Here is a 72,089-nt window from a genome sequence, read left to right as displayed (position 1 = left end):
AAGAAGTTCATAAAGTCATTACTGCTGTGTTTCTTGGAAACTTCTGGGCTTGAAGCTTTCTTTTTCGTTAGTGTAGCCACTTTTTCAAATAAATCCCTTGGATTATGTTTATTTTCTTTTAATAGGGTTGAAAAATAAGCAGATCTAGCAGCTTTTAAAGCCTCTCTGTAAGCAATCGAGCTCTCCTTCCATGAAATCCGAAATACCTCTAGTTTTGTTTTCTTCCAGTTGCACTCCATTTTTCTGGCTGCTCTCTTAACACTAGAACTCCCAAGGCAGTCATTCTGACTGTTTTAAAATTTTGCAATGTAATAACTTTGTTGAAATAAAACCCATGTAACTATAGGACGCTGACCTTTCCTAAATGTGACTATATTTTATTCTATCATTGTTATTTTATTAAAATTACAAGACACAAAAGAGTTTTGAGTATTTCTACCTAGAACTACCAAAGGCAGTCATTTTGACTGCTTTAAAAATTTGCAATGTAATAACTTAGTTGAAATAAAACCCATGTAACTATAGGACCCTGACTTTTCCTAAATGTGCCTATATTTTCTTCTATCATTGTTATTTTATTAAAATTACAAGGCACAAAAGAGTTTTGAGTATTTCTACCTTGAATGACCATAACAGTCATAAAGACCGTATGCATTACAGACCGTGTGTCGGTTGCTCCTTTTTCCGCTCTTGAAGATGCATCACCGTTGACTAGCAACAATTTCGCTTGTTTTTTGTTTAGTCTATTGCAAAGCTGAAATCTAGCTTTAGGTTCGAGCTAAAACCAAATTGAAATATTGAAAAGAGAATATCAGAACAATGTCAGCAAGAAGAATGACTGCCACAGAGGCTTTAGCCATGCTTCAGAGCCTTGATGAGGCTGAGTGGTTGTTGGTTAACTAATAAATTTTTACATACATCATAATTAAAATGTAGTGTTCTGATGTTTATTATTACCTATCCTAACATTACAGATCCATTTATTCTTAGATTTGATATAGCTTATTGAAATTATATGCAAATAATGTATGAGCAGTCAGAATGACTGCTATGGCCATTATAGTAGTTATAGAATTCCGCGAGTCCTAGTGTTAAGGGCCCGGGTGTGCTCGTTATACCACGGCGTTGGACTATTTTCTTTAATCTTCTTTAAGCGCAACGAAGCAACTGTGTCTAAAGTGCTGGAAAGGAGAGAGTTAAAAGTTTCTGTTGCAATATCAAGTTATTCTAAGCTATCTGGGATGCTGAGACGATGAAACTGATTAGGAAGATTATTGATAAAGCAATCTTTAGTGGCAGAAGTGATAGGTCTCACATACTTGTAACACGGAGTTGACTTTGCAGCCTTGGCTAAATGTAATTTACATGAGACTAGATAATGATCTGAGATGTCGTCGCTCTGCTGCAGAATTTCAACAGCATCAACATTGATTCCATGTGATAATATTAGATCTAGAGTATGATTACGACAATGAGTAGGTCCTGACACGTGTTGTCTAACTCCAATAAAGTTAAGAAAGTCTTTAAATGCCAATCCCATTGCATCTTTTCCATTATCTACATGTATATTAAAATCACCAACAATTAGGACTTTATCTGCAGTCAATACTAATTCTGATAGAAAGTCAGCAAATTCTTTGATAATATCTTTATGGTGCCCTGGTGGCCTGTATACAGTTGCCAGCAGAATTCTCAAACTTGATTTATCGTTTACATAATATATTTTTACATTAAGCACCAACACTTCAAAAGAAGTATATTTAAAACTAGATTTTTTAGGGGTTTTGAAAATATTACTATACATTACAGCAACACCTCCCCCTTTGCCTTTCAGGCGAGGTTCATGTTTATAACAGTAATCATGGGGGTGGACTCATTTAAAGTAATGTAATCGTCTGGTTTTAGCCAGGTTTCTGTCATACACATCACATGTAGTTTATAATCTGAAATCATATCATTAACTATGAGTGCTTTTGAAGTAAGGGATCTAATATTCAGCAACCCAAGCTTTATCCTTTGCTCATCTGTATTATATCTATTTTTTATTTGTTGAATATCAATTACATTTTTAACCTTAGATCGGTTTGGACGTTTTTTGGATTTCCAAATTCGGGGGAACAGACACAGTCTCTATATGATGATATCTAGGTGAAAGTAGCTCTATGTGATGGGATTTATCTGACCTTGGTGACGCCAGGCCGCTAGCAGACGGTCGGTTTAGCCAGTTTGTCTGCTTCCTGACCTGAGCCCCACATTGTCATGTTTTGTCTCTAAGACTATGAGCCAAATTACTAGAGAGGAGAGCAGCACCATCCCAGGAGGGATGATTACCATCTCTTTTCAACAGGTCAGGTTTGCCCCAAAAACTTTTCCAATTGTCTATAAATTCTATATTATTTTGCGGACACCACTTAGACAGCCAGCCATTGAGTGATGACAATCTGCTAACTATCTCATCACTCCTTCGAACAGAAAGGGGGCCAGAGCAAATTACAGTGCCTGACATAGTACTTGCGAGTTCAAACACCTCTTTAATATTAATTTTGGTGATCTCCGACTGGCGGAGTCGAACATCATTAGTACCGACGTGAATAACAATCTTAGAGAATTTACGATTAGCATTAGCCAGCACTTTTAAATTTGCTTTGATGTCAGACGCTCTGGCTCCCGGCAAACATTTGACTATGTTGGCTGGTGTCCCTATTTTCACGTTCCGTGTAATAGAATCGCCAATTACCAGGGCACAATCAACATAATTCTCAGTGGGTGTTTCACTGAGTGGGGCAAATCGATATGTTGTGGTAATCGGAACTTAAAGCCCTTTATCTAAACCTCTCTACACAACCGCCGGACTCGCGCGTCCTCCATGTCTGTAGTTTTTTTAAACTTTTCACTCGTGTTTGTAGTTCTAACCGAATCCTCGTCCAACGCGCGATGGGTTGTGGGCAATATCAGCCGTTAGAGTGTGCATCGATCTGCACTTTGGATTCTGACCGGATATAGTAGACCATCCGGGTCTCTTTGGAACACTAATTTCAACATACTACGATTTGGGACGTACTAGTTCTATTTTCGAATACTATTTAGGACGGATAGTATGCGAATTGGGACGCAGCACCTCAGTTTCTTCAGTTTATTGTCCTGTATTGTTTGAGCATGACACACTGTTTCGTTTGTGCTTGGATTACCTGAGTTCATTAACAAACAAAAAAAAATTAGTTGTGTATTTAGTTAGCATTGATCACATCCATTGTACTACATTTCTTACTTCATGGACATACACTACTGTTCAAAAATGTAGGGTCAGTAAATATATATATATATATATATATATATATATATATATATATATATATATATATATATTTACTGACCCTACATTTTTGAAAATGCAAATGCAAAAATTTTGCAAATGCAGCCTTGGTGAGCACAAAAGACGTATATATATATATACATACATATGTATATATATATATACATACATATATATATATATATATATATATATATATACATATATATATATATATATATATATATATATATACATATATATATATATATATATATATATATATATATATATATGCATTTGCAAAATACACTAAAAACAGTAATATTGTGAAACGTCCATTACTGCAGTGTAACATGATCTTTCAGAAATTGTTCTATTGTGATGATTTGATGCTCAAGAAACTTGAGCTTATTATTGCCAGTAAAAAAAAAAAAAAAAAAACAATTGTGCTGCTTAATATGTTTGTGAAAACTGTGATATATTTCTTTGATGAAAGTTCAAAAGAACAGCATTTATTCAAAATAGGTTATTTTGTAACATTATGGATGTCTTTACTGTCACTATACTGTATGCTCAATATAACCCGTCCTTGCTCAACAAATGTTAATAATTTTGTTTCAAAATGTATGCCCACAATTTACAAACCAACCAAACGAACACAAACAAATAAATAAAAATCACAAATTAGTCCTGATGCTCCTTAGGTTTCGTTGTTGTATAAAGTAATTTACTTTCGTACTGCATAAATAAAATGGATTGTCTGTGCTTTCAAGGTGTTCAAAATGTTGATATTGTGCTGTCCCCTTGTGTTCACGTTGTCAAACTACACTTAGTGCGAAAGCTTTATTTCTTATTTAGAATCCTCATTTATTGTTTCAATAAATGATCCATAAATTATGAAATGTGACGATGAGATTTGCATGTATATTCTGTATATTTTTTTCGTATCTCTGTTCATGTCTGTTTGAAACTGTACAGTGCTCGGATGGGGAGTGTGTGAATATTCTCATGTGAGATTGTGATTTTGTATTATCTTCTATACAGAATATTTTTGTTTAACATGTTTTTCTTGAATGTTTTACTTGAGCAACATGAAACAAATTCAAAATGTGTGTATCTAAGACAGTGTGTTTAGGTAAATCAAATAAAATTAAACCAAAGTTAAATCCAAACTCTGAAACAACAAATCTGACAATATTGCAGTGAAGCAAGAATAACATTTTATCATGCAGTTAATCAAAAAACAAATTTAAAATTTCTGCCCTGTCCAGTATATTTGTAGGTATACATTTGTCTGCACAAAATGACGCATGGACATTTTTTTTTTTCCAAAAGCATATTCTTTTTCATGATCATGAAAAATGTATTCATGAAAAATGGTATGTCTATTTATGGTTCTGATGTTGTTACTTTTAAATCTGGGAAATTATTTTAGAGAAATCTAGAGTGGAAATGGGGATTTACTACTTTGAACTTACTACTTTGGATGTACTACTTCTCCAAGTTAAAGTTTGGGGTAAGTACTTTTTTGTTAAAAAAGGGGAAGGTTGGGGAGTGCTCTGGATTTGGGTCAAATTCTTAACTCGGAGCCCTCTTTTCGGACAGCATGCCAAATATGCATATTTTAATATATCTGCTTATATTTAAGTGTGAAATGTTACACATCATTTCACATCATGTGAAATGTTACACATCTGTTACACATCATCCAAATTTTGTCACATTTTGGAACTGCTTGTTTTTATGCGTGTGTAAGATAAGAGTCTTTTGGAATGCGTCCGACTGTCTAGCAAGCTGGATGCGCTCGTTACGTTGCAATCATGGTAAGAAGCTCTGTTCTTGCTTGATTCTCTCCCGGGGGATAAGAATTTACGTTTTCACTGAACGTATTCAGCTCTCGAGGGAGTTGGAGGCACTATTGGCCATTTCTTTGCAGTAGGAGGATCTGATGTTGCTTGAATCTCTCTAGAGTGATAAGAATATAGCATTCGCATGGTAGGCTCTCGAGGGATTGTGAAATCTTCTCTGTGGGAAGCTCCACCCATGCTTAACACTGAGGGATCAGACTCGCGGGATCGACTGCGGGAATTGTAGGGAGAGCATAGAGAGGAGTCTGATGTGAGTTTTCCCCATTTATGCTGCTCCTGCTACAGCTCTGTTGCTTTCATGTCAGCTCTGGAAGCCACTCTGTGGCTGCTTCCGAACTGACTGATTGTAACATGTCTAATTCTGAGGAATTAGAGAGAGTTGAGGAAAGTGTTATTAACAATCCGCCACCTCCGATGTCCTGCAAATAAGTTTGAGAGCCTTTTATTCCTCCAAGATCTCCACATTGAGGAGTCAAGATAATGGAAGAATTTGTTTTCAGCTTGGACAGTCTTTCCAATGTAGTCAAACTATTTGCGTATGGAGAGGCTGTGTGAGCAGCGATATGTGAGGATGTCCCAGTTGAAGAACTGTTTGAAAGCTATCTCTCACTTGTTGCTGCATCCTCTTTGAAGGCTCCCACCTTGCCACCGGCTCTCGAGGGAGCTGAATGCACTCACTGTGATGAGGTGCGGTGAGGGAGCTCCCTTTCGATTGACTTTTTTCTTGAGGGATGAAAGTCAGGTGTTTGTACCTTGCGGTTCAGGTCCAATGTCTACTGAAGCATGGCAGCTTCGATCGTGGGGTTGCAGGTGAGACTCCAGGCCCGCCTATTGAGTGTAACTATCTCCTGAGGCAAGCCACAGATCTAGCCATCTGTGCCACAAAGCACACGGCTAGTGCATCGGCCTTTCTATGGTTGCTATTTTTGCCACAGAATCTTTCTCCTTTACGCTGCCTTCATGGACCTGCGTGAGTTCTGCTATGGAGGAGTTAAAGTGGTGGAGTTGCAAAATCAGCTCTATCACCCTCTCCAGCTTTGTAAGCTTGTGTAAAGTAGTGCACACTGAGCAGTGTTTGATTACTTGTATGTATTCCGGTGGTTTTTCGGCAAAGAAATTTTCAGATTAGGTTGTATGTTGGACATATGTCTGAAACATCCTGCCCACCCCAAGGTGAGAGTGGCACTGGTCAGTTGCTGCGGGTGGAAGTGGATTGCCTTCAGCATCTCTCTTGCTACGCTCTGATATCCTGAAAGTTTCTTTTTCCAGAGTAGAGCTATATTCTCCTCTATGTTAGGGTCTAAAGTAGAATTGTACACTCCCCTGGCAATGGTTTGCTTGGTAGGTACCCCCTTAGGATTGATACAGGTTACACGGAATTATGATGGGCAGTTTGCAAGTGCCTCCTGTATTTTGTTTGACTCCCTTCCCAACTATTGTTTTTTTTAAGTGGGGATATATGCTCTCCCCTGGATGGGTGCTCTTATAGACAAGTCAGGGTATGATATGCTCTCCCCCAGTTAGATTGAGGACTTTAAGTAGGGCCTAAGCTTCCCCGTGTCTTCCTTGGGGTATAGAGCCTAGTTGATGAGTGTTATTGGGCAAACTGCAACATGTTCTTCTCTTGCTTGCCCTTTTCTGAATAATGGTAGGGATGTTGGCAATACTGAAGGTTGTAGCTTGGGCATTATGAGTTGGACTACGTTTAAGAAAAACAAGTAGTTGTCCACTGCTTGTCTATGCTGTGATTCTAATAACTGAGGCTTTTTGTTTGTTTGTTTTTTGCACCCTAATAGTGTCAGGGCTTGTTTGTTTTTTATCTGTTTCCCTGTTTTGTTCATGTCTGAGTTTCACCTGTTCCTTTGTTCAGTTTCCCGCCTTTGTTCAGTTCCCATGGTTACCGTCATTATTAGTTAATTGGTTTTCAGCTGTGTGTCATTTATTAGCTCGTTTCAGTTTGTTAGTTAATCACCTCATCATCTGTGTCACCTGTGTTCGGCCAATCAATGTTCATCTGTCTTAGTATTTAGTTTCCTTCTGTTCAGTCAGTCTTTGCCTGTTCTTCGTTGTACTATCTATGCCCGCCTGCATTTGTATCATAAGTAAAAGTTTAAATTGGAACTTCTGACTCCTCTGCTCCTTCTGCCTGCACCATTCTGTGACAAATAGTGTTGTTTTTGGCAGCCTGTTTTAATAAGTTATGGGCAGATCGAGGCTTCGTGAAGCAATGAAACAGTTGAACCAAATGGTCCATATTGTTTCGAGGCTTCGAATCAATCCGACACCCGTGTGACACCTAGTGACACCTAGTGGTCACTTGCAGGTGTTGATCTGAAAAACAACATTGACGAGCCATGAAAATTTGTTTTTTTTTTTATTATTGTACTTTTCTAATATGTGAATCTTGTAACATATAGGCTCCTCCCTGTGAATAATGTTATTTTGTTCCTGCAAAATGAATATTAATAAAATAAATCAAGTCACAATGTCTCACTTCTTTACATATTTTTATTCAAAAATATTAATTTTTCTGCTGTGGAAGGACTTCGCCTACTTCTTTTTTTTACAGATAATTTCTCCAGCCTTTGAAAAAATCCTCTCACAAGGGACACTTGTTGCTGGCATGCAAAGATATTTTTTAGCTAGGACATACAAATGAGGAAAGATTACTGCTCTCTCTTTCAAGTAAATTAGTGGATCATGAGTTCTGGGCAAATACGCATCGTTGATGTATTTTTTCACTTCCACTGTGGCATCAGCTGTAGCATTGTGTATAATCTGGGTTTGATGGATACGAGTATCAAAAAGTTCCCATAAAATGCCCTGTGTTTCTACTGGTGTTGATGGTGATGGTGATGATGTTAATGGTGATGGATACATCTATGCATACCTTGCTTAGATGGCCCAGCAGTGTCAGTAGCAGGCCTAGGTACAGGGGAAATGCCATCCTCTGCACCCTGCAAAATGGCAGGATGAGTGCTCCTCAAATGGCGGACATCATGGATGATGTATTGTTACAGTAGGCGAGCTGCCGATCACACATCTCACTTTATTTGGGGTTTCTAAATGGAAATGCTCCCACACCACAGATGTACGGCATCTCTTCTGGGGAGCCTCCATTTTATCTATCTATCCAAATCTATCTAGATATGTATCTCTAATCTATCTATGTAATTAGATATATGTATCTACAATCTATCATTTAGATATGTATATATATATAATATGTATCTATAATATATGTATTTAGATATGTATCTATAATCTTTGTATCTATAATCTAGCTATGTATTTAGACATATATCTATAAATGTATCTATAATCTATGTATTTATATTTGTAGGCTATCTTTAATCTATCTATATATGTATCTATCTATCTATCTATCTATCTATCTATCTATCTATCTATCTATCTATTAATCTAGCTGTCTATATATATTTATATCTATGTATCTATTAATGTGTCACTATATCTATACTCTGTGTCTCTAGCCTATCAGTCAATGTGTTGTATAAATTTAAATGTAGGCTAAGCCTAAATATAACTAAACAAATCGCACTATACATGTCACTATATCACCAAAAATCCGCTATCTCAAAATCAAACTCCTCTCACAAAAACCCACGAGGTCAATATGCGTTGATTTCACTGTTATAAAGATGTGCGATTGTGTGGTCTGTTTCCGACCGTGTCAGTCAAACGCTGATTCGGCGGATCACACCTGATGAAACATTTAGTGAAACACTTCGAGGCTTCGTTTGGCCATAGTCACGTGACATGGGTGTTTTGAATCACGCTTCAAATCAGTGTTTCGAAACATCTGCGCTTCGGGATCTCACAAAGCTTCGGAACGACTGTTTCGCGTCAGCCATCCCTAGTTTTAATTTTAGTTTTAGTCTAGTCTTTGTGTCAAGCTGTCATTTTAGTTTTTATTAGTTTTAGTCACGTTCATACTCTTTTTAGTCTAGTCAAGTTTCATTCGACTAAAAGTCTGAGTATTTTAGTCTTATTTTAGCCAGAATTATCCATGACTATTTTCGTCTAGTTTTGGTTGACGGAAACTGATGACATTTAGTTTTAGTAAATGAAAATTGTATTTTAGTCTCTTTTTAGCAATGCAATTCTATTTAACCCAGTCAATATAGTATAAGTAGTCAAGTCAAGTCATCCTCATTTATATAGCGCTTTTAACAATGTAGATTGTTTCAAAGCAGCTTTACAGAGATAAAGATATAATTTAAGGTAACAGAGATTGGTTTGGTTTTATAGTGGCTCTTGAAAAATGTTTTTTCCAGCTAAAGTTAGTTTTGATTGATTCACTTCCGTCTAAATGATCATTTGTTATTAAATTAGGGGCCGCTAAGACGACACCGTTCTCTCTAAACAGACTTTAAACGTGAACCTGTGATAGACGCTGATGGCGTTCACATGCAAATTAAGAATTGATTCTATAGTTATGTGCGTTTGAATATATGTGCGCAGGTTTGTAATTCCTTACAAACCATGCCTAAACAAACTACTTGTCTATAAATTTTGATGCAGAATTTTTATTTTATCTTATCACTTTGGGCAGGTACGCGAACCGAAAAATTCCACAACGCTTTATCTGTAGAGTGTTATAGGGATCCTCCATAGGGAGAGGCTAGTTGGCACTTCAGCACTGCATTGTCATCAGGTCCAGGCGAAAGTCCTTCGTCAGATCTGGAAACGGCCTGGATCCAGCAGGCTACGGGAAAACCTCGGGATAAACAAAGACACTAAAATTAGCGTAGATGCCATTCTTCTTATGATGTAACGAGTACATCAGGATTTGAGGGAAGTGTTCCAAGTTCCGGCTGACCTAATCTAAGCAGCCTAATATTGAATTATAGAAGGCTATAGAGTGTTATGTGAATGCTAGGTCAAAGAGATGTGTTTTTAGTCTAGCTTTGAACTGACAGACTGTGTCTGCTTCCCGGACAATGTTAGGAAGATTGTTCCAAAGTTTTGGTGCTAAATAGGAACAGGATGTACCGCCAGCAGTCGATTTATATATTCTAGGTATTATCAACTGGCCAGAACTTTGAGGTCGCAATAGACGTGAAGGACTATAATGCGTTAAGAGCTCGCTCAAGTACTGGGGAGCTAAACCATTTAGTGCTTTGTAAGTAATCAGCAATATTTTAAAATTTATACGATGTTTAATAGGGAGCCAATGCAGTGTTGACAGAACCGGGCTAATATGGGCGTACTTCCTGGTTCTGGTAAGAACTCTAGCGGCTGCGTTTTGAACTAGTTTTGAACGAATAAGTACCTAGTAGTGTAGACGAAACCAAAATTTACTTTTAGCCAAACCCATTTCAAACAAGGTTATCTTATCCTACCTTTCTCCCCATCTTTTTCCACAACACATTTTTTCTTTTCCACTTCTATGTAATGAAAGTTTTTCCAAATGTCGTTTCTTCTTTTTCTCCCAAAGACGATCCCCGGCTGGCCGGCCATCGGCCCCTTTCTCTGTGTCAGACTTAACTTTGTTTGTTGTCGTTTACGCTAACTCGTGCATCTGCATCTTCTAAATAACGCCGCTAGTGGGGCTTGAGGAAGTGACGTCGCCGGCGTCTGTGCAGTGCGACCTGATGCAGCACCTGAAGTGAGACAGGAAACAGAAATACTGCAAAATAATAATAATAATAACGTGATTAAATGTGACGAAATTACGTTATAACATTTTGTCTCGTCTCGTTTTGGTCAACAAAAATGAAGAGACATTTTAGCAAAGTTTTTATTTTGCAAACCACATTTAGTCTCATTTTTATTCGTCAACAATATTGCATTATTCCTTTAATTATAGTCATCGTCACATGACCAGCATTTACGCTGCGTCTCGTCTCGTTTTCGTCACGTGATAAAGGTTTGTTGACGACGATATTTAGTCATAATTTTGAGGAAAGCAACACTACACCCTAAGAGCTTTCTCAGGCAATATTTGACGGATACAAGAGCATACCCGAGGCTATGTTGTGTATCCCCCCTTATAGAAACGCTCTTGGGGATTTGGGCAGAGGTCTGTCCCACAAAGGAGGAATAGAAGCTATAGAGCATAGACACTTTGCATGTGATGTCATGGACTGCCATCTGCCAATGATTATTGCTGTGTGTTTACACATGCTTAAGAAACTGGCCACGCTGATGCCATTGCCCATAGCGTCAACAAGAAGATACAGCACCTCATTCCCCTTCTCAGGGAAACGGTTTGCATACACATTCTGAGATGATTTTTGATTAAATAAATGCTGCATTGATAAGCAAAAATACGTATTTCAGTCTTACTGACCCCAAACTCTTGCACAGATGTGTAACTAATGTTACTGAATATAATACTCGTTTAGAAGAAAGTACAAGAAAATGGTAATGATAAATCATGTACATTTTTCCTCATTATATAGCATCATCTCTGTGTTCATTGTAAGAAAGCCCTTTGATCTGTGAATACTAATGACTGAGTCTGAAGCCTCAGGAAGTCCCAGCTGGGTGTCTCACAGATGTGTTAGGCGTGACATCACTGTGGAATTTCCACTAACATGCTGCTATCTGTGTGATCTGTTTGTTTGCTCGATAAACAACAGACATTATGAATTTTCACCTCAGGGCACGTTCTGCTACCCAGACAACATTGATTAAATGAGACACACACACACTCTCCTATCTTTACACTTTATTGTTCAGAGGTAAAAGAGCCCTTATTTCATATTTTGTCATTAAAACATGAAGATAAAAACATGACGTTTTTCTCATTAAACTGTATTCTACAATTTATTTTAAATGAAGGATAGTGAAAGCATTTTATTGAACATGAAGTTTATTCAAATACAAAATTGGCAGTTTTAAAAGAGAAAACTATTTTTTTTATTTTAACAATAGAAACAATAGAAAAAAGGCACATATTATTTACCCTCTGACACATACAAAAGAACCGCATACTGAAATGTTTAGTCTGACTGCCCTACACTGACATCTACTGGACCTCCTCCTTATCAAATCTCAGAAACATCTGTTTGTGTAGAAAAATTTTCATACATCACACTATACACTTTTAAACAGGCCATTATGTCAAGAAGCGCTAATTCAAAGCATACATACTAAGATGAAATATAATAACAATATGGAACAATCACATATACAGTCTATTGAAGGCCCCCACTTATTTCAGTTAAACAGTTCCAGTTTTTCTATACATTATTTTACTTGAGTAATATAATACATTTCGTTTATGAGAATGAGCAGTCTATGATTTTAATTTAAGTAATAGTATTTGCCAGCAGTGATAAAGAATATTGATTAAACATCAAATTCTACAATCAAAATGATAAAGATACATAAGAACTATAAGATATTCACCTAAAATAATTTAAGAAAAAGATGAAAATAGATGTACAGTCAAATTAAATTGTATGGTGAAAAAAAACTAAACACATTCAAGAGCAGCACCTTTTGTCTTGAAGAACAATGCTTTATGACCAAGACAGTGTGATTTATGTTGTTCTTTAGCATTTCCCTGCTATCCTAAGTTTTCTTTCTTTATCCCTCCAAGACAAGAAAACAGGAAAACGGTTTCAATCTGTTCCTTAACTTGAAAGATAAGGGAACAGTAAGTGCGTTTCCTTGTGCTCACACAGACAGGAAGTTGACATTTCAGTGATGGAGCTGGTCATTTTAAACAAGACGGTAGAACAGTAGTTGGCATGTAATTCCCTACAGGGAAGGAAGAAGGTGGCTTCCACAAATTGTGCCCATGGTTAATGGTGGAAATAGGTTTGTGCACAGAGGTAAATTGTTTAAGGTATAAAGACAGTTTACACATTTTTTCAATGGAAGGAGATCCTTTTGTCTATTTAGTCTTGAATGAAAGATGAACAATAGTGTCAAGACACTGGCTGGCCTGCAACATGTTTTGGTTTCAACAATCATCAAAATAACATTTAGCAATTTCAGCTTTGCGTTATTCCCATTCGATGCTGTTAAATAGCCACGCTTATGATTCACATGGTAGTACAGTTATTGAGACCACTTCTCGCATTTCAACAGGCATACAACTCACTACACATTTCCTGAGACGTCTGCAATTGCCTTATTATTGGTTGACCTTTGAGATTTGGGCTTTATACATAACAATCGATGTGCTGATGATTTCTGTCAAATAAACTTGGAGTAGCCTTTAATTCTTTCAAAGTACTGTTATCACCACTTCCTCTGTTGCTCCCATGGCAATACAGTAGTTTTCCTGATGAGAAGAGTCTGCTGAACAATGCTGGCTTCACAATTACTCTGACAAGAGTCCAGAAAACACTTGTATACATAGAAAAAAAGAGATAAACACAAACTGAAGGTTTTTACAGAAATATTGCGACTCATAACTTTCACGTTTTGGTGAATTGGATGCAAATTCTTTTTAATTTGTATGATCATTTGTAATTGTATGTTTTTTATGCGGTCTATTTACCACTCCCTGACAGTTAGATTTAGGGGTGGGTAATGTTTTCACACGAATCTTATCATACTAATTCATACAAATTATTTATCAATTTGCCAAAAAGTAAAATGGTTACGCTTTTTCACGAGATTGGGTTGAGTAATACAATATAGGCAATAAGAAAAAAAAAAATCCTCCACAAAATTGTGTGAGCTAAAAAGAAAACATACTGTATATTGTGTTAACACGAATTCAAATCTGCTAAAAAGATAATACAGCATAAAAGTGAGTTTGTCCAACCAGTGTCCAATGTTGTTTTATAAAATTCCACCTACAAAAAACAGTCTAAAAGACCAGGGCACGTTATTCTACCAACATACACTTATTCGATGAAAATTACAAATACAGTAGTAGTGCTCATCATAATTTCATAACAATGCTTAAAGCAAACAAGTATTGGCACTTCTTAATCACTTTCTTAAAGGGACCCTTACAAAAATTCCCATGAAGAGAAGACAGCAGTCTCCATGTGTCTTCCTAGGACGACCAGCTGCTAACAATGGGCTTCAGTAAAGGATCAGTAGGAGCTATCGGTATCAGAGCCGTCTACTCCATAGAGCTGAGCCAGGGTCCTGAAACGAGGTCCCCACTCATTTAAGAAGTCGTAATCCAAATTGGATCCACTGGAGGACGAGTCCAAAGAGCTGAGGGAACCGGCCAGGGATTCAGAACCCTCATAACCATAGATGTGTAAAGTATCGTAGGGAATCCCATCACGGTCATGGTCCGCCTCATCCTTCTTCACCTCGATCATCATGGCCATGTCACCCTTACAAGCAGGAGGTTTCTTCACTATGGCATAAATTGAAGGCCCAGCGCCAGGCCGAAAGCTGCTGTCGTGACAGGCGGAGGTCAGGATGGAAACGTCATAACCATTTGTGTCCATCTCTCCACCACCCTCTTCGTCATATCTCACCAGCTGCTCGTGGATCTCGCCAGACGACTTGGTGACCAACACGTCTTTCTGATAGCGCCTCCGCAACACAATGAGGATGACGATGACTAATATATGAGAAAATAAACACAATATCAATATAATCTCTCTTTTTTGTCTCTTAGCATTTGTCTCTTTCTTTCTTTCTTTCTTTCTTTCTTTCACAAATAATCATTTTAATATCTTCCTGTTTATTTCTGTAATCTAAACTCATTAAGAAAATTTGTATTGACAGCACAAGTAAAAGAACATAAAGTGGAACCTGTGAAATTTTAAAATAGCTGTAGTATTGAAAGTCTCTCATTATCATGGGAGTACATGAACCTCAACACTTTTCATGAAAATCTCATTTTGTGAGTGCAGATCAGTGGATTGTCTTTTAATTGTCATCACTCCTCTCTTGTTTCTCACATACAGAAATGCAAGCATAAACTTCTACTTCAGAAAAGGTGTACAGACGCAAGCAAAATGTCTTTATCTCACACTCAAAAAAAAAGTACAAAATCTGATATCAGTTCCATTTAGGTACTTTACATTTACACTTGTGCATTTAGCAGATGCCTTTATCCAAAGCAACTTGCAACAGAAGAATAATATGTCTGTAGTAATATGGACCTTTTAGAGTTAATAATAATGTACACAAGTGTAACTTTAAAAAAAGGTACCGTGCAGTGACATCGTTTGTACCTTTATTTGTGCACAAACATCTCATCACATACAGTGAACTAACCAACAATGACAATGACAGAGAATATGGAGCTAAGTGCCTCTCTTACATGCTCTTATTTGGACTGTTCGCTCCCTGGGTTATTTATTCAATCACACCACTTAAAGGATCCAAAGATTGTGAATTAAACAAACACTGCCTCCACTTGGGAAATTATGGAGAGAAGCCTTCCCTCAAAGACAGGATTTAAAATGTTTGCATGTATTATTAATATGATAACTCTCATGTCATGTCATGAATCCTTCATAACCTGTTTTGCTGGGCCTAATTAAATGATGCTTTTGGTTTTTAAAAATGTGTTTCCTTTTTTTGCCTTAAAGGTGACCTATAATTCAAAATTGAATTTACCTTGGTATAGTCAAATAACAAGAGTTCAGTGCATGGACATGACATAGAGTGAATCTCAAACTGGACTGTTTTCGCGTTCTCATTTAATTCACGTTTATAAAAAACACCCCTGAAAAACGGTCGGTTCTCCACACAATACCGACTGTGACGCAATAGTCGGGATCATTAATATGTACGCCTCCAAATATTTGCATAATGCCAGCCCTCAATGCCAGGCGGAACTGCGCAGCCGAAGCATGGCAGTTGCTCAGTGTGGATGTACACATGAACACAAAAGTATTTTTTAGTTCCTTCATCTGAGGCTCTGAAGAAACAATGGGTTAATTTTATTTTCTCTGGAAATTTCCAAACATTTCACCGACTGTTTCCTCAACTTGGGCCAATACAGAGCTGGCCTCGGATCGAGCTACCAAGCAACACTTTCTGATGTGTAATTGTTCAAGTTCAGACAGGTAACCTTTCTCTCAAAATCGTTCAATACTGTTTATGCATTAGTAAGTCAAGCCAGTGACTAAAATATCAGCTTCACATCGTTTCTTTTAGTAGGATGAAAATAATCGTATTTAAATTGTGAACAAATTATATACAGAAAGCGATCAAAGAACAATCTTTCCACACAGCGCGAGTTTATCTGGACACTTGCCAAACTCGTTATGAAATCAATGGCGCACGTTACTGCACAACGAAGCTCTTACTGTATTTACATCATCGTGTTTGCATTGGTGAAAGCATTAGAGAGTGCAGAAACTGCTTTGCAATGATAAGATCTTCATTCTCGCGATCAACACACTGTCATCTGCTCAATGCTCATCACGGCAACATTTTATGTGATGGGAATAGATCTAAATACTTTAAAAACATCTCACGATTCGTTAATCTCGATAGCTGTTATAGTAAAAACGTATAATAGCAGTAGTAAAAGTATTTCGGGAGAGAGTTTCACATCTAATGCGTAGCTATTTCATATGCAAGCATGTCAGCCAATCACAGCAGTGGCCGCTGTTACACTGAATCCCACAGCAGACACGCCCCTTTAAACTGAGTGTTCAAATCAGAGGCTAAAAGCAGGCTAGGAAAAATGCCATTTATTTCTAAATTATGATTATTTTTTATCTAAAAAACATACTAACATTATAAGGGTAACCCAGGAAACATTATAAAATAATAAAAAAAAACATTCTAGGGCACCTTTAAAAAAACACAGAAGAATAAAGAATGTGTCATTGGCCTAGCAAGGATATCTTTGCAACAGAAAGAAGAAAAGCAAATGAGATAAGATATGTGTGTAAACGTACCCAGGATGGTGACGATGCAGAGAAGAATGGCTAAGAGGGCGCTGACGCTCATTCCGGTCTGGGCGTAGGCCATGCAGTACTCCATCCGTCGTTCCGGCTGACATTTGCACACTTTAATCTGGAGTAGGTTAATGCTCTTCCTTTCTGGTGTACCTCCATCAGCGATTTCGATTTCAAGCACATGTTCCACTGAGTGCTCTGTACTGAAACCTCCTTGCTTCAGCACAATGCTCGAAGTGTTGTCTACAATGAATATTAATAATTGAAGAGATGCAGTCATTCATTTTGCTTTTATTCAAGGGAAATGACTGACTATGTTTGCCACAGGTGCAAAGCTAACAATTTTTTATCACCACTGCTATTTTTGTCATTTAACTGCTTTTGTTTTCTGTTGATGCTTTGAGGGAAATGTTGCTGAGATTCTTGTGACAATTCAATGCAACCAGGCCTAAAAATATCCCATTTCACACACAATAGTAGGAAGAGTAATCTTCACTTTGGCATTCGTGCAGCATGAAATTAAATGCTCTTCCAGTACATTTTGAGGAAAGCCTGCTGTAGTTGTAAAAAACAACAACATTCTGTTGTCACTGAATACATGGCCAGGCTAGGAATAAAATGCATAATTTTATAGATTACATTAATAAATAGTTTAAAACATGTACACTACTGTTCAAAAATTTGGCATCGGTAAGATTTTCCTGTGATGACAAAGCAGAATTTTCTGTATTCAGTCTGTGATTGTTACGTGTGGGTTTTTATTGTGTCTTGTATATCACGTTATCCCTTGTTTGTCATGTGATCCTGCCATGTCTTGTCTTTTGTTTGTTGTTGCTCAGTGTCCACAGGTGTTCCTCATCTATGTTTATTAGTCTCCCCAGGTGTTTCTTATTAACCACGCCCCCTTGTTATCTTGTTTAGCTTGTTTGTCTGTGTATTTAAACCCCTGTGTTTCAGTTTTGGCTGTCGGTTGTTGTTTTATGTTACTCCTGTCCTGTTCTGAGTTCCCTGGATTTCCTGTTTTTGTATTTGTTTAATTAAATGTGCTTGCGATTGGATTCACTCTCCGTTTCATTCCTGACTGGATGTAACAGAACAACCGACCTCAAATGAATCCAGCAGTACGAATCTCGCCTGATCTTCCCAGCATGAGCATGGAGTTCGACGAACAGGCCTTTGTGGGAACCCGCAAAGCGATTTTCCGGGGGTTCCGTGGAGGTCACAGGGGAGGATATGGGTCCAGACAACTTTCTCAGAGTCAACATCTCTGCGTCCAGCCCAATCCTCATCACATCAGCCACGTCCAGCCAGAGCTTCCCGTCAGCCACGTCCAGCCAGAGCTTCACGTCAGCCACGTCCAGCCAGAGCTTCACGTCAGCCACGACCAGCCAGAGCTTCACGTCAGCCACGTCCAGCCAGAGCTTCACGTCAGCCACGTCCAGCCAGAGCTTCACGTCAGCCACGTCCAGCCAGAGCCTCACGTCAGCCACGTCCAGCCAGAGCCTCACGTCAGCCACGTCCAGCCAGAGCCTCACGTCAGCCACGTCCAGCCAGAGCCTCACGTCAGCCACATCCAGCCAGAGCCTCACGTCAGCCACGTCCAGCCAGAGCCTCACGTCAGCCACGTCCAGCCAGAGCCTCACGTCAGCCACGTCCAGCCAGAGCCTTCACCGCTGGTCCCGTCCAGCACAGAGCCTTCACCGCTGGTCCCGTCCAGCACAGAGCCTTCACCGCTGGTCCCGTCCAGCACAGCGCCCTCACCGCTGGTCCCGTCCAGCACAGCGCCCTCACCGCTGGTCCCGTCCAGCACAGCGCCCTCACTGCTGGTCCCGTCCAGCACAGCGCCCTCACCGCTGGTCCCGTCCAGCACAGCGCCCTCACCGCTGGTCCCGTCCAGCACAGCGCCCTCACCGCTGGTCCCGTCCAGCACAGCGCCCTCACCGCTGGTCCCGTCCAGCACAGCGCCCTCACCGCTGGTTCCGTCCAGCCCAGCGCCCTCTCGCTCTCGGAGACGGAGGAGGAAGAGGACTTCCCGCGTCCCGCAATGCCTGGAAGTCCTCCCTGTACTTCCTGTCAGCCCAGAGTCCTCGCCGCTGGTCCCGTCCGATCCAGAGACTGTTCAAGTCACGTCTGCCGATCCAGAGACTGTTCAAGTCACGTCTGCCGATCCAGAGACGGTTCAAGTCACGTCTGCCGATCCAGAGACTGTTCAAGTCACGTCTGCCGATCCAGAGACTGTTCAAGTCACGTCTGCCGATCCAGAGACTGTTCAAGTCACGTCTGCCGATCCAGAGACTGTTCAAGTCACGTCTGCCGATCCAGAGACTGTTCAAGTCACGTCTGCCGATCCAGAGACTGTTCAAGTCACGTCTGCCGATCCAGAGACGGTTCAAGTCACGTCTGCCGATCCAGAGACGGTTCAAGTCACGTCTGCCGATCCAGAGACGGTTCAAGTCACGTCTGCCGATCCAGAGACGGTTCAAGTCACGTCTGCCGATCCAGAGACGGTTCAAGTCACGTCTGCCGATCCAGAGACGGTTCAAGTCACGTCTGCCGATCCAGAGACTGTTCAAGTCACGCCTGAACCTGATCGCTATATGTTTGTTTCTGTGTTTACGTTTGTCCTTGTGGCTGTTTCTGTTCTGGTGTCTGTTCCTGAGCCGGAGCCAGTGTCTGTTCCTGAGCCGGAGCCAGTGTCTGTTCCTGAGCCGGAGCCAGTGTCTGTTCCTGAGCCGGAGCCAGTGTCTGTTCCTGAGCCGGAGCCAGTGTCTGTTCCTGAGCCGGAGCCAGTGTCTGTTCCTGAGCCGGAGCCAGTGTCTGTTCCTGAGCCGGAGCCAGTGTCTGTGTTGCCTGTTCCCGAGCCAGTGTGTGTGTTGCCTGTTCCCGAGCCAGTGTGTGTGTTGCCTGTTCCCGAGCCAGTGTGTGTGTTGCCTGTTCCCGAGCCAGTGTGTGTGTTGCCTGTTCCCGAGCCAGTGTGTGTGTTGCCTGTTCCCGAGCCAGTGTGTGTGTTGCCTGTTCCCGAGCCAGTGTGTGTGTTGCCTGTTCCCGAGCCAGTGTGTGTGTTGTCTGTTCCCGAGCCAGTGTGTGTGTTGTCTGTTCCCCAACCAGTGAGTGTGTTGTCTGCTGTTCCCCAACCAGTGAGTGTGTTGTCTGCTGTTCCCGAGCCGTTGTCTGCTGTTCCCGAGCCGTTGTCTGCTGTTCCCGAGCCGGTGTCTGCTGTTCCCGAGCCGGTGTCTGCTGTTCCCGAGCCGGTGTCTGCTGTTCCCGAGCCGGTGTCTGCTGTTCCCGAGCCGGTGTCTGCTGTTCCCGAGCCGGTGTCTGCTGTTCCCGAGCCGGTGTCTGCTGTTCCCGAGCCGGTGTCTGCTGTTCCCGAGCCGGTGTCTGCTGTTCCCGAGCCGGTGTTTTCGCCGCCCTGGCCGCCCGAAGGGTCTTCGCCGCCCTGGCCGCCCGAGGGGTCTTCTCCGCCCTGGCCGCCCGAGGGGTCTTCTCCGCCCTGGCCGCCCGAGGGGTCGTCTCCGCCCTGGCCGCCCGAGGGGTCGTCTCCGCCCTGGCCGCCCGAGGGGTCGTCTCCGCCCTGGCCGCCCGAGGGGTCGTCTCCGCCCTGGCCGCCCGAGGGGTCGTCTCCGCCCTGGCCGCCCGAGGGGTCGTCTCCGCCCTGGCCGCCCGAGGGGTCGTCTCCGCCCTGGCCGCCCGAGGGGTCGTCTCCGCCCTGGCCGCCCGAGGGGTCGTCTCCGCCCTGGCCGCCCGAGGGGTCGTCTCCGCCCTGGCCGCCCGAGGGGTCGTCTCCGCCCTGGCCGCCCGAGGGGTCGTCTCCGCCCTGGCCGCCCGAGGGGTCGTCTCCGCCCTGGCCGCCCGATGGACTGTCTTCTCCGCCCTGGCCCCCCGATGGACTGTCTTCTCCACCGTGGCCGCCCGATGGACTGTCTTCTCCGCCCTGGCCGCCCGATGGACTGTCTTCTCCGCCGTGGCCGCCCGAGGGGTCGTCTCTGCCCTGGTCCCCTGTACGAACCTGGCCCTCCGTCCCTCCCCCAAGACCGCCTCCACTTCACCACCCTCCTGAACTTTAGTGTGTTTGTTTCTAGGGGCGTCGGGAGCCGCCCATAGGGGGGGGGGGGGGGGGCTATGTTACGTGTGGGTTTTTGTTGTGTCTTGTATATCACGTTATCCCTTGTTTGTCATGTGATCCTGCCATGTCTTGTCTTTTGTTTGTTGTTGCTCAGTGTCCACAGGTGTTCCTCATCTATGTTTATTAGTCTCCCCAGGTGTTTCTTATTAACCACGCCCCCTTGTTATCTTGTTTAGCTTGTTTGTGTATTTAAACCCCTGTGTTTTAGTTGTTGGCTGTCGGTTGTTGTTTTATGTTACTCCTGTCCTGTTCTGAGTTCCCTGGATTTCTTGTTTTTGTATTTGTTTAATTAAATGTGCTTGCGATTGGATTCACTCTCCGTTTCATTCCTGACTGGATGTAACAGAGATCCTTTAGTAGAGAAATTGAATGAAGATTATTAGCACTACTCCATGGATCAATTTTAGTGAACATAGTTTTTCTTACTTTGGTTATCATGAAGGGTAAAGTTTGAGCTCTTTTTTGCCAGGGTGAAGCGGAACCTGCCTGAATTTTCATCCTTGTCGTAGGCACCAATAGTCCCAATGATCTGCAAAAGGGTAATATAATAAGGATTATGGAAATAGATATCTAAAGGAAAATCATTATAAATTTAATAATGTGAAATGTATTTAGATAATTCCTTACTGTTCCAGGTTTATCACTCTCACAAACATACACGTAGCTCCCATTAGTTAGTTCTGGTTCATTGTCGTTAATGTCAAGAACCTGTAGTTTAACCATTGCATAGGACTTTAGGCCTGAGGAATTAGATAAGAAAAACAAAACAATAGTTTTTTTACAAGTTGTCTGTGATGATGATTATAATGATGATGATGAGATGCCTATTTTATTTAATCTTGTCGAACCTATTATTAACTACTTCTATTTGCCTGAACTCCATCAAAAGTTCATACAGTATATATCTAGTTTTTTTTCGTCTTATATAAAAACATTTGAACTACCAATGTTTGCTACTACGTTAATTTTTAATTAAACCAAAGTACTAACCAAAGTTGCAAACAACAACAATGACAATAATTAGCATAATTAACACAACAAAACAGTATCCAGAAGCCACATTTTGTTGGATTTCTTGAAACAAATCCTTGTTTAGATAGTTTAGCCAGACTTAATTCAGTGACCTTGTGATCCCCCCAGTATATTATTAACACTGAAATCACAATAGCCCGATACAGTTTATATTTTGGAAACACAAATACTAAATGTTTGGACACACTTTTATGAATTATGTAAATATTATGTTGAAAGGCTTACACTAAAATTCTTAAATTATTATTACAAATATAAATTGTCCTTATGCATGAATTAAACATTTCATTTAATAATAATAATAATATAAAAAGTGCAACTTATTTCCTGAAAAAAAATATTCCCATTCTGGCATTTGTGGTGTGTGCCTTCAGTGATTTTCTAAAATGTGGAAAAGAAAATAGTTTTTTTTTTTTAAATGAAGATTTGCGCAGACTTTTGATTTGGTAGTGCAAATGGTTAAGTTGTGAAAGCTTGTTTAAATCCTACCATTTGGTTTATCCTCATGTGCTGTAACCTGGAATGTGTATGAGGATTCTTGCTCTCTGTCAAGTTGCCACTTCAAAGACAGATGCCCTTGTACAGCATCCACAGCTACAGGACAGTTTGGGTCTTCAATAGAGTACCTAAAGGCATCCTTAGATTAAACTTCAGTATTATTTCCATCTATTTACTCTTTAACCTTTATGACAGTGCAGAACACAGAAAGCCTTTCATCTTTTTTGATACATGAATAAAAATGCAGTTCCGTTTATACCGTATTTTGAAATTGGTACTATCTGGATCTCTTGCTGAAACAGCTCCAATGACTGGGTTCTTGAAGGGGCCCTCGTAGATCCTGAACATGTATTCAGTTTGGCTGAAAACAGGTGGTTCATCAACATCAATTACATTGATGGAAACTTCGGCTCTCTTCAGCAGGTTAGGTCCTTGGTTATCTGTTTTTGTAGACACTGTGTGCTCGTCCACCTTTACACTAAAAGTGTACGTCTTTACTTTTTCATAGTCTAGAGGCTGTAAGGGATTGGAAATAAAAATGAGATAAAGGCACAAGAGCTTAAATTTCAACTTTGATTCAAATCATTAACAGCATTGCTCAGACTTAAATATTCATATCCCCTTCCCGCTATTCTTTCAGAGATTGACTCTACATCACATTACTTACAACCAGTTTATATTGCTCTAAAGCTTTGCCAAGAAAGCTTTTCTTCAAAACTGGAAACCACAACAATTGCATGTATTAAACATGTCATTGGTTACATTTACTATAGAACACATGGCAATGGAAAAAACTTTTATGGCTTCTTTTTAAGGCTTTTTAAGGCTTTTTTTTATAGAGTCTATTTGGAAATGTGGTGCCCCTTTAGTATGCATTTTCTTTTTTTGGGGGGAGTAGAGGATTTAAGGATTACGTTTCCTCCTGATAATTACTTTTGCGAAAACCCTGTTCAGACATATGTCTCCGTCTTTGTTACCTTACATAATATAAAAGGACATCCTGGAAATGTGATACAATTATTTTTTCTTTTTATTAAACTGAAGTACATCATATATTAATTTGCAGGCAAATTCAGTAAATTGTTCAGAATTACAATGCACCAGTCATACAGTAGAACTCATGAATTAATTATTTTTATTTGTGACCCTGGATGACAAAACCAGTCATATGGGTCGTATTTGGAAATTCAGATTTATACATCACTAGAAAGCTGAATAAATAAGCTTGCCATTGATGCATGGTTTGTTAGGATAGGAAATTATTTGGCCGAGATACAACTATTTAAAAATCCGGAATCTGAGGGTACAAAAAAATCGAAACATTGAGAAAATCACCTTTAAAGTTGTCCATTTATGTTCGCGATTGTGCTGCACTCACTCACAAAAATAAATGTTTTATACATTTACGGTAGGAAATTTACTAAATATCTTCATGGAACATGATCTTTACTTAATATCCTAATGATTTTTGGCATAAAAGAAAAAATGATAATTTTGACCCACACAATGTATTGTTGGCTATTCACACAAATATACGCGTGCTACTTAAGACTGGTTTTGTGATCCAGGGTCACATTTCAGGTATTATTATTTTTGGATCTGTAAAATGCAAATTACAATAAGAATGGCAGAATGTTTTTCACATTGCATTGTTGTAAAATACTTTATGCTAGACTGTGTTTTTGAATAAAGAAAAAAAGAAAAAAGCATTCTAAAAAAAAACAAAAAAAAAACAGTTGGTTAATAACCAAGAATTAAAGCTTGAAATACTTACCACTTTGAGGCTAAGAATTCCATCTTTCTCATTACTTGGTTTGATGCCAAACATTTCATCATACTGATGTTGTATAGTAAAAGTTGGATCTTTGTTTTGTGTCTCGTCTTTGTCCTCCACCTCTAATATGCCAATTTTAAATCCGATTTCGCTGTCTTCTTTCACATTAAAATGGTATTTTCCTGCAGGAAAAAATTACGTTCTGTTGGCATTACCTCTAAAAGTACTCCATTCTAACATGCAGTGAGTCTTTACAAAATATTCAGTTACAGTTTTTTAAGTTGACTTACCTTTCTTGAAGGTGGCAATATTGTCATTTATGTCATTAATGTTGATGGTCACAATGGTAGTAGCATAATTCCCAGTCGTAATTCCTGGCATATCTTTAGCTTGTATAGCAATTAGGTACTGACTCTGTTTCTCACGGTCCAGGTCACTTTTCAATGCAATGATTTCACCTAAAAATAAATAAATAAATAATAAAACATTTTTTTATAATGTTACAAAAAGATTTCTATTTCATAATATTTCATAAACTTAGTAAATGCTGTTGCTTTTTAACTTTCTGTACATCAGAGATAAAGACGTATAATAGTTTCCAATAAAACATCAACCAGGCCAACTGTTTTTAACATTGATAATAACAATAAATGTTTCTTGAGCACCAAATCAGCATGATTTCGTAAGAATTGTGTGACACTGAAGACTGGAGCAATGATGCGAAAAAATTCCCGAATGCCCTCATAGGAAGATAGATTAAAAATTAATTTATTCTTCATCAAATAAATGTAGCCCTGATGAGCATAAACTACGTATTTAAAAACTTTACAAAAACCTACTGACCCCAATCTGATGGTTGTGTGTGTGTGTATGAACATACTGTAAATATTTATACCTTCATTGTTGATGTTGAAGAGGTCTGTCCCATTTAGCAGTCTGTACTCAATCTTTCCATTTTGTGTGGTGGGATCATCAGCATCAGTCGCATTTACTGTCATTACTTTCGATCCTACAAACATAATGTAAACATAAGCACAAAAATAAAAATCATAGTAGTTCCAAGGAAGTGTTTCTTAGTATAACTAGAAAAAATATTAGAAGTATATTGATTTTTATCTTTTTTGACCTTGCATAAAATAAAATAATGCTGTTATTTTGTATTGTTTTAGAGTATTGCAACATCCACATTAACCATGATTTCAAGCTCAAGTTGTACCAATTCATCTGTCTTTATATTGGTGAATCTGTCCACACATATGGCCAGCATGAAAAAAAAAAAAACTTATGATACACTGTTACCTGCTATAGAGGACTCGCTGATAGATCCAGAGAGGTCAGGTGGAAAAATAGGGCTATTGTCATTAATATCCAGGACCACTATAACAAACGTATCATCTTTGTCCATCAGCTTCCTGTTTTTAATGTTGATTATTGAAGCTGAGAGCGTGTAGGTACTTTTCTTCTCCCGGTCCAGTATTGCATTGACCAAGATATCCCCATTGTCATTTACAGTAAAAATGTCATTAGCACCTTCTCCAGAGAGATTATATCTTGCGGACACAGAGAAAAGTGTATTCTCTAGCTAAAAAGAGAAAGAAAGAGAAAAGTGGGATATAAAAAAGAAAGCATAATGTCAAACAAAGATGATAAAGATTCTGTTCATTAGGCCTTTCTAAACTATATATAGTAACACCTCAGAAGACTCTTCAATAACCTCTGAAGTAAATTTGAAAAAGTAGTCGATTATCATAATGGTTTAGAACCTTTACCTTTCCAATTTTTTCAGGTGGGGTTTTTGAAGGTGTTTCCTCATACACATAAAGTTTATCCCATTTCCAATCTCTCTTGTGTCTGTGGAGTACTGTGCTCGGCATGGAGGGTGTTTTCAGAGCTCGCTGGACATCAGCTCCCATGCTGAGGGTACATAAAACGACCAGGATACCTGCCCAGCATCCAGGCTCAGTCATCTGCCTCCAGGCAGACAGTTTCATCATCTGTGGACCATGTGAATGGAACAATAGAACACAAATATATACACAAAGTCATGTCTTTCAAACATGGTTACTTTAGCCTCACATACCTAGGTGTGTTTAATATTGCAAAGAAAGAAAGTCCTTAATTATTATATACTAATGTAATTATTGTGTACATACATGTGTTTACATTGTACTTAAATGTAAAAAAACCTGCATGTAACAATCTACACACACTGTAAATAATGTTGCTGCCTTCATTTTTTAAACTTAAATGACAATTAAACTGACTTTTAAAAAATGAGTTGAATCTTGTATAACCTGTAAAAATGTTTGCTTAACTTATTTTGATGTAGTCATAACTTATTGTTCCCTTTCGAACGGTCACTTCGTATTGCGTAGCTATACGCAGTGGGGAAACTCCTTTTCCTCGATTTACTGAAGCCTTTATGTAAAGCGCATTTGCAGCTGCACAGCTAGAACATGAGCGTCTGGCTCGCTCATAGGCTGCGCTGCGGCAACTGCACATCCAATGGCGCGGGCGCCTCCGACGTACGACCAATGAGAACACTCTGCGTCATACACGTCAGAGCCCGCCAAGGGGGCGTGACCTCAGTCTATAATAGCCCCCGAATTCGCCATTATAGCAGATTTTACTCCTTCAGCGACAAACTTCACGTCTCTGACCATTTATTGAGCCTTCGCCGTCGAACAAGCCTTCAGCCTGAGCCAGCTACAGTTCAGCAGACGACACATTTCACCGTGTTTCTCCTGACGCCGTCTCTCCTGTGGCTATCCGGCGATATCCTTTTCATTGCTAATTGTTGTATTATTTGTACGAGCGTTGTTCAAATGCCTCATGTTAAGACCTGCGCCACGTGCGGATGCAAGCTGCACGAGGCGGACGAACACGCTAGCTGCATTCCATGCCTGGGACTTCACCACGCGGAGAATGCACTGTCTGCCGGCGGATGTGCGGCCTGCGAGAGCATGCCTATCTCCGTGCTGCGAACTCGGCTAGCCCTCTCCCGTGACGGCGACGCCGCCTCTCCCGCGCTTCCTTTTCCGGCCCTACTTCAGCCAAGGAAGAAGAAGCGCCGCAGCCAACGGCAGCCGGAGAACATGGATGTTAGTGAACGCACGCCGGCCTCGTCCCCGCGTGCCTCACTCTCTCCAACCCGTTCATCTCCGGTCCTGTTCGAGGGAGATCAGCGCCCCCCCCACGTGGCGGGCCTCGTCTCCTTCGGCGGGCCTAGCGAGCACGACGACAGCCTGTCTATCGCTGCGTCTGAGGAAGAATGGCCGGGCTCTTTCGACCCCGTCATGGCTTCCCAGCCGACGCCCAACGCCTCAGCTACCAGGACTAACTCCGACGCGGAAATGCTTCGGATCCTGACGCAGGCCGTAGCGGACCTCGAGCTCGAGTGGGCCGCGCCCGCTGAACCCCCTCGAAGTCGGCTGGATGGCTGGTTTCTGCCAGGGCACCAACAGGCCCCTCGTCACAAGCCAGCGCCATTTTTTCCTGAGGTACACGAGGAGCTTACCAAGGCCTGGCGCACTCCTTATTCTACACGAGGCCCCGCAGTTTTCGCGACGCTCTCCTCCGTGGACGGAGCAGCGGAAAAAGGCTATGAGTCGTTGCCGCCCCTCGAAGAGGCGTTGGCCGCTCATCTCTGCCCGAACACAGCTGCTAGCTGGCGAACTAGAGCTGTGCATCCCAACAAGCCGTGCCGTAGCACTTCAGCCCTCGCCGGACGCGCGTATTCCGCCTCCGGTCAGGCTGCATCGGCCCTGCACACGATGGCCGTGCTGCAGGTTTACCAGGCCAAACTCCTCACGGGCACGGGTCCCGCACTCGCCGGACCACCCTCGAAGAAGTCAACAAAACTTCCCACAGCCCCTTGTTCAGTTCAGGTGGCTGGGGATTTTATTACTGCAAACAGGCCCGCAACAGTAAGCGCGTTCTTGCAAACAAACGCCGTTTTCACGGCGACCCATATAAAGCACAAAAAGAGTATGTTTCACAAACACAACACGTGGGTTCACGGTCCCCCTTCATCAGGCGGCCCCTCCCCCGTTATAATACTGCCTTCCCTACACGCAAATGCTTGTACAGTCAGTCCAATACTCAATGTGTGCACAAATCACAATATAAGGGTATCAGGTCCCCCTTCACTAGGCGGCCCCTCCCCTGTTGTAACACTGACTTCCCCACACGCGAATGCTTGTACAGTCAGTCCAATACTCAATGTATGCACAAATCACATGATAAGGGTATCCGGTCCCCCTACATTAGGCGACCAGCCCCAGTAAGTGTGTCAAGCCCTAGCCACACGTGTTCTAGCCTGGCAAGCTATCCCCGGTGTGTCGAGTTGGGTCATAAACACTATAAAGCGAGGTTACTCGCTCCAATTCGCTCGCAGACCCCCGAAATTTCAGGCGGTTCTCGAGACTTCGGTGAAAAGCAACGTGGGTCACGTGCTTCGCACCGAAGTACAGAATCTATTAGCAAAAGGGGCGATAGAATTAGTCCCCCCCGCGCTAAAACACATGGGTTTTTACAGCCGCTATTTTCTGATTCCGAAAAAAGACGGCGGTCTCAGACCCATTCTAGATTTGAGACATTTGAACAAAGCTCTCATGAGACGGCCGTTCAAAATGTTAACTATCAAACATATCCTCGCGCAAGTGCGCACGGGGGATTGGTTTGTCACAATGGATCTGAAAGACGCTTACTTTCACATTCAGATAAACCCTCGTCACAGGCCATTCTTGAGATTCGCCTTCGAGGGCCAAGCTTATCAATACACCGTTCTGCCGTTCGGTCTATCGTTAGCACCCCGTACATTCACGAAGTGTGTGGATGCAGCGCTTTCTCCTCTGAGACATCAGGGAGTGCGTGTGTTAAATTATCTCGACGACTGGCTGGTGCTGGCACAGTCGAGAACCGAGCTATTAGCTCACAGGGATTTGATTCTCAGCCATCTAAAATGCCTGGGTTTCACAATCAATGTTTCAAAAAGCAAACTGACCCCCAGCCAGAGTGTGATCTTTCTGGGTACAGTTTTAGACTCGAGAGCGATGACAGCGCGACTCACACCAGAGCGCGCGCTCTCAGTGCGAGCGCTTACAGGCACTTTCAGAGCGCGCGAGCACGCGCCACTGAAGAAATTTCAGAAACTGCTTGGTCTCATGGCAGCAGCATCGCCAGTACTCCGCTTGGGATTACTGCGCATGCGCCCGCTGCAGCATTGGCCGAAACGACGTGTGCCAACTCACGCATGGCAGTCAGGCAACTTGCGCGTTATGGTAAATCACGGTTGTTTAAGAACCCTGATTCCCTGGCGAGCGCAGAACTGGTACCACGAGGGGGTGACAATGGGAACAATTTCCAGAAGGAAAATGGTTCTTACAGATGCGTCCAACCTGGGTTGGGGAGCGCTGCACGAGGGCATGCCTGCATCCGGCCTCTGGTCGAGCATGGAGCAGAGCTTACATATCAACTGTCTGGAGATGAAAGCAGTTGGATTGGCCCTGAAAGCATTTCTGTCGAACCTCAGGGGTCACCACGTTTTAGTCCGCACAGACAATATATCAGTGGTGGCCTACATAAATCGCCAGGGGGGCATCAGGTCAGGAAACCTGCATGCGATGGCGAGAGACCTCCTCTTATGGGCACAAACCAACCTGAGCTCTCTGAGAGCAGCGCATATACCGGGCATCCAGAATGTGGGCGCGGATATGCTTTCACGGGGCAACACTCCCCTCGGCGAGTGGTCCCTGAACCCACAGAGGGTCAGTCTGATATGGAAGGTGTTTGGCGAGGCCGAAGTCGACCTGTTCGCCTCGAGAATCAACACCCACTGCAAATTGTTCTTCTCGAAGGACAGGGACGCGCTGGCCCATGTCTGGCCCAACCGTCCCCTTTATGCCTTTCCCCCCGTCTCGATGATTCCACAAGTCATCAAACGGGTCAGAGAGAGCGGGTGCCCAGTCCTTCTGGTGGCCCCTCTCTGGAAAACCAGACCGTGGTTCCCGGAACTGGTTCAGTTATCGGACACAATCCCATGGCCTGTCCCACTGAGGAAAGACCTCCTCACACAGGCGAACGGGACATTGTGGCATCCGAGACCCGATTTATGGGCCCTCCATGTGTGGCCCCTCAACGGGTACCCAAAGACCTTCCGGAGAAGGTCTTAAGCACTATATCTGAAGCCAGGGCCCCGTCGACTCGGCGCCTTTACGCTTCGAAATGGTCAGGTTTTTCCAGCTGGTGCTCGAAAAATCAGGCTGACCCAGAGTCATGTGAGATATCTGTAGTTCTCTCATTCTTACAGGAGCTGCTGGATGCGGGTCGCTCCCCATCCACGCTCAAAGTGTATGTGGCAGCCATAGCAGCACATCATGTTCTGGTGGCTGGCCAGTCACTAGGAAGAAACGACCTGGTCGTCAGATTCCTTAAAGGTGCTAGGAGAATGAACCCCTCAGGACCTCCATCTGTGCCATCTTGGGACCTCTCCACGGTCCTGGGGGCTCTGAAAGGTCCACCTTTCGAACCGCTCCAATCGGTTGATCTAAAACCCCTCTCGCTGAAGACCGCTCTCCTTATGGCTTTGGCATCTATCAAGCGAGTGGGAGATCTGCAGGCACTCTCTGTGAGCCCTGCATGTTTGGAGTGGGGTCCAGATGACTCCAGAGTCGTCCTCAAGCCCAGACATGGTTACGTTCCTAAAGTGCTCTCAACACCGTTCAGAGCACAGGTGGTGACGTTATCAGCCCTCCCTCCTTCTGCAGAGGATGGAGAGGTTAATCTTCTCTGCCCTGTCAGAGCGCTGAGAATCTATCTGGAGCGTTCTGCGTCTTTTAGACAATCAGAACAGCTTTTTGTCTGCTTTGGTGGTAGATCCAAGGGGGATCCAGTCACTAAGCAAAGACTGTCTAGATGGATAGTGGATGCTATTTCTATGGCTTATACCGCAGCGGGTCAAGTTTGCCCTATAGGCGTCAAGGCACATTCAACCAGAGGTATGGCCTCGTCATGGGCTTGGTCATCTGGCATTCCCATTAGTGATATTTGTGATGCGGCCGGCTGGTCCTCGCCTTCCACATTTATGAGTTTTTATAATATGGAAGTGCCTTCCCTGCAGGCGAAGGTGCTTTCGGTATGATTAAGACCCGTTGGTGGCCGGTCTTGTCATATATTACTGTGCACAATCACATTCACATATATACATGAAACCCGCTGCTGGCCGGTTGTAGTTCATACATAAACCCGCTGTGGCTGGTTATATTTATATATATATAAACCCGCTTTTGGCCGGTTATATGACATATATAAAACCCGCTTTGGCCGGTTATATGACATATATAAATTCCATACATATATAAAACCCGCTTCGGCCGGTTATGTTCCATAACAGATATCAACCCGCTTTAGCTGGTTAAGATTTCATATATAAACCCACTTGACTGGGTATATGTTCGTATACTAATAACCCCGACAGAGTCTGGGTTCATTGGTGTAGTATATTGGGTATTTCTACTGATGTATACTACTGAGACCTGACGGTGTCTGGTCTATTTTTACATAAATTATGCGGTTATGGCTTGTTCTGTACGCTCAGGGGTCCTGAGTTGCAGTGACAGCCAGTTACTCAGTGCGGCGTTTTGCATGGCGTCCCCACTGCGTATAGCTACGCAATACGAAGTGACCGTTCGAAAGGGAACTACTCGGTTACTCACGTAACCTCAGTTCCCTGAGTTAGGGAACGAGTATTGCGTAGCCAGCCGCACTATGGTAACATGGCAAGTTGTCGCTTCAGTCGTTAAACCTGCTATAATGGCGAATTCGGGGGCTATTATAGACTGAGGTCACGCCCCCTTGGCGGGCTCTGACGTGTATGACGCAGAGTGTTCTCATTGGTCGTACGTCAGAGGCGCCCGCGCCATTGGATGTGCAGTTGCCGCAGCGCAGCCTATGAGCGAGCCAGACGCTCATGTTCTAGCTGTGCAGCTGCAAATGCGCTTTACATAAAGGCTTCAGTAAATCGAGGAAAAGGAGTTTCCCCGCTGCGTATAGCTACGCAATACTCGTTCCCTAACTCAGGGAACTGAGGTTACGTGAGTAACCGAGTAGTTCATATACATTTTTACAGTGCATACCACCAAACCTGTCCCTAGCAGTATCACACCTCAATAGCAGCAAGTGTTTTTGCATAAACACAATAAGTACATTGTACCTAACAATTTTTTTGATGTTAAAGACACCTAATATAAAGTGTGACTGAAAGAAAAAAGAAAGAAAGAAATCTATTTCTATCTCTGACTATAAAATCCCTTCATTAAATTGTCTGTCTCATTAGGATTCCTCCTGTCGCACAATCTTTCGACTGCATGCTTTTAAATCATGGGAAACTGGTCACTCTGTGTGACACTGTAAAAGCCTATACTAATGCATTATCCAGACTACTATGTGCCTGAAAAATTCAGAGAATATTCCCATCCCAGATAACAGGCTTTAGCTTGATGGACCATTCTTACATTAGACTCATTTAGATGATTATATTAAGATGAGGTGGATTATGCTTCTTAAGTGTTCCCAAATTGCTAAATCTTTGCTTGAGGGTTGTGCTTGAGACTCTTCCACTCAAAATGATCACTTTCACATAAGGTATAAAATCCCATCACTTCATAACAACGGGTTCAGAAATGTATGGGCATTGCGTAATAAATATGCTATACACTTTAAGTTTATTCCTACTCAGATGTTCCTGTCTATTCATGTCTGTTTAAAAAAAAAATAGGACAAAAGGGAAATGCTGTTCATTATCCAGTATTTTGCTAAGCTATAAGATTCAAACCAGTTATTATACTTAAACAACTTAATAAATAACTTTTTCAAAAAAAAAAAAAAAAGGTCAAAATGCAAATGTCCCAGTACCATACACTCAATGGTTCAATGGGATTCTATAGAGAAAACTAGGATTCTTGACTCAATTTTGAAGAACTTTTTATGCCAAAAAAGTTATTTAAGTAGAAATGCATAAATGAAATAAGTATAAATGAAGTAAAAAAAAAAAAAATTGTTAAATGGGTTATTTCAGATAAAAAAAGTATTTTAAGTATGTTTGAGTTGTTTAATTCATAAAAATGAAATAAAATAAATAAATAAATAAATGAAAGACATCATTTCCAAATGCTGATTCTAATTTGGCTTCTTTCTGTTGGTTTCACTGGTACAAAATATTGTACAAGCCAAATTGTTTTATAAATGTTGGGAACTCGATTTTAACTTCTTGTCTGTATAAACTTTTGATGGGCTTGTGCCTATGGCTCATATATTTAGCGAGAAACACTTCTGGTTGAGTTATATTCCCTCACGAAATATAAGTATTCTTCAAGTTCATTTTATGAAGTATAGGCTACTTAAGTAATGTTCAAGTATATTTTGAAGTATAATTATGTAGTAAGTATACTAACATCAATATGTAGTAATAAACTTGTAAGTGTACTATTTTAATACCGCTTAGGACTAAAGTGGCCCACTTTTAGTATATAAAAGTATATGTTTAAGTGTATAAGTGTAACATTAGTAAACTTTTAGTGCACAACTAGAGAGACTGAGTGCACAACATAATTACGTTTTTCAAGTACTGCAATTGAACTTATGGGTATACTAGTAGTTTGCTATTTTAATACTTGTAGCAAATTTTTAGTTTATGAAAGTACACTTCAAAGTAGGCTATACTCTCAGTAAACTACTAGTTTAGTAGTTTTATACAAGTTTTCTTTAAGTGAGCTTAACATTAGTTTACTATTTATATGATTTTTACACTTGCAGTAGGCCTATACTACTATGTTCAAATGTTATGTTTTATACTTTAAAAATACCTTTAACTGTACTTTAATTTTAAAAACATTTTATTAGCTTCATGCATCATTTTTTATCAACACTTGAATGTTGGTAAGTTTCATAAAGAAAGGCAACATTTTAAACAAACAAGTTGAAAAAAAAACTCATTTTTGTCAAGACTACTCCTTGATCAGATTCAGAACGATTAACGTTATCAAAACAAAAATGGAGTAGATCGAGTCCAACAACCCCAAAGCTTCACAGTCGTTTTCTCTTCATGGGTTACGCTTCATTTCATTTGGTAACATTAAGTAGTTTTGATTTACACGCTGTTTAATGTTTGATGATCAGATTAATTTACATTTAAGTGAGCAATCTTTTATCACTTGTTTCAGCTTCTTCTTCTCCTGTCTTTTGATCAGGAGATGTTGTACTAGAAGATGTGTCATAGCACCCTCTACCGGATAACAGTGAAAACATGGATAGCTGGAAAATTCAGTCAATAGGCTCTATGCACGATCGCTTCCGCGTTTTGTCTCAGCCCTGAGCCCGCCCAGTTACATCCGGTGCTGCGACAGAAGCCGGTTTTGCATTAGGTGGAGATAATGGCAAATTACACTCGCTGTTTACAAAAACTTCCTGCGGTTAACGTGAATGATGTTAACAACACTGTGAGACAGTTAGCTGTCACACATAAGAGAAAGAAAGAGAAGGGCTTTAAATTATATATTTCGACCTACATCGACAACTTTGAGGGTGAGTATTCTCTCATATCGTGCGAAATCCCACTAGCGAATCAGTTTCTAAAATCGTTGTCTCCGTTTCTGAGAAAATTAATTTTATTAAAGTTTTGCCGCTATACACTTCGCGCCATGCGGAAGTAAAGATGCTGGCTGAGATCCAACCGGAAATACGTCAGCAGTGTCCGTGCATAGAGCGTATGCTGGGGAAGAAGTAATTAGAATTAAAGTATTCCTATGTACACTAGCAGTGGACTAGCCTACACAAAAAATTCAGATATGAAATATATATGTATATGAAAAACTATGTAAAAAAATATATATTTACTTAATTATACTTTTAAGTATATCTCGATCAAAAGATTGAGTACAAGTATAGGTCAAACATACTTGGACTTTTCTCTCAGTATAAGTCAAGTATTCTGAAGTGTAATTTTAAGTATATTTCTGAGAAGTATATAAAATGTAGACTGAAAGTATGTTTTCTTATTTTTAGTTGAAAAGAAGTATACTAATAGAACACTTGAATAAAGTTATTTTTCGTAAGGGTTGGGCAATATTAAAAACAACAGCCTTACTGCAGTTTAGTTCTAACACTCTCTCATCCTTCCTTTCTATCACATTTTTCATAGGAAACAGAGTAGATCATTTGAAGTCTGATCAAACATTAATCAAACAAGTCTGAAGTTAACCATCACATATTTTTCTTTCTTATTCCCACCCACCTCTTTCAGCATAATTTTTTTTTTTAATTTAATGCAGTGCTATCAACAGCTTTCTAGCTGAGACTCATCATAGTCTCATTACATTGACACTGAAGTGTTTAATAGAAAAAATGTTCTTATCATTTGACATTACTAAAAAGCACACCATTTCCAAAGCAATTGTTGTTTACAGTCATTTGAAAGTTTGTGTGTGTGTGTGTGTGTGTGTGTGTGTGTGTGTGTGTGTGTGTGTGTGTGGTTTAGATTAAAATAGGATTAATCATGGAGCAGCTTCCAGCAATCTGCAGTCTGCCTACTCTCTCCTCTATGAAATTCAGCCTGATATACATCAACACTCCCCTCCATTATATCCCATATCTTCCATGTCACAAGTTCCAGAGACCTGTTAAAGGTGTCATTGTCTGAAGTGTGTGCATTGCACCTGTTCCCACCTCTGACTCATCTGGTACACCTCTCTTCATTTACAAGTATATGCATAGCGTCAAGCATGTTTTATATTATTTATAGACTGAACTGTGCTGTTTTACATGACCTTTAATAATTTGTCTCATCGGCTTTCATTGTCTGATAAGATAGAACTGATTTCTGCATCTCTTAAAACATCATTCCTACAGGGGCATATGGGATGAGACATTAAGAATAACCTGTAACTGCTGTGCTGTTTCAAGAAAAAGCAGGACAGATGGTGTAAGGATTTATTATTGTTTCTCTGTTCCTAAGTAAAATGTTACATCCAGATAAGTTCAACGTTTTCCCTTGGGTAATCAGTATTCCTTGGGAATTTCCTTCCTATTAGTCCAGGAAGCATCATTCAGTGTTTTTTTTTTTTTTTTGTAAAGATACATTTTAGAAATATGACTTAATATAATTTAAAGTAAATCACACACATACAGTATTATACAGTCATTAAAAGATGTAAAAATTTCGAATGAACATGGATTTGACTATATATCCATAGAAAGACATTTATATGCATAATATATATATCTATATATAACATATACATAAACAATCACCTACCGGAGTCTTGGTCCCTTCAACAGTCGTTCTTGATTTGAAAATCCCCTTTGATTTGAAAGTCGAGTTATATCCTCCTCAATTTCAGGTCAGCGGTGTCTGATTCCAGCTGCATGTGAACCTGTCTGAGGTCCAACAGAGCTGCTCACAATCAGGCCACTCCAGTGGCAAAAGTGATCAGCCCAGCCCAGCCGCTTCCTGTTATTGTCCTAGCCTCTTTAGTCCAGCTCCAAACCCCTCTCTGGAAAATCAGATAACATTCGCAGCCCCCTGACCACCAGTAGCTCTGTGAGGCAAGCGGCGCATTACGCCACTGAAGGAGGGAGAGAGAGAGAGAGAGAGCGAAAGAGACGGGGAGCGAGTGCAGGGAGAGAGACTGAAGGGGTCGGAGGTGGGAGATCATTAAGTTCCAGCTCGCTCCCTGAAAGGAAAGCAAAAGTGATTTATTATTCAAACCTATAGAATAAAGAGCACGATAAACAGGTTAACGGAGTTATAGTAATCCTGAGAGATTTTCCTCAGAGTGGTATTAAATTTTCAGAGGCTGTGACTGTCATATCTGAATCTGTGATCTTGTCTAAACGAGTAAGTGAGAAAGGGGCAGAGGGTTGGGGGACTGCGGGGTCTACTCGTGCGTTCAGAGGTGGGTAGAGTTTAGGGACTGGGATGTGCTGTGGATGTATGTATCTGTCAGAAGTGCTTAGCGTTGTGCCCCATTGATCTAAGTTGAGAGAGTCAGTTTAGTAGGATTAGTTGCAAGGAATGGCCGAGCCGTTTTGACAGGGGACCTAAGATAAATACCCCTGGGTGCTTAGACAGAGAGGCAATTGCTGAAGTGCAGCCCTGCTTGACATTTGCTTGTGTTTGTTTGTCTGCTCCTTGGCTTTTGTGAGGATATTCTTATTTCTTCGAATATGTCTATTGGCCTTCACTTTGGAAGACATGGCTGACACGACAGGCCTCTGGTGAAAAAGTCTGTCTGACTTTTGATCCTTTTTAGCCCTCGCTCAGACTGCCCTGCAGAACTTTTGTTAAAATTTGGTTGACTTCAAATCTGCTTTCTGTCTTTGAAGTGTACTTGTCGACTTTTTTTTTTTTTATATGTAACAAACTAAAGCATGACAACTATTTTGATTATAATAATGAGAAGAAAGAGTTTCACCCCATAGTCTGGAAATAAAACTGTTTCACAATTCAAAATGGCATGAAGTGGAAAAGACTAGTGTCCTTTAGCTAATGTGACTAATGAAACTCTTCATTCTGTGATACCCGTTCAATTTAGATGGTACCTTGGAAAGTTAGACTTATAAACGGTTACATGATTGTTTGAAGACTGAGGCAAGAATTGTATGCTTATTAAATGTCTTAAAGAAATGGTCAAGGTCAACACTCTCCACATACCTTGTTTTTTTTTTTATTTAAGCTATTTTTTACGGTATTGTCACCATAGACATTCAGTGCTATACAGAACATTGCTCAGGTGTCAGGTATATTTTAAGAACACAGGAAAAGATGACTAAGAAAAATAACACCTCTGACATAAAATCATAATGTACTCTCTATAAAAGTATTTAAGGCCCTGTTTACACGAGAACGATTCCAGGTGAAAACGAAAAAAATATTTTTTCGGATGTGCCTTTCACTTACACGGCGACGGCGTTTTGGAGGCTTAAAAACACAAAAAAGTGAAACCACCCTCCAGAGTGGAAATCTTAAAAACGCTCCACCGTCGCGTTCCCGTCTAAAGGGTAAAAACGCAAATCTGCTCACGGTGGCTCTCGTCGCGTATGTGTTTACGTCACAGGCATGCGCCAGTACAGGAAAAAAACAACCAACATGGTGGATTATTTCCATACGTCGGAGAGCCTAGAGCCTAGCAGCTCTGATAAACGTACAAGAGTCTTTTCAGCAGTTGTACAAAATATTCTCAGATATTGGTTGTTGTGTGGCAGTGCTTCACATTGCCACCTAGCCGACCTGAAGTGCATACTACATCGAATTTCACACACTTTTGCGTCACCATATGCACACGAATTTCCCCCCCATAACGCTCGTCTAAACGCAGAATAAAAAGTGATAACGCAACGCCACTTTTGCGTTTTCTCTTCAGATCGTTTCCGTGTAAACATAGCCTAAATTTAATTATTTGGCAGATACTTTTATCCAAAGTGACTTACAAAGGGCCTGATCTTCCTAATGTTGTATAAGGCAAATTTGCAGGACCAGGCAATTCTAGCAATGTGTTCTTTTAAGTTCAACTGATCATCAATCACAACTCCAAGGTTCGTTGGTGTCCTGGAGGGAGTTATGGTTGAATAAGCATACTGAATGCAAGTTGTGATGAAGCTTTAGGTTGGCTGAGACCATAAGCAGTTCTGTCTTTGCAAGGTTGAGTTGAGTCACGAACAGCTACTATCAGATCATCTGGCTGGAATGAGAGTTAGAGCTGTGTGTTATCAGCATTGCAGTGATAGGAAAAATTATGTTTCTGAATGACAGATACTAGTGATGACACGTAGAAGAGAAGTGGTCCAAGCACTGAGCTCTGAGGCACCCCAGTAGCTAGATATTGCAACTTAGACACCTCACCCCTCCACGACACCCTGAAGGAGGTAAGATCCTGAGATGCCCTTCGTCATGAGGGTTGAGAGGAGGATCTGGTGGTTAACTGTGTCAAAAGTAGCAGACAGATCCAGCAAGATGAGTACTGATGATTTAGAAGCTGCTCTTGCCAGTCTCAGAGATAACAGAGCACGGCAGTCTCAGATGAGTAGCCACTTTTGAAACCTGGTTGTTGTCCAGGAGGTTGTTACATGTGAGAGTCGGTTGAACATGACTAATTCAAGTGTTTTAGCAATAACCTTAGAGGTTATCCGAGGTTATCTGAAATATATAAAATATATATTTATATATAAATAATTAAATATCTATTTAAATGTAGAAGAATCTCACTTAAAGCTTCTCAGCTGTGGATTTCTCATTCAAGAAGGTAAGATGAACTTTATGTTCCTCATTGTCATATCTGAGACCTTTCCTTATGCCTCCTACAGGCACGGCTGTGGTGTTTAACCCTGCCGCTGTCCAGCAGACATTCTTTGCACCATCACCCACCAGACTGCATGAGACAGTGAATGCCTTGTGAAGTGTGTGCTTTAAAAATAGCAGGATTCTTGTCATCTCTCATTTGCCCTGGGTGAGCAGTCAAGCACATCGAGGCACTCCGAGAAAGCTCATGTACAGCATGTTTGAGGCGTAAGGACTGATCTTAACGAGACATTAATGTTCACTTAACGTGATCCTAAATTCACCCTGGGGCATGGTTTGGCATGGTAAGGCATGTGCTTGAATCGCCCTCCTTCCACTTAAGTCTTACTGAAAATGGACCTGATTTAAAGAAATCAGACTTTCATAAGGAGTCCAAATGATTTAGTGCCACAATGGGAAAGAAGCAATGAAAGCATAAAAGTCTGTAATTTTTAGCTTTGGCAACATGTCTCAGAATAATTGTGTTACGGTCATACCAGTGAAAATTTGTTTTAATAATGAAACAAAGAACCCCTTCAAAAGCTAATGAGAAGTGCCTGAGGAATATGCATTGAATGTCTGCTGTTTGCTAGACTTCAGCTAAATAATGCAGTATGAAGAACACAATAGCATCAAAACTCATTCAAGTTAAAAATGTTTTTGCTTTTGTTTAAAAATGGTTTTTGATTTCTTTGTATTTGGGGAACAATGGAATCCGTATTGTAGTAATAAGTTGTCAGTATCAGAGATTCCAAACATTTTGCATAATGCAATAACAAAGCAATAAATACATAGACATATCAAAGCCGCTTGCTAATTTACTTTTCATGAAGCATATTAATGCTAATTTTATCACCCCATTCAAAGAGGCAGCTAGACTAACAGAGCCAGCACTCTCAATGCAGTATCCAACAGCCAGTTAGTGCATTATTTTTGATGTTAAGATGTGTGAAGAGACGACCTGGAGCAGAGAGCTACAAAATAAGAATGCAGCCGCAGTTGTAAGAGAAAACAGACCCGGGCGATACTTTCATGTCGCTTTCCTTGCACTCACATGTTGAATTCATTAATTCCCGGAAAATATTCCCTTCAGGTTTAAGGACTTGAGAGAGTCAAAATTGCCAGAGAGTTTCATCATGGGCCTACTTGCCCTTCATACCTTTTTCAATAACAAATGGGGGAAGCATATTCAGGGTGGGTAATCACAGTAGAGGGATTGCGGGAAGCCAGAAAAGGAAGCCTCTAGTGTGATTTTGCAAATATGATTTCAAATACAACATGGTATTTCACAAAATATTAATTGTACTTTGTAACATCAGAATCCAAAAATAAGAACTGAGGTGAAAGATTGAGTGCTTCTGTTCCCCTCTGACTGCGTTCGGGTGTGAGATTCACATAGGAAGGGCTGTTAAGCACGACATCGGTGACATGCTACCGAAATTAGTCACGTGGAATGCATCATGTTTCATTTTTTATCTCTGATGTCACAACCCCATGTATGTTTTACAGAGTACCACGCCCACCATGATTAGTAATGCCAGCTTCAAAGTCATTCTCCCCTCCTACACCTTTTCAAAATGGAGAGGTCTGCTAATCCCATCACTTCAGTCCTAATCAAGCAGCTCCAGCCCTGCAGTAATTTCCGTATCGTCAGCCCCGGCTTCCTCCTAGGCCTAAACTAATCTTCGGCTCATGTCCTGTGTTTGAACCTTCAGAAACATAGCTGCAGAGGCTTGGACCAGCACCCCTGAACTTTTAATCACTGCACAGATTTGGGCTTTGCTAACCGATTACACACACACACACACACACACATACATGCTGAAACATGCTGTTAAAGGGCAGGGATGGCACAATTGAAAGCACATTTTGGTCACCTTGGTGTTCATGGCAGGTAATCAGGGACAATGATGAAAAACAATTAGGCTTGTGAAGTAGTTTTTTAGTAGTAAAGTGAAGTAGTAGTATTATTTCATAACTCTTAGCTGAGGGGCTAATGCTATTTCGACTTGAAGCAGACACTCACACAGATACTCATTTTTGTCAAGTGTCCTGTGTTTAATCATCTCAGCGTGAGCAGAAAGAAACATTCTCAACTGGCCAGCTGTGTTGGATCCATGGGATTTCCATTCTGTCAACAGGAAGCTTAAGGTTAGGGGTTTAAATGGGGATGTTGCTACTGTTTCAATAGAAGGAAGTGAATTGACCTGAGGTTGAATGAGACATTCCTAAGCCTGAAAAGAAACGCAATTCCAGTTCACCGGGGACTTTGAGCTCTGTCTCTGCTTTTTTTTGCACCCAGAATTCCTTATGGTCAGCAGATTTAATTTTGATCAGTGTTTTTCATAGAAGCAACCATAAATGTCAGATTGAAAGAGGTTCGGTATTTTTACTTGTTCAATTAGTCTCATTTAGGTTCCAAGAATGAATCAAACTTACGATTTCATGTTTCAAGTTGAGTGGTTCTTTACCTCCAAACAATGCATATAAATTGTGCACACCTGTGGATTTTCCCTTATGTAATAAATTAATATTCCGGGGTCAATACAAACTAAGCTCAATCAACACTACATATGTGACCCTGGATCACAAAACCAGTCACAAGTAGCATGGGTATATTTGTGGCAATAGCCAACAATACATTGTATGGGTCAAAATGATTGATTTTTCTTTTATGTCAAAAATCATTAGGATATTAAGTAAAGATCATGTTCCATGAAGATATTTTGTAAATGTCGTACCATAAATATATAAACCATTTATTTTTGTGAGTGAATGCAGCACAACCGCAAACATAAATGGAAAGGCAATTAAAGGCGATTTTCTCAATTCTCCGTTTTTTTTTTGCACCCTCAGATTCCAGATTTTCAAATAGTTGTATTTCGGCCAAATATGGTCCTATCCTAACAAACCATACATCAATGGAAAGCTTATTTATTCAGATTTGACCCATGTGACTGATATTGTGGTCCACGGTCAAATATGTCGTAATGTTCATTACACTGAAACTTGACTTGTCCCTCTTGTAAAAAAGAAAAAAAAAATTCAAGGTTACATAGAGGCACTTAAAATGGGAGTGATTGAGGTAAATTTTTGGAGGACAGAAATATGAAGCTTATAGTTTTATATATACAAAAAAAAAAGATTCTATTAATTCTTCTGTAAAACAATGCATACTATTCAAGCTGTAAAATTGTTCTAGTCATTTTATTTTTGTTAAAAATAGGATACAACTTTACACAGAAGAGGTTAGTACAATTTCAACATTTTAATTATGTTAACTTTGATGGATTGGCCCCATTCACTTCCATTGTAAGTGCATCATTGTTGTGTAAACCTCTCATTTAAAAGAAAAGGAAGGACAAGTTTAAATATTTTTTTTTGTAATCAACATTATGCCACAAGTTCTGAGTTTAACTCGCATTGAACCCAGAATATACTTTTAATAGTTATCTGATTTAATGTGAGATGATTCAATAAAGCTCTTCCTTCTTTATCCCTTGTATGTCGTTTATCTGCTTATGCTTTCACTGGTAGCTTTGGTTAAATCTATAGCCTTAAGAACCAATTTAGTGGCCCAGTCATTAAAAACACAGTGTTCAGGAACTTCCATCTGGGCGATGGGTGACAGGGGGTCATGTTGTTAGACAACACCCCACCCTCTTGCAAATCTGCACTCTTTGTATTTTCTTTCTCTGTAAAGTAACCAACCTCGTTGTTAAAAACGACAAAGTTGTCATCTCAGATCTTCTGATGCTATAGGGAAGATAACAAATACAGCTGAATATAAGGTGGGGCTGAACAAAAAAAAGCAAACCTAACAGATATTTTCTCTACACATTTGTTTTGGATTTACCCTGTTTAGAGAAAAGTGTTTGAAAATCAAAATGACCTAAAACAATGACCTAAAACAAAGGCGAATGACACAGTTGAAAATGGGACCTGAGAGTACGCACTTCACATTTCCTGAAAATGTTCCCAGGACACATTTTGAGGAAGCGTTTGCTGAAGGGCCCCATTTGCCGCTATACCGAGAACTGAGTCAGTGCAATCCAGTGAGAGACAGTAATATTGCTCTGCAAGCCTCTGTAACCCCGAGTCACTTGCTGGCAGCTGATTGTTTTCTGAGGGAGCGTAATTTGGTTGAAGCGCCTTGCCTTATAAGAGATGGACGGGATCAGCTCAGATATTCCTTAGTAAAGTCTTTCTAAGCCTGTTATTAGAAGGGAGAGGGGGATCTATTAAACGATATCAGGGAGATTTTGAGTTTTTAGTGAGATTTGAAAGCCGCCCCCCTTCCCACACCTTCTTAGCGATTTACATTCTCTTTTGTGATAGTATCAGGCACATTGTATCATTTTCCCAGGACTTCTGTCGTAAACTGGTCCAGGCGTTTGGCCTTCTTTGGGAATTAAGTCTTTAATTTGGTCATTTAAATCAGCTAAACATTGCCTCTGACGGAGTTAATTATGCCATCCATTTTAAGGACTAAGTCTTTTAGTCACACATACAAACGACATGAGTGGGCAAACAGAGGCACAATAGCTATTCCTGTAACTATGCTATCATACCCAAAATAAGAGGTACAGTTAGTTATACCGCTGCAGGCTAAGTCTTAATTGAAGCATGATTAATGGAAAAAGTTCACTCCCACATATTATGGATTATGTCTAAATATAGCTAATTGGTTCTGTACATTTCATTGCAGTTGACTGTCATTAAGACATTTGTTTGGTTGTCTTTTTAAAAAAACAGAGTGTAAACATTTAACTTGTGCTTTGTTGTGAACAATAGAAGACCTCATCAATAGACTATTAGTGGTTTGAGAGGAATCACAGTTATGGTATTTTCATTGATTCCATGCAAGTTTTGTCATTGCAGTGTTAATTTCGTCTCTCATCGTCTTGTCTTAGTCAGGGGAAAAAAGGTCGTCAACGAACATTTTTCGTCATAGTTTTCGTTAACGACCTTTTTTCCCCTGACTAAGACAAGACGATGAGAGACGACACCCACGTCATTAAACGATAACTGTGACTATCAACACATGCAATATCGTTGACGAAAAAAGACGAGACTCATCGGTTAAAACAAAAACAAGACTTTACCAAAACCACTTGTTTTTGTCGAATAAAGGAGGAGACAACACATTGCAGACTGTGTTTGCGAGCGTTCATGCTTACGGTTGCCATATTTCAATAATTTAATCCCCAGTTAAAATTTTCTGCTTAAATAACACGTTTTCTACCCGGTCTTTTCAATGGTATCTGGCAACCATGCGCGCGCGCTCTCTCCACATGCTGAAGAAGCGCGGATGATCTGAAAAAACGATACTCGGTTACTAACGTAACCTCGGTTCTCTCTAGAGAGGGAACGAGTATTGCGTAAGTTTAGCTTACGCTACGGGAAAGATTCATCTTCTCGAGATACTGAAGCCAAAAAATTATCCTTAATTTTGTATTCCTTGTCAACGCAGTGCAGCAGCTAGCAGACCTAGAGCAGGCCATCTCGCGTGCTCATTGGCTGCCCTGCGGGCAACTGCTGCAGCCTACCAGTGAGCCCGGCGTGACGTCACGCCCAATGAAGGGCGCCCGCGCCTTCATAGCGTCACAGCCCGCCAGAATGGGCGTGGCTTAGCGTATAACACTAGGGGCTGTAGGCTGAATTCCCTGGTTTTCGTCGACTGAAGCGAAGTCGCTCGTGGCGCGAGCACGGCCGGTTACGCAATACTCGTTCCCTCTCTAGAGAGAACCGAGGTTACGTTAGTAACCGAGTATCGTTCTCTTACGAGAGGTTCTCTCGTATTGCGTAAGTTTAGCTTACGCTACGGGAACACTTTGTCAACGCCGTGCGCGCCAAGCATCCACATGAGACCCCGAGCTTTCAGGGGAACCCCATAAGTGGAAAAAATAAGGTGGCCAGCCACGCGGGCCATCACTTGTACATAAGCACACATAGGGAATACAGAGCAGCGCGCCGGTCTGTATAGGCACATGGCACATACCCTACTTAGTGCAGCTCAACCAGGAGAGCTGAGTCATGTGAGAGTGATCTGAGCAGGAGATCTGGGCAGAATACACCTCTCCTTCAGACTGACAACAGTTTAGCCTGCAAGGCAGGAACATCTAGGTTATAAAACCTGACAAAGGTAGACGGGGAGCTCCAGCCCGCCGCTACACATATGTCATGGATAGAAATTCCACTGGACCATGCCCACGAAGAGGCCACGCCTCTCGTGGAATGAGTCCTGATGCCCAGAGGGCATTGCAGACCTTTTGACGCGTAAGCGGCCGCTATAGCGTCTACTATCCATCTGGACAGGCTCTGTTTCGAGGAGGCGAGACCCTGGGTGCGCCCACCAACGAAACAAAAAGCTGTTCCGAACGCCTGAAGGAGGCGGAGCGCGTAATGTAAAACCTCAGCGCTCTGACAGGGCAGAGGAGATTCACATCACCTTCGCTGTCAGATGCCGGGAGAGCTGACAACGAAATAACTTGCGCTCTGAATGGAGTGCCCATCACTTTAGGGACATAGCCATGTCTAGGTCTGAGGATGACTTTAGAGTCATTCGGTCCGAACTCAAGACACGACGCGCTGACAGACAGCACATGCAGGTCCCCTACACGTTTTACTGACGACAGTGCAGTCAGAAAGACGGTTTTCAGTGATAGATATTTCAACCCCACGGTGTCTAGTGGTTCAAATGGAAAAGCTTTCAGGGCCTCGAGGACCAATGAAAGATCCCACATGGGAACCGACGGGGGGCGCGGCGGATTCATCCTTCTAGCTCTTCTAAGGAAGCGGATGGCCAACTCGTGTCTTACCAATGACTGGCCGTGCGTCGATTCTGCGAACGCTGCCACGGCCGCCACGTATACATTGAGCGTGGATGGGGAACTTCCCTTATCCAACAGCTCTTGTAGGAAGGTGAGCAGATGCGCCACCCCGCATGTCCGCGGTTCCAGATCTCTGTCGGTGCACCATCCAGAGAACACCGACCATTTAGACGCGTAGAGCCTTCTCGTGGAAGGGGCTCTAGACTGCGTGATCGTGTTCATCACTCCTTCTGGCAGGGCAACGAGTACCCGTTGATCAACCATAAATGCAGAGACCAGCGCTCTGGATTGGGATGCCAGATCGTGCCGCGAGCCTGAGAGAGGAGATCTGCCCTCACCGGATTCGGCCACGGAGCTGTATGTGACAGCCCTGCTAGTTCCGGGAACCAAATCTGATTCTCCCAACGCGGGGCTATGAGGAGCACCGAGTGGCACGTTTCCCTGATTCTCCTGATCACCTGTGGCAACAGATAGACCGGAGGGAAAGCTTATAGCGGGAGGCTGGGCCAAACCTGGGCCAGCGCATCCTCATCCTTCGAACAGACCGTCGTGGCATTGAACGTTGTCTTTTGACACAAATAGGTCGACTTCCGCTCTGCCGAATAGGCGCCACAGTTTCTGGACCGTTTGGGGTGCAGGGATCATTCCCCTGGGGGAACGTTGTCCCTGGACAGTTTGTCTGGGCCGTCGTTCAAATGGCCAGGCACATGCGCCGCCCTCAGCGAGCGCAGGTGCATCGGAGACCAAATAAGGAGGCGTTCCGTCAGATTGCAGAGATTTCTGGATCTGACACCGCCCTGACGGTTTACATAGGATACCACAGACATGTTGTCCGAGCGGACAAGAACATGCCGGTCCTGTATGAACGGGAGGAAGCACTTCAGCGCGTTCTCGACCGCTATCATTTCCAGACAGTTTATGTGAAAACCCTTCTCCTGGTCTGACCACTGGCCAAAGGCCGGTCTGCCCTCGAACAGTGCGCCCCAACCCGAGTTGGACGCGTCTGACGAGATGACTTTACGTTAAGAGATGGTTCCCATCATTACTCCCTGCTGGTACCAGTCGGCCACTAACCAGGGCTGCAGAGCTGCTATGCAGGCCTGAGTCACTCTGATTTTCTGGCCGCCAGACACCCGGCGGGACACGCGAGCATTCAACCAGCGTTGGAGCGGGCGCATACGCAGTAGGCCCAGCTGGAGCACCGCTGCAGCTGATGCCATACAGCCCAACATCCTTTGAAATGTTTTCAAAGGGAGAAAGCTGCCCTTCTGGAAAGATGCGGCTAGGTGGCGAACACGGCGCGCGCTGTGTCGATAAACGAGCCGTCATGGTCACCGAGTCCAGTGCTATTCCTAAAAGGAAATTGACTGGCTGGGCAGTAATGAGCTCTTGGTCCAGTTGATCGTGAGACCCAAGCTTTCCAGATGACTGAGAAGCACTGTTCTGTGAGATAGCAGTTCTGTCTCTGACTGTGCCAATATCAGCCAATCATCCAGATAGTTCATTATTCGCAGCCCCTGACTTCTCAGGGGGGCGAGCGCCGCGTCCATGCACTTCGTAAATGTACAGGGTGCCAGGGACAGGCCGAACGGCAGGACGGTGTAATGATATACCTGACCGTCGAAGGCGAATCTCAAAAATTGCCTGTGACGGGGTACTATCTGAATCTGAAAATAGGCATCCTTCAGATCTAGAGAAATAAACCAGTCCCTCGGGCGAACGTGCGTGAGGATTTTCCTGGTCGTAAGCATTTTGAACGGTCTTTTCGCAAGCACTTAGTTCAAATATCTCAGATCTAGGATAGGTCTGAAGGCTCCGTCTTTCTTGGGTCCGAGAAAATATCGGCTGTAAAAGCCTGACTCGCTCAGAGAAGGTGGTACCTTTTCTATAGCCCCTTTGCACAGCAGCTTTGCTATTTCTGCGTGAAGTAGGTGTGCTACTTACGCATTCACAATCGTCGCGGTGCGGGCTTGAAAGCGCGGGGGACGGCGAATGAATTGAAGTGTATAGCCCTGCTTTATTGTGCTCAACACCCATTCTGAAATCCCTGGGATAGTTTCCCACGCAGCTATGTGAGCCGCTAGGGGGGAAAATCGCCATTTGCGGGCTTGTGAAACTGAACCGGAGCCGAAAGCGCGGTGCGCGCGCTCTCGGTTCTGGGCAATGGCTGCTCGCTGAAAAGCCGAAACCGGCTGATTTATGTGAGATGTCCCAATCATAAGGGATGGGGAACAGTCTTTTGTCATTTTTTGACGCGCGAGCAGCGCTCCGGGCGGGAAAGCTTCCTGTAAGCGTGAGCGCGTGTGCGCGGGCACGAGACTTACAAGTGTATTTGATGCCCCGATCATAATGGATGGGGAGCGTTTTATTAATGCCCTGCATTTTGTGATAACACTTAAACGCGCAGGCGCAGCCCGGGGGGAGGTTAGTGTTAGCAAGCGTGAACGCACTCAGGCGGGCACGAGACTTACATTCATAACCTGCTTTCTTTTGTGAAACTGACCCGGAGCCGAAAGCGCGGCGCGCGCGCTCTCGGTTCTGGGCAATGGCTGCTCGCTGTAAGCCGAGACCGTCTGATTTATATGAGATGTCCCAATCATAAGGGATGGGGAACATTCTTTTTTTTTTTTTTTTTCACTTTTTGACGCGCGAGCAGCGCTCCCGGCTGAAAAGCTTCCTGTAAGCGTGAGCGCGTGTGTCGCGGGCACGAGACTTACAAGTGTATTTGACGCCCCGATCATAATGGATGGGGAACGTTTTATTAATGCCCTGCGTTTTGTGATAACACTTAAAACGCGCGGGCGGAGCCCGCGGGGGAGGTTTGTGTTAGCAAGCGTGAACGCACTCTGGCGGGCACGAGACTTACATCCATAACCTGCTTTCTTTTGTGAAACTGACCCCTTAGCCGAAAGCGCGGCGTGCGCGCTCTCGGTCCTGGGCAATGGCTGCTCGCAGAAAGCCGAGACCGGCTGATTTATGTGAGATGTCCCAATCATAAGGGATGGGGAACATTCTTTTTTCACTCTTTGACGCGCGAGCAGCGCTCCGGGTGGAAAAGCTTCCTGTAAGCGTGAGCGCGGGCACTAGACTTACAAGTGTATTTGACGCCCCGATCATAATGGATGGGGAACGTTTTATTAATGCCTTGCGTTTTGTGATAACGCTTAAACGCGCGGGCGGAGCCCGGGGGGAGGTTTGTGTTAGCAAGCGTGAACGCACTCTGGCGGGCACGAGACTTACATTCATAACCTGCTTTCTTGATCGTGTAACAGAGCGGGCAGATAGTGGGCACAGACTTGTGGACACATTTCTTACATTCAACACTCGAGCGGCTTTTCTGCGCTTCATGAGAGTGTGCTCTGCGAGGTTCGGAGTGCTTATGTGTAGTGGCGAACACTGGGGCGTGGGCACTTTCATTACACTTACAACACCGACGGCATGAGCCGGACCAGACATTTTACTCATTTTGAGATTTTTCTGGGTCGCCGTGAAAACGGCGTTTGTGTGCAGGCGAGAGGGTCAACAGACCGGCTCGTTGGCTGCTAAATGAACCACTGCAGTAGCCTGTTTGAAGGGGACTGACAGGGAATAAACTTAAACACGCACGTCTTTTCGGAGGCGATGTGTCTGTTAGTAAGCGTGAGCGCTCGTGAGCGGGCACGTAACTTACATTCTTAATCTGACATTATACTCACTTGAGATTTCTCTGGGTCGCCGCGAGAACGGCGGATGTGTGCAGGCGAGCGGGTTGCATTACCGGCTCGTTGGCTGCCAAATACACCACTGCAGTAGCCTTATCTAAGGGGACTGACATGGCGAGACATTTCGACGGCGGCGCGCAAGCCCGTCCGGGTCATGCAGAGAGCTCGAGAGGGCTCTGCATGACGCGCGAACGGGGACGCGAGGGCGGGGTAGCTCTCTTGTAACGTAAAGAGAGCTAGCCGCGTGCTCGGTGGTCGAGCAGAACTGGAACAGTGTTTGTACGAGGGCGCGCGCACGAGTAGTGGGCACGGGACCTACATGTAACACAGATGATGCCCGTCCGGGTCATGCAGAGAGCTCGAGAGGGCTCTGCATGACGCGCGAACGGGGACACGAGGGCGGGGTAGCTCTCTTGTAACGTAAAGAGAGCTAGCCGCGTGCTCGTACGTGTCCCTCGGCCTCATTCTCAGATGCGACGGCAGTGAGGCTCGTGAGCGGCAGCTGCGGGTCGGTGAGGAGAGGCGGGGGGTGTTGAAGGCTTCGAGTCGAGCCCGCAGGGTCGACAGCGGAAGCGCTTCACAGCCGGAAGTGCGAGGCGTCTTAAAAAAAGACACTCGCTGCTCTTTTAGAATAGGTTTTAGAATAGGTTTTAGCAAGGTAAAGGATACGTCGCCGGATAGCGTAGCTCGCACGGATGGCTGAAGGTGGCGAAGACGGCCGGCTTCCTCAGCGCTCTCCTAAGCTGGCTGTCCGCTGTTCGACGGCGGCGGTGGCTTCTCTCAGATCCAGCGATGCGAAGAGCTCGCTGAAGAGACGAAAATCAGGGAATTCAGCCTACAGCCCCTAGTGTTATACGCTAAGCCACGCCCATTCTGGCGGGCTGTGACGCTATGAAGGCGCGGGCGCCCTTCATTGGGCGTGACGTCACGCCGGGCTCACTGGTAGGCTGCAGCAGTTGCCCGCAGGGCAGCCAATGAGCACGCGAGATGGCCTGCTCTAGGTCTGCTAGCTGCTGCACTGCGTTGACAAGGAATACAAAATTAAGGATAATTTTTTGGCTTCAGTATCTCGAGAAGATGAATCTTTCCCGTAGCATAAGCTAAACTTACGCAATACGAGAGAACCTCTCGTAAGAGAACAGAGTTCAGCGATCTTCATTTGAGATTTTCTACTTAAATTAAAGTGTCATTCAGTCTGTCTTTTTTCTGTCACTAGCCGCTTGCGCTGTTTGTGAGACTAAATCTGCGGTCAAAATTCAGGCTGATATCCAGCAGTGTTTTTAATGTTGATCATATACGGTGGCCGAGAGAGCTCAACGTGCTGCAACTTAAGAAAACACATACAAATAGTAAAAAAACGAATGCAAATAGTAAAAAACGCATGCAACTAGAAAAAAACGCATGCAACTAGGAAAAAACGAATGCAAATTAAGAAAACATCTTCATCAGTTTCATAACACACATGTGCTCCAAATACTCACAGCACAACCAAATACAGAGACGCGCTGCAAATAACACAGACCACAACGGAAATGTTTCCGGGGGAACCAAATAAGTTACGAACCCGGCTCGGACGTGCGTACAGCTCAAAATTCTACTTTATTTTATTTTATTTATTTTAACTTTGTATTTTTTCGCAAAACATACAGAGATTACATTTTTATGACATACAACTTGTATAAAATATACAAAATGTATTAACAATATGTTCAATGTTATCAGAATACAAATGAGAAAAGAGCAATGATCTGAAAACTAAAATAAATAAATAAAAAAGATAGAGAAGAAGAACATGAAGGAAAGATTTTAATCTATACATCAGTTACACTGCACAAATTGTTTCATGTTTAAAAATGTTTAAATTTTCATAAAGAACTGTTTCATGAGAAATGTTAGGTAATGTAGGGTAAAGTTGAGACAATGACACATAACGCATTTTTTTTTAAATTGTGAAGTAAAAATAAAAAAAATACATTTATTTGCAACCGTTATGTTAACAGCATTATATTTCTGTCGTCAGAACAGCTATTCAGCTGATGGACAACGTGCTGCGTTGTCATGGGAACATCCTAGGTGAAAATAATGAGGAAATGACTTGTCTTTCGTTGTTCCCTTCATCAAGTGCGTTCCAAACGGCTACATAATGGCACACTAGTGCAATGCTCACTCCCAAGTCCCACTTGAAGAGCTCTGCCGTCTGCCCTTCGAAGGGAGTAGGGCATAGGGATGCTCACGAGCAACAAGCACGTCCGAGCCGGGTTCGTCACTTATTTGGTTCCCCCGGAAACATTTCCGTTGTGGTCTGTGTTATTTGCAGCATTTCTGTATTTGGTTGTGTTGTGAACTTTTGCAGCGCGTTTCTGTATTTGGTTGTGTTGTGAGTATTTGGAGCACACGCGTGTTGTGAAACTGACGAAGATGTTGTTTTAATTAGCAGGTGTTTTTTTCTATTTGCATGCGTTTATTTCTATTTGCATGCATTTATTTCTATTTGCATGCGTATTACTATTTGCATGGTTTTCTTCAGTTGCAGCACGTTGAGCTCTCTCGGCCACCGTACCTATACGAGCAAGAATGCAATGTTTCCCGAATATCCACACGATTTCAAATGTGACATTGATTTTATACAACAGTTCAACAAACAAAAGGGTAACATTAAGTGATGTAGGCCTACTACATTTAAAACTGTATTGTCAGTAGGCTATTATTGCTCTATTTTGCAACAAACGCCACAGCAGAATTGCAGCACACAGCAGTGTTTCGTGAACGAATCTGTGGCTTTGAACGAACCGTGAGACTCAAGGATCCGTTCATAAGTACAGCAACATGCTTCGTTTACTGAATGAATGAATAGCTCGATGACTCACTCATAAACTATAGACAGACTTACCGCCACCTAGTGGCCATTTTAATTTAATATTTAAAAGTATAACTTCGTTTTTACCATCATTGCATATTTGTTGAACATTGTTTTATTTAAATCATTATTTATTTTATAAAGGTATTTATAAAGGTAAAAAATAAACTGGAAAAATCGATTAAAGAGGGCAAATATTGTCCCTTAACGGAAAAGGTGTGACAGCAGACTAAGTGGAAGAGGGGTTACGGCCCTCTAAAAAACTGAAGAACCACTGGATATGTAGAATTGCACAAGTGCTACTGCTAGAGTGCAATGTCAATACAGCCTTTTACCTTGATTCAAATTTCTCATAAGCTTAATGAACTGGCCTAGAGAGAAAAATTGTTATGACATTTTTTGTCTAAAGACTAGGCTACATATGCCAAAATTTCGGTAACTGAAATTTGACTAAAAGTAATGACAAAGTTGACAAAAAATGCAATGACTTTTCGTCAACTAAAACTAGACTAAAACTATGAAAGACAAAATGACTAAAATGTGACTAAGACCAATAAGCATTTTCGTCTGAAGATGAAAACTAAGACTAAATCAAAAATTGCTGCCAAAATTAACACTGTGTCATTGTGCCTCTGAAAATTAGACTGTTTCCTTAATTTTGTAATGGAATTATACTATCATTCAAAAGTTAGAGGTCACCCAGTTTTTTTGTATTATAATTTTTTTTTTAAGAAATTGATACCTTTACTTAGCAAGCACTTACACATACATTTATAATATTTTCCCAATAAATGGTTTTGAACTTTTTTATTCAACAAAGAATACTAGAAAAAAATTGTATCCACAAAAATATAAAGATTCTCAACTGTTTTTAACATTGCTAATAATAGGAAATGTTTCTTTAGCAGCAAATCAGTATATTGAAATGATTGCTGAAGGATCATGCGACACTGAAGTGATTCTAAAAATCCAGCTTTACAATCACAGAAATAAATCACATTTTAAAATATATTCAAATCGAAAACAACTTTTAAAAATGTATAATATTTCATAAAAATACTGTTTTTACTGTATTTTTGACCAAATAAATCCAGATTTGGTTAAGCGTACAAGACATTTTTGATCGATAGTGTATACTAATTAATATTATTTATATATGAAAAATATAATAAATATATGTATTTGTTTTTATTTTTTTTTTGTTTATTTTCATCCTTGTTTTGAATGTGGGTCTTGCAAGTGAGACTGAGAGACAAAGGGAGTATGTTTGTGTTGAAATGAGGGTGCAGCTCTCCAGTCCGTTTATCCATTCACCTTGAAGTTACAGCCATGCAAAACAAAAACTCATTAATGATGCATGCCAAACATAGAAATAAAATTAATCACTTTCAGCATGTCTGTGCCCTTAATGTCTGGCCCTGAAGATAAAATGGATCTGAAAGATGGTGTTATAAAAATATGTCAGGAATTAAACAGAATAATATAATAATAATAATATTAATACAAAAAAAATAGCAAAGCTAGACACGATATAAAAAATGACAATTGAAAAAAAAAATCTTTTTCTACAATGCCTTGACATTATGAGCTCTCTGTCTGGATGGATGAATACTGTAGAGTGGTCTAAGGCTGCTTCATTCAAATAAAGTATCTTTGAAATTATAATTATCTTAATAGCGCCTCTTAGGTTGCACCAGCCATTTATTACTTAAATAACTCCAACACAGTCTCATCCCAAGGCGTCATCTAACTGACGCTTTTGACCATGCGTCAACATGCCGACGCACATGGCACCCTTTAAACGTCAATATGAGACGCTCATCCTCGGGGGTCATCTAACTGACGCTTTTGACAATGCGTCTAAATCCGACGCACATGGCACCCTTTAGCGTCAGTTATATGACGCTTCAGTTATGGGTAGGTTCAGGTCTGGGGTAGGGTTAGGGTTAGACCACTAGGAGGCGCATCTCATATTGACGCTTAAAGGGTGCCATGTGCGTCGGCATGTTGACGCATGGTCAAACATGGTCAAAAGCGTCAGTTAGATGACGCCTTGGGATGAGACTGGGCTGATAACTCATACTAGAGGCGTAGTTTGTAACTAACTCTGTACTGCATTCAGTTGCAGCATTTGTTTTTAAGGCAGAACGTAGCCAGCATATAGGTCGTAAAGTAATGCATATGTGTAGCAGTCCAGTTTACATTAAATATGATACTTCTATCTAATTATGAATAACATAATATGTATTTTTTAAAATGTAAATAACATTCAGAAGAGGGTAACACTTTAGAATACGGTTCCTTCATTTATGAATTACTACACAAGAATAAATGAGTAACACAATATTAACAATCTAGTAACTATTATTAACTAACAAGAAACTCTGATTAACGAACTAGTAAGTAATAGCGCACAGATGAAAGTGGTAGTTCACTATTAACTAATCAATAACTACTATTTTTTTAATGCTTCCCAGAGAACTACTGAAAAAGTTTATTAACAATCTAGTAACTAAAAATAAACTCTGATTAACGAATTAGGAAGTAATAGTGCACAGATGAAAGTGGTACTTCATACTTCTATGGGAATTACTAATTATTCGGATCCGTATTCTAAAGTGAAGATCATGGCAACTAACTAGTATTGACACAAGTGTTACTACATGATCTAGTCATGATTTGTGCAACCAAACACAAAAGTAATTTCAAGCGTTTGAGATTTTTGGTAAACTTTAGTATACTTTTAGAAAAATTCTTTAGAAGTATAGTAACACTTGAGTCATTACTAGTTAGTTCCCATGATCTTCACTTTAGAATACGGATCCAAATAATTAGTAATTCCCATAGAACTATGTAGTAACACTTGAGTCATTACTAGTTTGTTCCCTTGATTCTTACAGTAGTTTCTAATGAAAAGCCAATAAAGTGTAGAATCTTCTCACTCACTCACAAGACACACACACACACACACACACACACACACACACACACACACACACACACACACACACACACACACACACACACACACACACACACACACACACACACACACACACACACACACACACGCACACACACACACACACACACACACACACATATATATGAGCTAGGAGACATACATAAAAACATATTTTTTTGTGAGGTTAGTTAAATAATAAATTCACTCTATATGGAATTTGGATGGCTGATGACTCAATATGTTCCAGTCGTCACCGTGACTCTAGTGATTCAATGTCAGTCCAGAGGATTACCGGAAAATTGGCCACAGGACAAGTAAGGTCCCGACTACTGTATTTAAAAATCAATTTCTTTAAAATTATTCAGTTGATAAATAGACAGCATAGGCCAATTATTAACAGTCTGCTGTGCTATTACATATTGATAATGTAAACAACCTTGTGTATTTGTTTACAGTAGCAGTTCAAATGTTAATGTAGTGCTAGTCATTTATCCTGCATTGGTTATTGATTAGTTTTGTATGAATTATGAAATTTTTCAGTAGTTCTCTGGGAAGCATAAAAAATATAGTAGTTATTGAAGTACCACTTTCATCTGTGCACTATTACTTCCTAATTTATTAATCAGAGTTTCTTTTTAGTTAATAGTAGTTACTAGATTGTTAATAAACTTTTTCAGTAGTTCTCTGGGAAGCATTAAAAAAATAGTAGTTATTGATTAGTTAATAGTGAACTACCACTTTCATCTGTGCGCTATTACTTACTAGTTCGTTAATCAGAGTTTCTTGTTAGTTAATAATAGTTACTATATTGTTAATATTGTGTTACTCATTGGTTCTTGTGTAGTTATTCATTAACGAAGGAACCGTATTCTAAAGAGTTACTCAGAAGAGTTCTGGCTTTAGTCTAAGCTTTAGTTTCTGGCTTTAGAGTTCTGGAAGAGTTTAGTCTAGACGCGATATTAGGAGGATCGTGTTGTCTTTCTGCTAGTGAGTTTAAAACTGTCACGATCCCGTATACGGGATATCTAATTTTACTTCGCTATATTACTATTAAATCCTAATCTAATTATGACAAACTATATATTGTTGGAAAGGTCTAATACTCCTAAATAGATATTTTAGCGCTGTTTTTTTCTTACAAATTATGTTTGAACAGTAATATATGAATTTATGACAAGAATGCGTCTCAAAAAATCGACGTCATTACAGGAGTTTCGGACCTTTGTCACAAAAAGTCGACGCACTCACTTTTAATAATTGAAACTTTTGTTTTTAATGCTAAAAGTTCATAATAAAACATAATCTAGTATTTGTCAATAAAAAAAAAGATAAAATTATATTTTAAAAAGTAAGGCAATAAGTCAATAAAAAGTATAATATATATTATATATAAATATAAATATTTTATTATTATTATTATTATATCACATATTTTAGAAGTTATCATAAATTAGGTATCATTTGAAAGCTTACGAACTCAGAATTCATCCTCTGAAAACCGTTTTGAAATTGGATGTTGCGTTACCATAGAAACGGTAATTTCTTTATTAGGCCCCTCCCCTTTAGAGCATCATCTTTCATAATTTATTATCAAAACCATTTCTAATATTGACAAAACACATATTGTCAGAAAGGTCTGAGTCTCAATGTTCCATATTTAGTTACAGAAGTGATATTTGGATAGAAATGTATGAATTTGTTACAGCGGATTGCATACAATTAAATTCAATGGAATGCAATGGCACCCGGTGGCTATTTTTGGTACTACGCCTAAACAAAATCTCATGGGAACTTCAATTTTTGTGATATCAACTTGAAATTTGGAACACAACTTGGTTAGATATATAGCTTTCATTTTATAGTAATTTTATAGTAAAAAATATTTTGTAAAATATTTATTTTATATTAAAAAAATATATTAATAAAGTATATTTTATTTACTATAAATTATAACTTCCATAACTTTTTCATACTTTAATTTATTGAACTGCTTTTACTTCAGTAATAATCTGCTGATTGTTTTCTTTAAAACAAGACCAAACTTAGGTCTGTATTCCAAAGCATTCTTGAATTACAACCATTTAAGTTTGTATAGTGCATTTTAATGTCAATTATCAAAAAGGGGGGGGGGGGGGGGGGGGGGCAGTTAAGGGGTTAAGGCAGTGTTTTGATTTTCTGATGTGATTGTCAAAAATGTCGCCATAGGTCATTCATATAATTCACATCCTCGTTCAGAGAGAACGTGGAACTATGTGGTACTTTTTTGCCTTTTCTACGTGTAAAAACACTAAGGGAAGCAGTTTGAAGGGGTGACGAAAAGACGCCGGATAGTAAGTCAACTATTAATGTCACTGATAATACCCACTGCCTATCACTCAATAAAATAATCACATTGGTAAGATTTACCTTTGTGAGTATGACTCTCACAGATTACAAGCTTGTGAATTAGCAGAACTTGCAGGCAGCCACTTAAAAACTGTTCACAACTGATTTCAATCATTTATGATTGATTTTATTTGATATGCACAACACAAACTGATGCACACAGAGGGACGTGTTGAGCCGCTACCAAAGTATATCTGCACATAATTTTCTCTCTCTTAAAATGTAAGCGAGTGTAAATGTCAGCATTATCATTAACGCTTTTTCTACTATTTTATTCCAACCATGTCTCCTGATCGGAGGCTTCCGTAAATACTTAGTCTACATAGAGTTACGCTTCAACTAAGTTTAATGGTGCAACGCAATTGCATATTTAGTAGTGCATAAGTTGTAACTTAGTGTCCATTTAAGTCAAAACTAGGCTACGTTGTAGCTTATGTATATCTAACGCATTCTCATCCTTTGGCGTCATATGTGACGCCATATGACAAAACGGCAAAATACTACGCACATGGCACCCTTTATCGTCAATATAACACGCACTATGATGGGTAAGTTTAGGTGTGGGGTAGGGTCTGCGTCTCATATTCACGCTAAAGGATGCCAGTCAACTTTATGACGCCTTTGGTTCGCGTGTTATATTCACGCTAAAGGGTGCCATGTGCGTAGTATTTCGCCGTTTTGTCATATGGCGTCACATATGCCGCCAAAGGATGAGAACGGGCTCGTATATCTGGTGAATAGCTGGTGCAACTTGCCCCAGGTGTGACGTTAGGCACAGTTAAGTTCCTAACTCTTCTTAACAATGATAAGGCCCACTGCTGTAGAGAAAGGGATTGTGGAAAAGTCAAAACAAATCAGAACAGAAAAAACAAGTGCATTCACATGGCAATGCAAAGTGCGAGATTATCAAGGTTAAAAATCTAATCCCTTTATCTTTCTCATCTCTTGATTGCTTCGCCAAAGCCACTTCCCCTCACTTGGCACAGTACACACCTTGCGACCAGCTTTTAGTCTAGATTAAGAGAGGCCCTAATCCCATTCAGAGGATCTGATTAAACCGCTTCTTTGAGAAATCCAGTCACGCCTTACTTTCGTTCTATCCCTCTTCCCCCATATAATAACACAGAAAATAATTCTCTTGTTCTCTCTTATTTGCCATTATCTTAGATTTATCTTCTTTTCTTTGTAACATTGCAGAGATTGAAAGAGAACAGAAGATTTTTTCTAATTAAAATTGGACATCAAACGGACAATTACTACTTTAAAACATAAATATGATACATTTAGATTATAATATAAATGTGTATTGTGTAAAATCGAAATCAGGGTCAAAATGTGCAACAACAACAACAACAACAACAACAACAACAACAACAACAACAACAACAACAACAACAACAACAACAACAAAACATATAAAGTATGATATACAATTGGCCTATGATATAGCCTACTAAATTGAACATTTCCCCAATTTTTGGATTGGATTATCATATACTACAAAAAACAACATACATGTTAAACATTTGTGACATGCAGTGTTATAACTGTAGTGTTCTCCAACATAAAAGAGGATGTTTATCTGATGACTAACAGATTACTCAACTCAAGGAATTAAGGGGTCAAGATTTGGTTGGCTAACATGACCCTGTTAGCCCCTGCTGGTAGAGGCCGTGACGACACCATCTGCTTCCAAAAAGTTACTTTATCCACTTGACGGTCATTGCGAAGTATCCATGTACTCTGATGGATGGCCAGTTTCAAATCGCATACTTCTAATCTTGTGGCAGCCGTGCAACTGCAAATAAGGACACTATTGTTTACTGTAGCATATAGTTATTTTACAGCAGTAATTGAAGTTTGAAAAAGAGGGGACATTAATGTTGTCTTGCATATTACTGAAGCTGCTTTTAAACAAACTGTTTTGTAAAGCGCTATATAGATTCATGCGACTTGACTACTAACAGTATATGCAAACCGGTAGCTTTCTTCACAGACCTGAATGTCTGTCTGTGAGATTCCCGAGAGCTTTTTTTTTAGCTCTGTATCACCATCTTGTGGACAAATGCGATTCTGCATCCAGTATAAGAGCATGTTCTCACATGACAGATGGGGGAGAGTGCTGGAAATTGTAATTGTTGTAATTTCCTTGTAAACTAATAATCAAAGAATTTTTCAAAAAAGACAGTGATTAGTCTGCAAGTGACTATGTGTCTCTAACAAGGCTTCTCTGTCAGCTTAATTTCCATGGCCCTCGTTGGAACATCTCCAAATGGCATTGGCTGCCATATTTGAAGAGGCAGTGATCTATTCTGTGTAATTATCACTGATGTGTATGCTTGCGGTGGAGTGGCTTATTCCAAACTTGGATAACATTCAGAGGTAGTTATCTGCACAAGCTCTGGGATATCACACAGACACATGCAGATCAGATGCACACACTCGCACACAAGTGTTCACAAACAAACATCCACACACACAAAGGGGATGGAAAAGGATTTAAGATTAACTGACAAACGACACACTTGTTTCCAAAATAACTCTTTACAAGTTTCAGCTTTGTTCTGTACTTTATCATTTTTGTAAATTCATCTTAGATGTTCAACGCAGATATGGCCATGCACACAATACCTTCTTTGTTTATGTTCACACTATCGTTCAAATGTTTGAGGGAAATTAATACTTTCATTCAGAAAGGAACTGAAAGCAAAGACATTTACAAAATGTTACAAAAGATTACAAATAAATGCTTTTGAATTTTCTGTTCATAAAAAAAATGGTTTAATGGTTTCCATTCCAAATTATGTAGAAGCACAACTGGTTTCAACATTGGCAACAAGAAAGTTTCATAAGAATTGTTTCTTGAGCATCAAATATAATGAGAGAGAGAGAGAGAGAGAGAGAGAGAGAGAGAGAGAGAGAGAGAGAGAGAGAGAGAGAGAGAGAGAGAGAGAGTTTATGAACTGTAATAATACTTCACAATATTACTGTTTTACTGTATTTTTGATCAAATAAAGGTTGATTACATGATTTTAAAAAATCCTACTGACCCAAAACTTTTGAACGATAGTTTACACATACAAAGTTCTCAGCCTTTTGCCATCCCTCATATTCTCTTTGAATTCTTAATCTGTTTCAATGGCCTGAATAAAATACTTTACATTCAAGTTTCAGGTAGACTCCTAATTACTATTCAAAATCATGTGAGAAATTATTATGACATTCATCACAAGTCTTCCATAGCAAATGTTAGGCTATAGAATAAACTCATGTAAATTAATTCATTAAAATGAAATAAATTCATGTAAATATTACATGAATAAATGCAATTAACTTTCACAAAACGACATATGCACTTTCCTGTCCATTGTTTACATTGATTTGTTTTATTGTCTTTTTCTACAATGTTTGCTGGGGTCAAACATATCCTAAACAGACTTTACCAGTTGCATTTTTGTTATGTACATCCCAAATGTAGTAAAACATAGGGATTTAGCTTCAATAATATAATGTTAACATAGCTTATGTCCCCATATATTCTTAGACAGAGCCGGTCCGAGCCTTTTGGGGGCCCTAAGCAGAATTTGATTTGGGGGCCCCCCTCCCTCTATGCGAAGTCACCTGTGCTTGACGATTATTGACACAAATGTCACGCAATAATGATACATTATAAATTAATACAGTGAGGTTATGAATAAATAAATAAATACTATACTTAATATATAGTAAATAAATACTTAATAAAAGATGCCTACTTAAAAAAGTTTTAACTTTTACTTTACTCTTTTACTAACTCTTTGAAACTTCTTAAAACAAACTGTCTCAAAACATATAAAATAAATTATTTGCTAAAATAATGACCAAACTGAGAAATCAGAAACATAATAAGAACAAGGGTTCAACAATGACAATTATAGTTGAAAACTGTAAAAATATTATTATTTCTCAACTGTCTCAATACAGTGTAACTGTCCTCAAAATCTTTTTTATTATTATTTTTGTAACAGACTTTGTTGGATGATTGTACATGACAGAATCCAACAAAGTATATTACTATAATACCGGTAATGATGTACTGGCGCTCGTTGTATGCGTATTTTCCTCCTCGGGGCTTGCCGTAGATAGGAATGGGTCGTGCGCACTTGGTACTGGAGTGTCGCGGGTTTTTGGAGTTAGTGATCTGATGTGTGCTATAATAAAGTGGAGAAGAGTTCAAACTGCTATGTTTATTATTTATTCAAACTGCTACCCTTACACCTAGAAGGTTAAGTTCCCTTGCGTCTATTTCCTCCAACTTATGTGACTATGCGCAGTTGCGCATGAATTGTCTATGCACTCGCGAGGTGTCTAGATTAAGCTATATGCATGACTTTACGCTGGCAGACACAGCAGCAGTTGTTGGTCTGCTTTGATATTGATCATGAAATCAGAATTTTCTTGTCTTGAATTATTCATTCATTCATTCATTCATTCATTCATTCATATTCATTCATTCATTTATGTCACTTGTTTAAGTCATCAAAAAAAAAAAAAAAAAAAAATTAAACTCGATTGGGGGGCCCCCTGGTAGCCAATTCGCTTATGCCTCGGGCCGGCCCTGTTCTTAGAGCAAGTGGTAAACAGATTTGGCTCGCTGCTATAGAGGGGCTCAGAGAGGATATTCTACTTAAGCTCCGATTGCCCCCCCCCCCCCCCCCCCTATATAAAGGCAAAATATACATAAAGGAGGAGGAGGAGGAGGAGGAGGAGGAGGGATGCCTAAAGAACTGAGAACAGGAAGTATAAGAGGCTGTTTTTATACCTTGGTATTATTTAGAAGATTAGATGGGCGTACTCCTCCCGAAATTACGTTTAATAACTTCACATGCACTCAGAAAATCTAAAGGCAAAAACATTATTATTATTATTTTTTTTTTAATGACTATTACTCATTTTTACACGTCTCTGGGACCTAAAACATGAACATATTAAAGTTAATCTCAACCGCAGGTGAGGTACAACTGTATAATTCATCAAAAAGATCCATAAAGGGCCCTATGGTTGTGACTCTTGAGGCCTTCATACACTTGATCATTAAACAGAAGAATTACATTGTGAGATTTGCATTGCATCATGGGCAGCACCAAGGCGAGAGGATGACTCACATTTGAAAAGGACTCCACAAAGACCTAATTCATTAAAAAAAAGTTAAATAATTGAATAAGCAAAATACAAAATGTTTGTCGTGTGCTTTTGTAGAGAAAAAATCACTATAATTAATGAATAAATAGGAACTAATGGGCGAGAAACAACACCATCAAAGTTATGTTACGTTCATCCTCATAGACCTTTTTATCACAGAATTATGAAGCACAAAAACATAAAGTGTCTTTAATTATATTTTATTATTATGTAAACTGCTAGGGTAATGACTCACAAAATCATTAAAAAGCATTTGCTAACGATGCTATGTCTTTAAGACAGATATGGTGACTGTGGTGGGGAAAGTGAAGTCATGGCTGTCAGATATTTCTAATCTCCAATTTCTAAACTACGATTTGCAGAAGAATCATGTTTTGAGCATCTAAATGTGTTTTTTGAACACTTACTTTAAGAATTTATGATACTGCACACAAGCGGTTAAAGAACTGGAAATTGCGACTTGCGGCAGGACTTGAATTGCATTGGGAATTTATTTGTTGGATTGCTATTGTTTGCTTGTTTGTTTATTGCCCAGCCCTTGTGCCAGTCAATCCAGCTTACCTTGATTTATATAGTGCTTTATACAACACAAATTGTTTCAAAGCTGTAAAGCCGCTCTAAAAAAGACAATAGTGTCATTATTCAGTTCAAGTCACTTCAGTTTAATAACTGTGTAAATTTAATCAATTAAGACGTGCTAGTGTCCACCCCATTAGAAAAGAGATGTCATTGTTAGGGTGAGGGGCAGTGCATGTTTTTGATGAAAGATTATGAGGGTATATTAATTACAAAAAAAACTAAATTTTGCACGGATAAATAATTTATAATACTGCAATATTCCATAAAAAAAGTATTGTCAATTTTGATTTCATGGTGACTTTAAATGTCTTTCTGCACTAATGAATTCAACTCAGTTTCCCACCAAATTTGTTTTTGTATCTTTTTCTCTCTCTGTCAGAGATGTATCTCTGTGTTTGTCCACTGTGTTGTGTTGATGTCATGATGTATGCAGTTATCTGTCAGTGACAGCTGGTGGGACATGTTAACTTGAGCACAACAGGAGCTGACTCATATCTGTATGTATGTCACCTCTTTGCCATGCCGTAACTTAATGAAACTCTGGAAAACTCCACTGATGTGCTGCCAGAAACATCCTGTCAACTTTACTCATGCTACTGAAGACTGGAGTGAAGCTCTGAACAAATCATAAGGGAACCCATATGATAGAATCTTTCATAAAATCTTTCCAAGCAATGCAGTGAAGCAAGTTTGTAGAACAGATGTTTGAAAGAATAAGACATCTATAAGATGATGAAGAAAAATATCTGGCTGTTTTCCACAGCACACAACCTTCGTTGCTTCCACTATGGCTACATTCAGCAGCTGAATAAAGTTATCAGTCTCGTTCCTGAAGTTGTTACATGAAACAGAATTTTGAGACAAAGTTGAGTTTCTTTATCTCTGGTAACTGATCCCTAAGCCTACCCGTCACTGTTAACTGTTAACATCTAATGAAATTAGCTGCAGGGTGGGATTTCTGACAGCTTTAAGAATTAGACAGCCTTAAGTGTTTGTGGGAAAAAATGGAACTGGAACTAACACACGAGAGTATGCAGACTTAAATGTTACTCTATTTCTGAGTCAACAAATAGGGCTGCAACTATCGATTATTTTGATAATCGATCAATATGTCGATTATTTTTTGATTAATCGATTAAGCGTATGGAAATCTAAAAATGATTATGCATTAAAAAAGTTTTTAATCCATACTTTTAAACAATGTTATTCCACACCCTGCCCAATGCTGTCCTCCAAAACATGTGTAATATAAAGCCTATGACAACAAATATAGTGAATATTTATATAGTGGAGACTGTGTATTATAAGCAAAAATACTAAATACAAAAATTACATTCTCAGTCTAAAATCAACTGACTGATTAATTGTCATGATTCTGCCATGTCTTTTGATTTCTCTGGTCTTGTGGCAGAATCATGACAGACCCATGTTTTGTGTACAGGCACATGGCCTTTTCCTTGGGCCATGTGCTTGTGTTGTCTCGTTACGTAACCCCGCCCCCTTGTTTTTCCTCGTCTTGTCATTATTGTCTACTCAGTTTCACCTGTCCTTTTCTAGTCAGCTTCACCTGTCTTTGTCATTAGTGTTCCCCTATTTCATCCCCTTGTGTTTGCTGTCCTGTGCCGGTTCATTGTGTCACACTTTGTGAGAGTCTACCCGTGAGTAACTTGTCTTAGAAGAACGTCTTGATCTTGTATTTGCTGTTTGTTTAATAGTCTAGTTTTTGTCAAGCGTTATCTTGGTTAGTTATACCTCATTTTTATTGCCTCTGTTTTGCCCCCTCGTGGGTTTTGTTTTCCCCTGTTTTTCTGTTATAATAAACGTTGTGTGTTTGCATACCGTCTGCGGTTGGGTTCATCTGCTATCCTCATAACAGAATGAACCGGCCAGAACCGAACCCAGCAGACGTTCAGTCCTTGTCTGTTTGTCTTCAGCCTTCCGACCCAGAACTGTGGTTGCGCTCTGCTATCACTGACATTCCCAAAGGCAAGCTTCCTTTCCCTCCCCAGGGTGAGTTGACCCTGAACAGGTACGCCCAGGTCGTTGAGGAGAGGAGGTTCTTCCTGCCGGAGGCCCTGGTCAACCACTACCTCGTTGCGGGTCTCAAGGTCCTCCCTCCCCTTGCAGAACGAGAGAGTTTGGTCCGCCGTCCGGTTCGCAACATGGTGGACTGCTTGTCTCGGAAGGAGCAGCCGGGTCCCCCTGTGTCTTCACCTTCTGCCACACTTCCGGTGATCCCGGAGGGTCGTATGATAGGCGTCGTGACGCTTGGAAACCAGATTCAACCCATTTCGACTCCAGAGGCGTCTTCTGCACCTGCTGACCTCCGTGGTAAACGAGGGAGACGGATTTCGTGGGATTCCCCTTCGGAATCATCTTCTTCTGAGCTTACCCAACCAGAGATAGTCTTCCCAGTTCCTGTTTTGTCTTCCGCGGAGCCCGGCCAGCCGATCACGAGTCCTGCTGTGACCATTGCCCCGCGGCCAAAGACAAAGAGGAAGAAGAAGGGAGCTTCGTGTTCCACATCACCGTCTTCTCCTGAGTCCGCGATGGTTCCTCAACCCGCCGCTGCTACTAGTAGTGCTGTTCCTGAAGCTGCAAGAGTAAGCGCTATTCCAGACTCTGTAGCCGCGACCGCTGTTCCTGAGTCTACAACTATAAGCGTTGTTCTAGAGTCTGCGGCTTAGAGCGCTGTTCCGGAAGCTGCAATGCTAAGCGCTGTTCCTGAGTCTGCTGTGATCGCTGTTCCTGAGGTTGCAACTGTGAGCGCTTGTCCTGTACCTGCTGCTGGAAACATGATTCCTGAGTCTGCGGTTGAGAGGGCGAAGTCTGTTACAGTGATGCCTGCCGTGAGAGCCGCGGCCGATCGGGCTGCTGATGCAGTTCTGCAGTCTGTTTCTGCGCAACATGAAATGCCTGTAGTCGTGGCTGCCAGAACATTATCTGAGTACCTCCAGATCCTGACCCGGATCCTAGAGGTTCCCATCTTACCTTCCATGTCCTGTCCAAAGCCCACCGTCCCTGTGAGCATTGCACCCAAGCCTGCCACAGAGAGCGCAGCACCCGTATCTGCCACTGAGAGCGCTGCACCCAGTCCTGCCCTTTCACCTGCCATTTCCCCCATCAGGAGTTCTGTTTCCTTTTGCTTGGGCCATGTGCTTGTGTTGTCTCGTTACGTAACCCCGCCCCCTTTTTATCCTCGTTTTGTCAATGTCTAGTCAGTGTCACCTGTCCTTGTCTAGTCAGCTTTGTCATTAGTGTTCCCCTATTTCATCCCCTTGTGTTTGCTGTCCTGTGCTGGTTCATTGTGTCACACTTTGTGAGAGTCTACCCGTGAGTAACTTGTCTTAGATGAACGTCTTGATCTTGTATTTGCTGTTTGTTTAATAGTCTAGTTTTTGTCAAGCGTTATCTTGTTTAGTTATTCCTCGTTTTTATTGCCTCTGTTTTGCCCCCTCGTAGGTTTTGTTTTCCCCTGTTTTTCTGTTATAATAAACGTTGTGTGTTTGCATACCGTCTGCGCTTAGGTTCATCTGCTGTCCTCATTACATTAATATTCTAAAGCAGACACTAAAACGACTAAATTAAAAATGATAATAGACAAAAACAAAAGCACAACGTTTTAACTTGTAAGAGGTATGAGGAACACACATTTACTCGTCTGAACAGTTATATTACATTATAACGAAAAATAATATAGAATTCATAGACAATTGGAAAAGTTTTTGGGGCAGACCTGACCTGTTGAAAAGATATGGTATTCATCCCTCCTGGGATGGTGCTGCTCTTCTCTCTAGTAATCTTAGAGCTCAAACATGACAATCTGGGGCTCAGGTCAGAGAACAGACAAACTGGCTAAACCGACCGTCTGCCAGCTGTCTCACGTCACCAAGGTCAGATAAATCCCATCACATAGAGGCTCTTTCACCTAGATATCATCATATAGAGACTGTGTCTATTACCCAAATTAGGAAATACAAAAAACTTCCAAAGCCATCCAAGGTTAAAAATTTAACTGATGTTCAACAAATAAAAAACAGATTTAATAGAAATGAACAAATGATAAAGCTCGGGTTGCTGAATATTTGATCCCTTACTTCAAAAGCACTTATTGTTAATGATATGATTACAGACTATAACCTAGATGTGCTGTGTATGACAGAAACCTGGCTAAAACCAAACGATTACATTACTTTAAATGAGTCCACCCACCCCCCCCCCCCCTATAAACCTGAACCTCATCTGAAAGGCAAAGGGGGAGGTGTTGCTGTAATTTATAGTAATATTTTCAAAATTGCTAAGAAGTCTAGTTTCAAATATAATTATTTTGAACTGTTGGTGCTTAATGTAACAATAAATAGTGTAAATGGTAAATCACATTTAAGATTTGTGCTGGCTACTGTATACAGGCCACCAGGGCACCATACAGACTTTATCAAATAATTTTCTGACTTTCTATCAGAGTTTCTACTGGCTCCAGATAAAGTCCTAATTGTTGGTGATTATAATATACATGTAGATAATGAAAAAGATGTATTGGGATTGGCATTTAAAGACATTCTTAACTCTATTGGAGTTAGACAACACATGTCAGGACCTACTCATTGTCGTAATCATACTCTAGATCTAATATTATCTCATGGAATCAGTGTTGATGCTGTTGAAATTCTGCAGCAGAGCGATGACATCTCAGATCATTATCTAGTCTCGTGTAAACTTCATTTAACCAAGGCTGCAAAGGCGACTCCTTGTTACAAATATGTTAGACCTCTCACTTCTGCCACTAACGATTGCTATATTAATAATCTATTAATAATCTTAATATTAATAATCTTAATTAATAATCCCTAATAGGAGCAGTCGAACCGGACCGGGATGCAGGAAAGGCGTGAGTCGAAGTATGTTGAATATTACATTTACATTTATTCATTTAGCTGACGCTTATATCCAAAGCGACTTACAATTGCTATATATGTCAGAGGTCGCACGCCTCTGGAGCAACTAGGGGTTAAGTGTCTTGCTCAGGGACACAATGGTGTGTCACAGTGGATTCGAACCCGGGTCTCTCACACCAAAGGCATGTGTCTTATCCATTGCGCCATCACCACCCATATATGTTTGAATATATGCATGAATTCACCAGAATTTTAGCCAGAAAAAGGGAGTAAATGGGACATGAACTAGTGGGTACCGCACTACATGTCATGGAGGTGGTAAAGTAGGAAGTTATAAGCAGCGACAAATTCGTTTTGAGTGTTGTGAATGAAATCGCGGACTAACCGCACTACAAAAAAATCTCCGCGAATGAGTTAATGGCGCCTAGCCTCGCGCCAGCCTTGTCTTTAAACATAACCCCCCCCCCCGTGTACTTTGTCCATCCATACACCTTCACAAAATAACACAATTAGTCTTAGCAAGGCATCATTTTCATAAAGGAGCGTGCGGGTGTATGTGTGTGCAGATGCATATGCAAATGTCCAGAGTCTCTCCCGCTCTCGCGTGTAACGCCATTCACAGTCAATGCGGGAGTGCGTAACAGTGAGAAGTGAGGTTAACTCTCTCACATTTCCCTCCCCCTTTGGAGTCTCGCCAACAGGGTGGCGAGACAGAAAGTCTGCAACAATATTTTGCTTGCCCGCTCTGTACTGCACCGTAAACATGTAGGGCTGCAGGGCTAAAAACCAGCGGGTGACTCTTGCATTAGAGTCCTTCATGCGCCCTAGCCACTGCAAGGCGCGGTGGTCAGTCTCTAGGGTGAAGTCTCGACCAAGCAGGTAATATTTCAAAGTGTCAAGCGCCCACTTTAGGGCCAGGCACTCAAGTTCTATGGCCGCATATCTGGTCTCTCTCGGGAACAGTTTCCGGCTAATATAAGCCACAGGTTTCTTGTCGTCACCCTTTCCTTGGAGCAGCACCGCCCCAAGACCAACACCAGATGCGTCCGTCTGGACAGTGAAGTGCTTTCCAAAGTCAGGGCTCTGGAGAACTGGATCTTTGCAGAGGGTCTCTTTTAAATCCAAAAAGGCTTCGTCTTGCTCCTCCCCCCATTGAAGCTGGGTGGAGCTTGACTTCCGAGTCAGGTCCGACAAGGGAGCTGCTCGTCGTGCAAAGTCCGGCACAAATCGGCGATACCAGCCCACCAGCCCCAGAAATGACCTAACCTCCTTCTTTGTCTGGGGTCTTGGACAGTCCTGTACTGCCTCGACTTTGTCCTTTGGTGGCCAGATCACACCACGACCCAGAACATGGCCAAGGTATTTGACCTCCTCTTGGGCTATGGAACACTTTCTTGGGTGGATGGTCAGGCCCGCTCGCTGAATGCGCTTCAATATCTCACCTAGATGACGCTGATGCTCCCCCCAAGTGGTGCTGTACACCACTATATCATCCAGGTATGCTGCAGCAAAAGAGTCTGTACCTGCCAACACAATATCCATAAGTCTTTGAAAAGTGGCTGGCGCCCCCTGCAGGCCAGATGGCATTACCACAAACTGGAACAGACCCTGCGGGGTCTGGAATGCCGTGTACGGCCTGTCTGTCCTGGCCAAAGGCACCTGCCAGTATCCCTTGCATAAATCCAAGGTAGGTATGAAGGATGCTTTGCCGAGGCGCTCGATCAAGTCCTTGAGCCTAGGCATGGGATAAGCGTCAAAGTGGGACTGAGCATTCACCCTCCGAAAGTCAATACAAAAGCGCATAGTGCCATCCTTTTTGGGCACTAGAACCACAGGATTACTCCACTCACTGGAAGAGCGCTCAATCACCCTCAAGGCCAGCATCTTCTCCACCTCAGCTTTGAGAGACGGCAGAAGACGCTCAGGAACTCGGTACATTCTTTGGCGTATTGGAGTAGTGTCTTTGAGTGGAATGGAGTCTTCCACCACAGAAGTAAATCCCAGCTTTTCCTGAAATTGGTCAGGAGGGATGATTCCTTCTAGCTTCCTCTGGTGGTGGGAGGTCAAGTGGGATACCTCCAGGGTAGATGCTGGCTGACTGGTGGGAAAGAATTGCTCGGGACTCTCCTCCTCCTCCATCACCGCCTGCACCCGGAGTTGTAATCCTGCCTATCCGGCCCTCTCATGCCATTCTTTCAGGAGGTTGACATGAAAGGTCTGTCTGGGTTTTCTTCTCCCAGGCAGGTCAATTTCATATGTGGCCGGACCCATTTTCCGCACCACCTCGTACGGACCCTGCCACCTAGCCAGCAGTTTGTTTTCCGAGGTGGGCAGAAGAAGCAAAACTTTCTGCCCTGGGTTGAGGTGCCTCTGCCTGGCAGCCTTGTCATACCAGGCCTTCTGGTGTGTTTGGGCCTGCTCCAGGTTAGCCTGCACCATCTCGGTCATTTCCTCCATCTTGTCCCTCATTTTGAGGATATGCATGAGGACGCTGTGGGACTTGATGGTCTGAGGTCCCTCCAAGGCCTCTCTCAGGACATCCAAAGGCCCCCTCACCTGTCTCCCATACAGAAGTTCAAACGGCGAGAAGCCGGCGGAGGCCTGGGGGACCTCCCGGTAGGCAAAGAGCAAGTAAGGCAACCAGCGGTCCCAGTCTTTACCATTGACGCTACAAACTTCCTCAACATGCCCTTTAAAGTCTGGTTATAGCGTTCAACCAGCCCGTCTGTCTGAGGGTGGTATGGGGTGGTCCGGATGCCTTTGATGCCTAGCAAGCTATAAACCTGTTTTAATGTCTTTGACAGGAAGGCGGTGCCCTGATCGGTTAGAAATTCCTGTGGAATGCCTACCCTAGAAAATAGCTGCAACAGGGCTTGTGCAATTGGACCAGCCGTAACTTTGCGCAAAGGAAACGCCTCAGGGTAGCGGGTGGCATAGTCACAAATGACTAAAA

At 41.4% G+C, this 72,089-nt stretch overlaps 1 protein-coding gene across 1 annotated transcript; it reads right to left on the bottom strand.

Moving 5' to 3' along the window:
- Positions 1–11,845: 11,845 nt before the first annotated feature.
- On the bottom strand, positions 11,846–37,031 carry cdh5 (cadherin 5). The gene is made up of 12 exons (XM_077229279.1): positions 36,720–37,031; positions 26,179–26,403; positions 25,709–25,991; positions 25,305–25,418; positions 24,700–24,867; positions 24,410–24,591; positions 22,895–23,151; positions 22,627–22,763; positions 21,733–21,845; positions 21,532–21,634; positions 16,980–17,222; positions 11,846–14,677 (listed from the first exon to the last, which is right to left on the bottom strand). The coding sequence occupies exons 2-12, from the start codon at positions 26,401–26,403 to the stop codon at positions 14,193–14,195; spliced, it is 2,310 nt and encodes a 769-aa protein (XP_077085394.1). The 5' UTR covers positions 36,720–37,031; the 3' UTR covers positions 11,846–14,192.
- Positions 37,032–72,089: the final 35,058 nt, after the last annotated feature.

Source organism: Siphateles boraxobius, unplaced genomic scaffold, assembly GCF_051911475.1.
Source record: "Siphateles boraxobius isolate OS27281-9 unplaced genomic scaffold, OSU_SipBor_1 130, whole genome shotgun sequence".
Classification (NCBI taxonomy): Eukaryota; Metazoa; Chordata; class Actinopteri; order Cypriniformes; family Leuciscidae; genus Siphateles; species Siphateles boraxobius.
This window is presented reverse-complemented; position numbering and strand designations above follow the sequence as displayed.

Bases quoted from the DNA above. Each gene is read 5' to 3' on its own strand.
- cdh5 (XM_077229279.1), bottom strand. From the start codon at position 26,403: ATGATGAAACTGTCTGCCTGGAGGCAGATGACTGAGCCTGGATGCTGG. The intron at 24,868-25,304 runs GTATAAATATTT...ATTTATTTTTAG, and splicing joins CTTCAACATCAACAATGAAG to GTGAAATCATTGCATTGAAA. The intron at 22,764-22,894 runs GTATAAACGGAA...GGATGCCTTTAG, and splicing joins AGTACCAATTTCAAAATACG to GTACTCTATTGAAGACCCAA.